The following is a 72089-nucleotide window of genomic DNA, read 5'->3' as shown; positions in this document are numbered from 1 at the left end:
ACAAGTGATCTTTATCTAAACCAAAATGACAAAAATCCACACTACAGTAATAAAAATATCCTCAAAAAGAAGTTATACTCCAAATGCAACTTTGTAGCAACAAATAACTCCCCCTGGAGTTTCCATGGCGTGGTGACGGATAAAAATCCCAAAGTATGGCGCCGACCGCGGGGTGCGCGGCGTTGGGCCCTTGAGTCGCTCATACCCCACAAAGAACAGTACCTTGGAAACAGTAACTTGGAAAGGATTAAAGCAAAGACTGTGCACAGTGTCGGGGAGGTGATGTTTCATTGGCGCCGGGTGGCATCAGTTCCTTACAACCACAGGGAAGGTGATGCCTCAGTTCCTTACAACCCCAGGAGAGGTGAGGCCTCAGTTCCTTACTGCGATGCAGGGGAGGTGAGATGCCAGTTCCTTACTGTATCGGGGAGGCGAGGCGTCGGTTCCTTAGTGTTGCCGGGGAGAAGATATCATGGTGGCGTCGGTTCCTTACGACCACAGGGGAGCTGATGCGTCGGTTCCTTATGACCCCATGGGGAGGGGGAGGCCTTGGTTCCTTACTGCAATGCAGGCTAGGTGAGGCCTTAGTTCCTTACTGTTGCCGGGGAGGTGACATTACGGTGGCGGGGAGGCAGCGGTTCATTACGATGAAGCGTGTAGATGGATCCGGGAGTCACATATGTCGAGTATCGGCTCGGCGGTGATGAAGCACCGGAGTCAGTGAAGTTGAGGCTGCGGTGCGAGTCAGGACGCTGCGTCGTGAGCGCCACGACTGGTGTCATTGGCTCCGGTGCAGGCAGCGGCCTCAGTGACGGCTTCAGAGTCGATGCGGCATGGCATCAGCAGGCGTCGGGCCTACTGTGCAAATCGGGCGGTGCGTTGTGCTTTTCACAAGCGGTGCCCACAGCTTTGGTGCAGGTTATGGCATTGCTCACCAGTGTCAGTGTTGCAATTTCCCTCTGTGGCAGCTGGAACAGTAGTTCTAGTTGCAGGATGACAGAGGGGACGAAGTCTTTGTGTCCCTGGGACTTCAGAACAGGAGGCAATCTCTATTTCAAGCCCTTGGAGACCCAGGACACAGCTATGTCCTTCTCCTTTCCTTGGCAGAAAGTAGCCACTGCAGGCCAACCCCAGACAGTAAACAGTACAGGGGCAGTATTCCTCCTCAGTTTCTCTAGCTCTTCCCCTTGACAAAGGTTCCTCTTGGTTCCCAGAATGATCTAAAAGTTTGGGGTCTGGGCCCCTCTTTTTATAATACAATATTGTTTGTTCTCTGTGGCAGAGAGTGTCCTTGCCCAGCCAAAACTAGTTCTGTCCTCTCTGGTGCAGCTTCCTGGCAGGAGGTGGAGACAGCAGTCAGTGGTCTGCAAAGGACAACCGTGGCAGGCCAGGCCCATTCAGGTGTGAAATAAATCTCCTCCCCCTACTCTGAATGCTGCCCGGGACTATTCAGCCCAGCCCTGACTCACCCTGGAAAGGCAGGACACACCGAACCACCCAGTGGCTATCTGAACAGGATGCATGTCCCCATCCCCCTGACACTCCACAGCCAGACAGTCAATACACAACCTAGCAGAGGCACACTGGATGGTTAGGCAAGAAAATATCTACTTTCTAAAAGTGGTATTTTCAAACCCAGAATAAAAAAATTACCTTCACTAAAAGATGTATCTTAACATGCTGAGTTCAGGCATATCAAACTTTCTTTTGCTATCTGTTCCCATGGGCAGTAATGCTTATAAAATGTTATGAGCAAACTTCCCTTTCTATCCTATGGGGACAGATAGCCTTACAATAGTGAAGAACGAAATGGGCAGTATTTCACTGTCGGGACATGCCACACTCATCAGGGCATGTCCAACCTTTCCCATACACTGCACACTGCCCACAGGGGTACCTTGGGCCCACCTTAGGAGTGACTCACATGTAAGGAAAGGGAAGATTACGGCCTGGTAAGTGGGTGCACTTGCCAGGTCAACATAGCAGTACCAGACTGCACACAGGCACTGCAATGACCGGCCTGAGACCTTGTTGCAAAGCTGCTGGTGTGGGTGGCACAATCAGTGCTGCAAGCCAACAAGCAGCATTTGGTTTCAAGGCCCTGAGCACACATGGTGCACTGTATTAGGGACGTATTAGTAAACCACATAACCCAATCATGGAAACACCAATCCATTACAACAATTTACTAAGGGAGCACTTGCACTTTGGCACTGAACAACAGTGGCAAAGAGCCCAAAGCATCTAAACCAGCAAAACAAAATCCATCACACAATAAAAATACTGGAGGCAAAGGCAAAAATGCAGGAGAAACCCACGCCAAGGCTGACAGGTCTAACACATGTCCCCTCCAGCTGAAATGTGGGGAGAACTACCCACCCTCTTGGGAGTCCTCTTCACTAAGGTGGAAAAATCTGGACAGACCATCAGCATTGGCGTGTTCTGTACCAGGGCAGTGTTCCACCGTGAAGTCCATCCCCTGTAGAGAAATGGACCACCTCCACAACTTTAGATTATCACCCCTCACTTGCATCAGCCATCTGAGGGGTTTGTGGTCGGTCTGAACCCGGAAGTGAGTACCAAACAAGTAGGGCCTTAACTTCTTCAGTGCCCGGGGGCGTGGCTTAGCAGGCTGCAGGATGGCCGCACTCTGAGTGGGCTCTGCCGGCCAAGCCGATAATCCGATCAAAATCTTGTGGATAGTCTTGGTGCTGTTCCCCTGCACCATGCTCTACAGACCCACCTTGCACTGAGGTATCGACTGCTGCCTTCCTGGGACCCATTGGTGCTGGCACGCTGAGATCTGCGGTTGGGGCCTGGTGCGGTGTCTGGGCCTCCTTGCTGGCGTGCGGCTGGCGCTCGGCCTGGGCTGCAGTGGTGCCACCGATTCTCTGTCTTGCCTGAGCAGACTCCTGTGGCCCGACTCATCTACCCGGACCAGCCCTGCCATCCTGCTTCCTTTGACCCGGTGAGTCGCTCTCCGCGGGTGAGCCTTGCAGCAGGGGAGGGGGCGTGTGGGTTGTACCGCTGGGCCTCGGGCCTTTGCTCTGCACGGACGCCTCTCCCACTCCTGGCGCCCGCTGCCCTGGCCTATTTGCCCTGGGCCTTGCGAGGTGGGAGGCGCGCCTCCCATTACTCCCCCGCTACTCCGAGCCCTTGTGGGCTCCTGGCTGCCCCTCATAGCTGCTGGTCGCTGGAGCCGTGTCTGCACCGCTGTCTCCTGTTGGTGCGCTGCCACTCTCCCGCGCCTGGGGACTCCGTTGCTGCCTGCACGGCCCGGCGCAGTCTGGGATCTCCATCTTCCGCCTCCACACGGACTTCCTCACTTGCCAGCCTCTGCCCTAGCTGGATGGCCCCCCGCCGGGCTGGGCTCTGCGGCGGGCCGTAAAAGTTAACGATCTGGCTGCCTACTCCACCCACCTTCCTCACGCTTTGGCCTGCACAACTGCTGCCTGGCCGACTAGTTCCTGCTTTCCTGCTGTAATTGGTGCCTTCTCCTGCTGCCCGACTGCCACCTTCTCCCCCTGGGTGCACACTCTCATTTCTGGGACTCAGAGCTGGGCCAGCCTCCTTGGGCCTGACGCTCGCTCTCCGTTGCATCTGTGCTGCCTCTCTTTTCCTCAGGTCCTCCACCTCCTTCCCGGCCAGCCTTCCCGCCGAGAGGTCCTGCTGATGCCCGCCGCCACTGCACCGGCTCCAGCCCACCCCATAAACCTGGGCTGCCTGCTCCCTCCTCACTGGGCCCTACTGCTTATTTTGCACAGTGATCGGACGCCACCCCTCCTGGCGGACTCGGCGGGCCGCGGGGCATCACACCCGCATTGGCCTACCCTTCACGCCTGATGACAGCCACCTCTCTTGGCGCTCATCCTCTGCCGCGGCCACTCTTGCCAGCCCCTGCCCCCTCATGTACCGTTAATCTACTCCCCGATCCTCTGTGGTGCTGATCCGTGTAGCGGTCAGGTGCTCAACTATGGGGCGGACGGACCCCAAGCAACCGAAGCTGGCGTTTGACCAGCGCAAGTCATCACGACAGGAGGGAGTAGTTATGGACGCTGCCGAGTCTGCTACTCAGTCTGAAACTGGCCTAACCCACGAGGATGACCTCAAGACCATCATGCTGGATGTGAAATCCACAGTTACTGGCATCGTGGTTCAGCTCAACCAGCTCTCCGCTCGGCTGGACACCGTCAAGGCTCGAGTGGACTCCCATGATACGCGGCTAACCCAAGTCAAGACTAGGATGTCAGATGCAGAAGATGCTGCTACCCGGGTTCACCACGCACTCCTACAGATGGACAAAGTCTTGGAACTCATCAAAAATAAGAATGAGGATTTGGAGGCGTGCTCCCGCAGAAGCAATTTCCGCATCACGGGTGTGCCCGAATCCTCCAACATAACCAAAATGGAAGACTTCGTTGAGCAGCTGCTTCGCGACTTATTTGGGGAGCTCCTCCCACTTGTGTTCATCATCGAACGGGCCCATCATTCTTTGGGTCCTCGGCCTGCCCCCGGCCTCCCTGCTTGGCCTATCATCGTCAAGCTTTTGAACTTCAGAGACCGTGATGCAGTCCTCCGAGCTGCCAGGGAAAAGGGGGAAATTCGCCATCAGGGGAATTTGATTTCCTTCTATCCTGATTGTACCATGGCGGTGCAGGCCGCCCACCGTGAATTTCTCCCTGCCAAATGACTGCTGCAAGAACATGACATTTCTCTGGTGTATCCGGCCAAGCTGCGTGTCAGGGATGGCTCGCATGTCCACACCTTCCTGGAACCAAAGGCTGCACTGGCCTACGCCAAAACACTGGACAAATCACCTAGCTCCACCCCTTCCAGCTCCCAAACGGCTGCTGCTGGCGATCTCAGTGACAATGACTGATGGTAACTCTCGCTCACATACTCCGACTTCATGCATCGTATGGCACGAATATGCCCCTCCTGGTCCTAGTTCCTGTTGTTCAGCTACCGCTCATGTTCTGGCCCGCACTTGTTGTTTTTCAAACCCCCCAGCCCATGGGCTCTGCGGATCTTTTCAGCTGCTGTGACATTACAACACTCAACCCCGCAGCCCTACACTTCTTTCTCTCCTACACAGCAGCATCATATTCTTGCTCTGCACCTGCATCATGAGTGACTTGTGCGCCCCGGGATTCGGGGCGCTCCTTTGGGTCTATCTCTCCTTTAGCCACAGTCCACTTTCACTCATGGCTTGGCCACCCTGTCCTTGCGGCAGGGGTGTATGCTGACCTGAGCCACGTCTCTGTGGGATGATTCCCTTTATCTCTATCTTGGTTTTTCCCTTCCCTGTTGGGGATTCCCTGGGTGGGGTGGCATGGTTTCTCGACCTGATTGGGGGGTTGGTGTGGGTGGTGAGGGGGATCTCTGGGTTATGTTGCCTCTCCTTTGAGGCTTGTTGTTGGTTTTTGTTTTATGACCTCCTATGTACTGTGCTGTTTGCAACACTGCTCCTCGCGCTGCACTTCCCACCTCAAGCATTTCTGGCTTCCACTTCACATTCGCCTACATCCGGCATTTATCTCCCTGACCTAGCACTATGACAGCCACTACACTCTGGACATGGAATGCTTGCAGTCTTACCGACCATCAGAAGGCCCGCCTTGTACATGCACACCTCATACGCCATAAGGTAGACATCTGCTTCCTTCAGGAAACTCACCTTCTTCCTGCCACCGCCTCCAGGCTACACTCTCAGCATTGGGACGAGATTCATTCCTCCTTCTATTCGTCCTGCTCCCGCGGGGTGTCTATCCTTTTACGCAGAGGGCTCCACTGGCACACCACTAAAGTCGTTGTCGATCCTGAGGGGTGCTTCGTCATCCTGCTTGGCACTCTCTTGACCCAGCCTCTAATTCTTGCAGCAATTTACGGCCCTAACTCTGAAGACCCTGACTTCATTGCGCAGGTCTGGCGACACATATCCTCCCTGGGCCCTGCCGCTTTGCTGTGGGGGAGGTGATTTTAATAATACACCTTCGGCCACTCTGGATCGCTCTGGGCCCCGCGCCTTGCACCCGTGCTCCAATTCCCTCCTGCGCTCTCTCCTAGCTGATAATTCCTTGTTGGATGCATGGCGCCACACCCACCTGGATGTGCATGAGGGCACCTGTGTTACTGGCTCTTTAGGCTGCTGGTCCCGCTTGGACCTCTGGCTCACCTCTTACGACGTTTTCCCATGGGTCACTTCAGTCGAACACATGGCGCGCACTCTTTCCGATCACGCTCCCATTATCCTCCATCTGCTCCCCCCGCATGCCCCTAAGTGTATGTTTACCTGGCGCCTGCCCCCCAATGCGCTCCACGACTCGGTGTTCTGTGCAGGGATTCAAACTGCAATAGAGAATTATTTTGAACTTAATGCAGGCTCCGTGGACTCCCCCTCTACTCTTTGGGAGGGCTTTAAGGTTGTGGTCCAGGGCGTATCTCCAAGCAGTCTGGTGTTCTACGATCCATTCGCGGTACCCTTGAGCACCTGGAGGGAGAAATTAAGGCTTTCGACTCCCTGCACTCTCTCAGCCCCAACCTTGACACTCTCGCACAGATCCGAGGCAAACTTTCTGAATTCAAGCAAGAAGCCGACAGGGAGCTCTCCTTTTTGGGTAGGGAGGCCAGGGCTCCCCATTATGGCGAGGGCAACTGCCCAGGTAAGACCCTAGCCAATCTTCTGCGGTGGCCTCAAGCCGCCTCATACATTAAAGCTCTGCGGGATGGGGGTCCGGAACGCACTACCTCTCCCACTGAGGTGATCTCACAGGTCACCGCTTTCTATACCCAACTCTACACTGCCAGGTTCGCCCCCTCGCGTGACATCCTGGACCAGTATTTTCGAAACTCTAGAGCGCCTCTGGCTCAGTAACAGCCATCAGGAATACCTCGATGAGCCTTTCTACAAGGGGGAGATCTTAGCAGCCATTAACAACCTGCCCGGGGGCGAAGCGCCCGGCTCCAACGGTCTGCCTGCGTCCTTTTATAAATCCTTCACGCCCATTCTCTTCCCGCACCTCGCCACCGTGTATAATGACTCCTTCGAGGCGGGCCATTTTCCTCCATCACTTCGCGAAGCCCTATTAACACTGCTCTTGAAGCCAGACAAGTCCCCTGAACTTCTGGTTTCATATTGCCCCTTATCCCTCATCAACACTGATAATAAGATTTTCGCTAAGTTTCTGGCCTCCCGCCTTTTACCTCTCATGCCCATGATTGCCCGCCCGGACCAGTCCGGTTTCATTCCAGGGCGCGCAACTTCGCATAACCTCCTCACAATATTTGCCGTACTTCACCAGATCAACCTGGCTCTGCCAGCCGTGGCGGCTCTTTTAGATTCCACCAAGGCCTTTGACACTCTTGAGTGGCCCTTCCTATTTTATCTTCTCCATCTCCTTGGCTTTGGCCTGGTTTTTCTGTGCAAAGTCCTCCTCCTATACACCCTCCCTGTTGATCCGTGTCAATGGCCAGATATCAGAGACAATCCCTATTTCCAGGGGCATGAGGCAGGGGTGCCCACTTTCACCCATGCTTTTCGCTGTTGCTATGGAACCCCTTGCCGCCAGACTCTGGCAGCATCACACTCAGAGAGGCTTGGGCTTTGCGGCCCGTGCCCTTATAGTCTCTGGATGATGTCATTCTCAAGGTTGTGAGATTCGGGGGTCTGTCCGGCATTCAGGTCAATTGGGCTAAGTCTGTCCTCTTCCCTTTTGATGGACACCACTGTCCCCTTTACTCCCGATTACCCTTTCGTATGGGCATCGGGGCCCACCAGGTATCTGGGCGTTTGGTTCAGTAAGAGTGTTGATGAAATCTGGAAGGCGAATTTCGGTCGGGCGGTCGACTAGCTGGAGACCAAGATACTCCTTGGCGGCGGTTACCTCTATCTCTGGTGGGGCGTACTGCCATCGCTAAGATGGTAGTGCTCCCGAAATTTTTATATCTGTTCGTGAATGTTCTCGTTCCTCTTACGGCTCATTTCTTCCATACATTCCGCTCCCTCATCATCTCTCTCATCTGGGCTGGACGTCAACCCAGGGTTGCATATGATATGCTCACGCTTCCCCTCATATGCGGTGGGATGAGCGCCCTGGACTTTAAATTATATGCCCTCAGCGCCCAAGCCAGCTTCCTTCACTTCTGGTTGTACCCGACGCCGTTTCAGCCCCACATGGCGGTGGAGGCTGACCTTGCGGCCCCCTTACCCCTACAGACCACTATCTTTGCTCCTGAAAAACCACCGTGCGGGGAGATTGATACGGTGGAGACCCTACATTGGGCCTGGGACGGTCTTAGAAGGTATTCAGGCTCCAGCCTGCTCTCCACAGGTGCCATGCCTGTCGCCTACCACCCGGCTTTTCCCTCACTGCACGCGGCTGGGATGGCCAAACGCGTGGCCGTCTTGGGTTTGGCCATTTTGACAGACCTCTACCCCACGGCGATTTCTTTTCACTTCCGGCTGAGACTGGCCCATAGACACACTGCTCTACTATCAACTTAGGGCGTGTTGCCAGGAGTTACACCCTACGTTTCCGCAGCCTCCCCTGTCGATGGCTGCCCTTGACTTGGTATACACGTCCACTTCCCCTCGCAAACTAGTCTCGAGGCTCAATGCCACCACGCGGCATCCTCGCTCTCTACTGATCGACACGCCCGTATTGCCTGGAATGAGGACCTTGGCATCGATCTTTCCCAGGAGGACTGGTTGTATTGTTGTAAGCAGACCAAACGCCTAGCTCCTAATTATTGCCTACGCTCATACATTTTAAATACTTGCACAGGCTGTACCGCTCCCCCGCCCAGCTGTACAGAATTTGCCTCGCCTCCAGCGATAGATGTCTTTGGTGTTCGCACCCTGCGGTGGGCTTCTCTCATCCTGCCTGTCTGTGTCCATCGGTTTCTGTATATTGGCGTGATGTTCGACCATCATCACTGAGATTACCTCCTCACCTCTCTCGCCAGACCCATTGATCTTCCTACTTGGCTTGGTTAAGCACTGCCCTGATACCTCCCGTCGGCTCACGGCTATGCTGCTTGTTCTCGCGCTTCACAGAGTTGCCAGACACTGGGGCCATATGCCCACACCCAAGGTTGGTACCTGGCTCAAGGACGCTTCGCGTTGTCAGACACTTCTGTCAGAATTTTGGGAACTAATGCCTGTTATGGGCCGACCGCGTGATATCTGGGGGCCTTTTGTTTTGGATCTCCTCTCTCTGAATGCCTCTCCCTCTGCGACCACTCCCGCGCTACCTGCCGGCACTCTGCACCCCGCCCCGTTAGATGCCCCTCTCTACCCTCCCATGCTCCGTATCCTACCACTCCTCCTTACGACTAATGGTGTGCCGCTATTGTACAATTGCCTTTCTGAGATTGATAACTGACGTGGCATTTGTACTTTCTCTTGTTATTTGCGGAAGTGTTGCTCGAATATGTTGTAACCTGATGTGCACAACTTTCAATAAAGGTCTTCGATTTTTTTTTTTTTTAAACTTCTTCAGTGCCCAGACCACAGCAAAAGCCTCACGCTCAATTGCACTCCACCTCTGTTCCTGTTGAAGTAACCTCCTACTAATGAAGGCTACGGGTTGATATAGGCCCTCCTCGTTTAGTTGTGAGAGCACTGCTCCCACGCCATGCTCTGAAGCATCTGTCTGCACCACAAATTCCTGTGAGAAGTTGGGTGCCTTGAGCACCCAAGCCATGCACATGGCAGATTTCAGAGCATCAAAAGCTTGCTGGCAGGCATCAGTCTAATTCACTTTCTTGGGCTGCTTCCTGGAACTCAGCTCTGTAGGAAGGTGGAATCTGACTATATGGTTGCCCCCACTTTTTGCCTGGTGTTTTGCTGGTTTATGACCTAGTTGGACTGGGATCCTGCTATTCAGGGCCCCAGTCTATCTGCTTTCTCTGTAAAATGTTTTCCATGTACATTAGGTACATATCTAATTGGATGCTGGAGTGGCTTATACGCCCCTAGTATATGGTATACTATGTACCTAGGGCACAGGTACCTCAGAGGCCTACCAGGGGCTGCAGCATATATTATGCCATCCCTGGGAAGCACTCCAAAATGGCACCACAGGTCTGCTACTGCAGCCTCGGTAAGGGTGGGCTTGCACCCCTCACTGTGGTACAGGCTACCTCTATCACTACCCTATACAGACACATATAAACCTATAAGCCACTCCTATGGCAGGCCTTGACAATCCTGAAGGCAGAGTGCTTGGTTTTATGTGAGAGGGTGCCCAAGCATGAGCTGAGCCCCTCTGCAGCTTTCGGAAATACTTCCTTATGGCTGTTCTGTGATACAGCCATACCATATACTCTTAAGTGCATTATAACCTTGCGGTAAATGCTAACTTTGGGATGGCTGCATCAAAACATGTGTTTGGTGTCAAACACTTTCGAATACTACCCCCCGCCAGTTCTGGCGGCGGGGGTAGCATGCCACCCTTCTAGAGAGAGAGACATGTTCACACTGGCTAAACCCGGTAGGACTTTCCTGAGCCCTGGCATCACAAAATGGATGCCTCTGCCACAGACACGGGTCTGGCCTCCTGCTGCTGACCCAAACTCCGGCATGGGAGGCCTGGACAATAGGTTTCCTGTCGAGGGGAGGTGTCCCCACCTCCCCAGACAGGCTGATGTGTATTGGGGCTGGGCGGGAGCACTCTCTGGTGCTTTGAAGTCCTGCACGGGGGCACACTTGGTGACACTGTGCATACTCCAGTTCAAACCGGTTACAGGGGCTACCTGCCCCTGCTCTGGCGTGAAACTGGACAAAGGAAATTGATGTAACCACCCCTCTTTCCTGGCCCACCCATAGGTGGGGCCTTAGAGTTAGTCCATCCCCTAAACTCACTATAAGTATAGGAATCCAGTCCCTAGGACTTTAGATTACCCTAGACGAAACTCTGCAATGTACATCCTGGGCCTTTGACGTTCTATCCTGACTAGAAGACTGAAGAGATCTCCCTTGGGGTCAAGGAGTGACTCCCCTGCTTGGCAGGCACCAAAGAAGCAACTGACCAGTCTGCAATTCTGAAGCTCCCGCCAGACGCTGAAGTCTCTGCATCCCCAGAGGTAGATTTCCAGACTTCCCCGAGGCTTCCCTGAGTCCACAGCAAAGCTGAGGCTCGTGGCTATCGTGGGTGACGTGGAACCGTGACCCCTGGACACCGTGAACTTTTGCAGCAACACTATCTTGCTGGTCCTCCTTGAAGTTGTGCTTTGGACTCCGATTAGACCCAGCCTTGAGCACCTCCTGTACCGAAGATTGTTGGCCTCCACTCCACGAGTGACCCGTGGACCAGCTCCAAGTGCGACCCTTCGCAATCACTAGCCCATTGGCTAGCAGGTCCCCACAAAGGTGACTCCTTTTCTGATTGGGCTTATCTGGTTGCTCCAGACGTGCCCCAACTTACCCTCACTGGGTGAGTCCCTCAGTCCTTGCTGATCTGCACCGCAGTCCTTTCTCTGAATTCCAGTGACTTGCCGTTGCCAAGGCTTGTTGGGTCCATTGTGGTCGCCGACACCGCAGCACTCGATAGACTTCGTGGGACAGCTCGAATCTGGCTCATGGACTTCGTTGACGCCTCCTGGACCTCGTGGCTGAAGAGTCAAGACACCCATCAACTCACCTGAAGCACCCGACATCTGTGGGCATTGGTCCATCCTGCCCTAGGTCACTGGCAAGTGACCCAGACTCTGTCCCCTCTGCTTTCAGGTTCCTTACATCCTAGATCCAGGCTTGGATCTCTCCGGACACTTCTCCTCTTCACGGCAGCAGCAGTTCTTTGCAGGCTTCCATTGAAATCAACGACGCGACCCGACAACAAAAGACACCTATGCACTCGGCTTCCCCGGGTGAGGTAACTCAAGTACTCCGGTGCTCTCATGGGTGCTAGCCCTAGAACTTCTTAAGTCCAGAAGGGTTTGGTCCAGACTTGATTAGAAGTGTCCCTAATCTTTAAATTTCCAACTGCGACATTGCCCATAGAAGATAATAGGAACCCGCGGTTGTGTTTTCACACCGCATACAGTCCCCGTGGGTCCCCTGTGTCACTACCTTGGGTGGTTCCTTGGGGTCCCAGCGATTCTAGAGGCAATAGGCCTAGTGCCTGTTCCAGTCGTGGTTCTTATACCACCTTTTTGGTATATGGTTTGGTACGCCCCTAGGGCCCAAACGTGTATTTGTGCTTTTACTGATGATTGCTATCTTGTAACTTAAGTACTTCGAACTCCAGACTCATAAAGAGACTAGAGGGGTGTGTGTTAACCTAAATACATATATTTTAAATATATACCTGGTGTGGTTGCCCTTTCATTTGATCATTCAAGAGATTATAGACTGGTAAAACAAGCTGCTTTACATTCCTTCAAGACTTAGCCTGAAGGCTGCTCTCCATAGCTACCACTAGAATAGCTTTTATATAAGGTTGTCTTTAACCATTCACCATAAGGGGTTGTTTGGACTGATACAAGGTGCCCACTAGAACTAGTGGACAGCTTATATCAGGCCACCTTCTCACAAGCTCAGTCAAGGGGGCTACAATGAAGCCATACCCCTTGACAAATCTCCTGTAATACCCGGTGAGTCCTAAGAAGGCCCTCATCTCTGTCTGGGTCTTGGGGGGTTCCCAAGCCAGAATGGTATCAATCTTGGGTTGTAGGGGCACCACCTGACCGCTCCCTACCTGCTGTCCCAAGTACACCACCGATTCCTGCCCGACCTGGCTCTTGCTGGCCTTGATCGTGAGGCCTGCCCTCTGCAGAGCCTTCAATTCTTCCCAGAGGTGATGCAGGTGTTCCTCCCAAGTGGCACTGAACACTGCAATGTCATCCAGGTAGGCGACACTGACATTTTCCAGTCCTGCAACACCTGGTTGACCTGTCTCTGAAAGGTGCCAGGGGCATTCTTTAACCCAACAGGCATCACCCAAAATTGGTAGTGCCCCTCTGGCATTGAGAATACTGACCTCTCCTTTGCCCCATCAGTTAAGGCATTCTGCCAGTACCCAGACTTCAAGTCAAACATACTGAAGTATTTGGCAGCTCCTAACTGATCTATGAGCTCATCAGCTCTGGAGATGGGGTCCGCGTGAGTCCTGGTGACTGCATTGAGCCCTCGGTAGCCCACACAGAATCTGAGTTCTGGCGTGGCACCGGGTGCGGCAACCTTTGGAACTATGACCATTGGGATGGACCAAGGGCTGTTAGAGGTCTCAATTACCCCCGGCGCTAACATCTTGGAGACCTCTTCCTTGATGCTAGCCTTGACCCTGTCAGTCAGACTGTAAATGTGTGCTTTACAGGAGGACTATCCCCAGTGTCCACATCATGGACACACCACTGAGTGACACCTGGGGTCAGGGAGAACAGAGCAGTAAACTGTCCCAACAGTTGGCAGCAGTCACTCTGATGTTCAGGAGTCAGAGCACCGTCCACTGACCCATTTTCCTCCTTCGCTGACAGGAGGTCAGGGAGAGGCTCAGTCTCATCTTCCATCCCATCTGTCGGTAGGAGCATGCCCATTTTGTACCTCCCCAAGTGTGGCTTGAGGCGGTTCACATGTAGAACCCGCAAAGGGTTCCTGGGAGACTGCAAGTCCACCAAGTAGGTGACATTACTCTTGCCCTCCACCACCTCTAAGGGCCCAGTCCACTTATCCTGAAGCGTACAAGGCTCCACTGGGGCCATGACCCATACTTTCTGGCCAGGCTGAAACTCGATCAGAGTGGCATTCTGATCGTACCACCGCTTCATTTCTTCCTGGCTAGCTTCCAGATTCGCATGAGCGAGTTGCCTGAAGTGCTTAGTCTGGTTCCTGAAGGCCAGCATGTAGATATAAACATCCTGGGGAGGTTTACTGGGAGCTTTCTCCCAGCCTTCTTTGACTAGACTTAGAGGTCCTCTTACAGGATGCCCATACAGGAGCTCAAAGGGACTGAACCCTAAGAACTTCTGTGGTAACTCTCTGTAAGCAAACAGTAGACATGGTAAGAGGACGTTCCACTTACGCCTCATGGCTTTACCAAGACCCATAATCATGCCCTTCAGTGTCCGGTTGAATCTCTCAACCAGCCCATTTCCTTGGGAGTGGTAAGGAGTGGTGAACTTATAGGTTACACCGCATTCCTGCCACAGGGACTTCATATACCTAGATATGAAGTTGGTCTCCCTGTCAGACACCACCTCTCTGGGGAACCCCACATGGGAGAAAATCCCCATCAAAGCACGACTCACCAAGGGTGCCGTCACAGTCCGGAGAGGGATAGCTTCCGGGTACCAGATGTCATGGCCCACCAAGACCAGAATGAGCCTGTTACCCATAGCTGTCTTGTATGTATGTATGTATGTATGTATGTGTCTTGTAAAGCGCACTGCTGCCCTGAGGCGTCGTGGCGCTGTAGACCGCTGGGGAACCCGTCCTGGCTATCCCTGTGAGATGGTCCCTCCTGGGTATCTCCAAGGTGAAACCAGGCATCCCCGGCGAATGTGGGGGGCTGTTGTGGAGATGAGGCAAGCTAATGCCCAGAGTTGCCGAGTGTGTTCCTGGTTAGAGTAGGTACCGAGGCGAGAATTATCGAGTCCGTTTTTGACCCTGGTCCACGACCCTGCCGCGTCGGGAATTGAACCCTGGTCCCTGGCCGATTCTCTGCTTGCGGATCTGCCGCCTCTAACCAGTGAGCCACACCTCTCCACCACAATGTCAATGCCCACCCTCTCAAAGGGGGTGCTAACGATAGGGAAGGGCTGAAGAGGAGAATCACACTTCCTCCAACTCATGTCACTTGCCTGGCAAGTCTGACAATGTGTGTCAGAATCCTTGCACATCTGGGGAGAGTAAAAGTGGGTGACAAGCCTTTCAAAGATCTTGTCTTGTCCCAGATATCCTGCTAAAGGCACATCATGAGCCAGGCCCAGTAGGAAGGCTCTGAAGCGCTGGGTACCACCAGCACACGGGCTGACCCAGGCTCAGCAACCTTAGACTCACTATACAGGAGACCATTCTCCCGGTAAATTCAATGTGGCCCAGACTGATCACCTGCTGCCTGGTTTGCAGCCTGCTGCCGCAAACCAATAAGAGAGGGGCATTCCTGCTTCTCCTTGCATAAATCTTCCCTGGAGAGGCCTCCTTCCTTCTGCCAATGGGTCAGCTCAGGCAGGTCCCCCAGTTCAGCCACTTGTTTCCCTGTAGGCTCCAGAGCATCCCCCACAAGGTCTGCCTCCTCTTGGACCGTGGGAACCTTGGGGGCTGGTTTCCCATGCCCCCTGCCTCCTCTCTTTCTGGAAGGCACCTGGGCTATTCTTTCAGGCTCCAGGTCTTTTTGATTGCCCTTACCGTCTGCCATAGACCGAGTGGTCACACAGGCTCACTCAGGCAGACCCAACATCTCCAAATGAGACTTCCGTTCCACCTTCTCCCAAGGGCAACTCTCCAAATTGTTGCCTAGCAGACAGTCAACAGGCATGGCTGACCTCACAACTACTTTTAAGGTACCTGAGCCCCCCATGCAAAGGGAACCTGTGTCATTTTGCAGAGGCACTCCGAGTTCTCAGCTACAACTACTGGGTAGAATGTGCTGTGGACCACTTGATCCTCAGACACTAGCCGACAACTGACAGCTGTCACACTGGCTCCAGTGTCTCTCAGAGCTTCTACACTAATGGCCATTAATGGTCACCCACTGCCTGTACGTCTTAGTGTTATCAGGCAGATGACCCTTTGGGACCCTCTCACTGTCCCCATAAAGAGACCAGAGTACATTCTGCAGGCTCCCATCCCCCTTGGGCACCCATCTCTTCTCCCAAGGCTACACCAGTCATCTCCATGGGCGGTGCACCAGTGGGCGCAGTGGGCGCAGTGGTAATCTTTTCTGTGACACCTAAGGTCCCCCTGGAACTGACCCACCTGACCACAAGCATAACATGTGCTGGCGCCCTTCTGGGCCTGCTTACCTGCAGGGACCCATGGCTTCCTTTCAGTGGGAAGCTGGGAACCTTTCCCTTGGTTCCCTTGGGAATCACTTTGGGGCCTTCCTTTATGGAACTCCTTCTGTTTACCCTTGTCCCTCCCACTCTTCTGCTGGGGACCATGCCCACCCTTGGCAGAGTCTCCCACGTGACCTTTTTGGATCCTGGTACTAACCCAGCGGTCCACCTCCGCAGCCAGCTTCCTGGGTTCAGTCAGCTTACTGTCCATCAAGTGCTGGCGTAGCTCTGGAAAACAATTATCTGACAAGTGCTCCCATGCAACCAAATCATAGAGCCCCTAAAAATCATTTACATGGCTACCCTTCACCCATCCATCCAGTGCTCTGAAGAAATAGGACACATACTCCACCCAAGTGTTTGACTCCAGCTTCTTACAGGCCCTCAACTTCTGCTTGTATAGCTCTGGGGTCAAACCATACCTCCTTGTCAAGGCTTCCTTCATGGGGGCGTAAGACATCTGGTCCTCAGTGGGTAATGCTAGCAACATGATCCTCCCTTCAGTGACTCAGTGGCTCCACAACCTTGCTCCCCAGTCTCTCAGGCATTCTTTATGACCTAATCACTATCTCATATGCTTTAAACCACTGACCAATGTCTTCCTGCTTCACAAAATCCTTAATAACCTCCTTGGGGATGTATACCTTCACTTCTCCAGGCACTGATGGTGCGCTGCCACCATGGGGTTTGGACTCTATACTTTTTGCTTTTAGATTCAGTTCCCTCAAACCTCTTTTATGCTCCAACAGCATCTTTTTTCTCTTCCAGGGCTTATTTCTCCCTCTGGTACGTCAACTACTTATCTTCTTTCTCCAGCTTGAGCTTTATGAGCTCCAATTCATGCATCCTGGTTCTCTCCCTGTCCTCCAGCTCTTCTGCTTGAGACAGTCCCTTTGGAAACCGACTTCTGCCCCACAGGGAAAGTAACCTCTCCCCAGGCAGACCCACTAGCCTATCCTGCTGTCCATCTAAATTCTCCACCTCCTCCATAGACTGCTGGGAATGCTCGCTGGCATGCCTTGACTCCAACCAGGCCGTCAGCGCCTTTTGAAATTCCTTTTTCCTGGAAAGGCCTCTTACAGAGATTTTAAACTTTTTGCATTTAGCTTTCAATGGTGGCACAGTGCAGGTTTCAACCCTATCCACTTCAAACTCAAGATCCATGGATGCAATTGATGCTGGCGTTGACATGATAAAGATTGGCAGTTCTCAGTTGCAAGAAAAAATAATAGCCCCAAAGAAAAAGGTTTCACCAATTGTATGTGGTTGCGTGACGGTCTGCACTCTACTAGTAGTGTACACCAATCACTGTATGTAAGGCACAAATGCAAGTCCAGATCCTCACCGCTGACCACTAATGTTAGAAATGGGGTTCTCTAGTTGACAAGGGTTTGCACATTTGTGCAAATAGGGACCCTTCTTCCTAGTCAGGGTATTGGGGATACACTTCTAAAATAACCCCTGCTCACACCTTGGTAGCTTGGCACTAGCAGATCGGCTTATCTAAGAGGCAATATGTAAAGCATTTGTGAACACATAGAGTAATACAGTGAAAACACTAAAAATGGACACCACACCAGTTTGAAAAATAAGTAATCTTTATCTAAACCAAAACAAGAGCAAAACGACAAAAATCCACAATACAGTAATAAAAATATCCTCAAAAAGAAGTTATACTTAAAAAGAATTTTTGTAGCAACAAATAACTCCCCCTGGAGTTACCACAGTGTCTTGATAGATAAAAAATCTAAAAGTCACTCAGACCCCACAAAGAACAGTACCTTGGAAATGATGAAAGCAAAGACGGTGCATGGTGTCGGGGAGGTGATGCTTTGTTGGCGCTAGGCAGAGTCGGTTGCTTACAACCACAGGGGAGGTGATGCGTCAGTTCCTTATGACCCTAGGGGAGGTGAGGCCTCGGTTCCTTACTGCGACACTGCAAAGCCAGACAGTCAATACACAACCTAGCAGAGTGTTAGACCTGGCACCTTGGCGTGAGTCTCCCTTCCTCTTTTTGTCGCTGTGCCTCATGTGCTTTTATGGTGTTGGCCGCTCAGCGCGCTGTGCCACTGCCAATCAGTGTCGCGGTGCGAGTGCTCCCTATGTAAATTGTATATGTTGGTTGGATTCCATGATTGGATCGTTTGGTTTACTATCAGACCCCAGTAAAGTGCGCCAGGAGCGCCAGGGCATGTAAATGCAAACACCGCTGGTGGGCTTGCAGCACCGGTTGTGCCACCCACAGAAGCGGCCGGTAAAATATGTCTAGGTCTGCCATCGCAGAACATGCGTGCAGTCTGGTACTGACATGCTGACTGGCAAGTGCCCACACTTGCCGGTCCCTAAACCTTCCCTTAACTTCATGTTAGTCACCCCTCTGGTAGGCCCACGGGCAGGGTGCGTTGTAAGCATAAGGTAGGACAAGCCTGGATGCGTGGCATGTCCTAGTAGTGAATGACCGCCATCTTGTTGTTCACTACTGTAAGGCTACCCTGTTCTCATAGGCCAGTATGGGCGGCGAGGATTGTTACATCCTATGATCCTAACCGACCCAGGGAACATGGTAGAAGATCGAGTTTAGTATGCCTGAACTCGGAATAATAAGGTACATCTTTTTCCAAGGTTTATTTTAATATTCCGCGTTTGCAAATACCGCTTTTAGAAAGCTGGCCTTTGCTTGCCTAAACATTTCAGCCCGCCTCTGCGTGATGTGTATCTGATGTCTGGCTGGTGTGAGTGACAGGGCTGGGGGAACCCAGATGGGCGGGGCTAGGTAGCCTGGTGGTGAATAGGACGATCAACAGGTAGATGGGGGGGAGGAGTACTCCTAGGCTCTGAATAGGACAGTGCTCTGCCACCTCAATGCCGGCTCCGCCCCCTGTGGAGCGTCTGATGACTCTGCCCTGCACTCTGAAAGAAGAAGCCTGCATCGCGTAAACAAAGTGCTCAGAAACCGGACTGGACTAGGCAAGGCCCCCCCTGGCCTGGGAGAACAAAAGATTTGCTGTATAAATGTAGGAGCCCTGCTCCTAAGAAACTAGATCCGCTTTTGACCAAGAAGAATCTCTGCCTGAGGAGGAGGCACCGGGAAAGCTGTAGGAGGAAGACTGTCCCTATCCTGGGGGATTGGCCTGCAGTGGTGACCTTGCTGCCAAAGGGGAGAAGAGAAACTGTTGCTGAAGACTTTGCTTTATTTTTACTTTCAAGACTTGTGCTTTCCAAAACGATCTCCAAGGGCTTGGAACGGAGCTTGCCCCCTGAACTGAGCCCCAGGACCATTGGGCTCTACCTAATCTTCACTCGCCTGCCGCTGGACTGTGGTGTCCTTTCCCTCGCCGGAGCTGTGACCCTCGTGCCCCAGTCCCTCCCTGAGCCGTGACCAGGACTGCTTAGCCGCCCCCGCCTTGGGAAGAGCCTCGCTCGATCGGAGCCGCTCCCCCTACGCTGTGCTGGGCTGCCCCTGTCACCTCGCTCGCTGGAGGCTCGCTGCGCACCTTCACCCTCCCGCCGGAATCGGCGTTGTGAGCATCTCCAAGCCTCGGACGGCCCGGACGTAATCTGCGTGCCCGGCTGCCCCGCTTTGTTCACCCGCCGCCTACAACACCCCGCTCTTGTCGTGAGCCTGAAGATCAGACCCCCATCGTGAAGTGTGGGAACCCCGGACGCCGCCTCGCCCTTCTGTCGAAGAGCCGCTGAAATCCCGCACCCGCCTTCGCGTCAAGAAACAAGGTACTGTACTTACGAACTCGACCGCGAGCTCGCATCGGATCCAGGGTCCGCAACGTTCTGATTTCCCTGTCATCTGCCGTGTGCTTCCCGGACGCCGCCTCAGCATGAAGTGCGCTGAGGCCCACAGTTACCTTGTGCCCACCTAAGTAACTTTCCGTAACAAAGAGACTTTACCGTATTTCCAAGAGTTGTGGCCCCATCAGTTCAACGTTACTGGGCCTTGTATTTGAATCTGCTGAATCTACATAAAAGCTTATTTTTATATACTTCCTGATTGGTGTCCGTTTGTGGTGCATGCAAGGGGTTTACTGTATGTGTAATTGCATTTGCTTAACCGTGTACGCCTGAGACTTAGCCTAGACTGCTCGCGCCACGCACCTAGAGAGTGAGCAGGGGTTATTCTGGGGAGTCATCCTTCGCCCTGACAAGAAGTAAAGGGTCCCTGCTTGTTGTGGGTACACACCTGCGTCAACCAGAGCCCCCTCATTTCTAACATTAGTGGCAGCGGTGAGGATTTACGGATTTGCATTTGTGGTTTGCGTATAGTGAACCACTGATCACCACGTAGTGAGAGCAGACCAGTAACACAGCCACAAGACTAGCAATTGTTTTTGTTTTGCCAAGAATCTCCTTTGTTAGAGCCATGCCTGGTTCACTTCCCGCCAGAAGGGCAGCTTCTATAATCTCTGGATTTGAGGACATAGATTGGGAAGAAAGCGCACTTCAGAATCATACCAATGAAGAATTGAAAGGTTTTTGCTCCAAGTTCAGAATTGCCCAAACTGGATTGAAAAAGAAGGCCCAACTTGTGAAGGCGCTGAGGGCCTGGTATGAGTCAAAGGCACCAGAGAATCAGGTGGAAATGGTTCCACCAGAAAGTGTCCATGAGTTTGGCAGAGGCCTGTCGCCAGAAGAGTTGGCAGACAGGGCAGCAACCCGGGCACACGAAGTGGAGATGGCAAGACTTAATGGGCAGATGGATATGGAAAAACAAAGATTAGCCATGGAAGAAAAGAAACTACAATTAGAGCATGAAATGAAGCTGAGGGAGCTGGAGCTGAAAGCAAAAAGTTTGGAGCTTAATCCCTCTGGTGACAGCACACCGCCAGTCCCGGCGGAACCAAGAGTTTATATTCCCAAGGATGTAGTGAAGGAGTTCTTCAAGAATGACGACATCGGGCAGTGGTTCAGAGCCTACGAGGTAGCCATGTCTTCCCACCGGGTCCCTGAGAGAGATTGGGGAGCGGGGTTGTGGGGACGGTTCCTGAGTGAAGGGCGGGACACACTGTTAGATTTACCTACTGATGTTCATAATTCTTACGCCCATATGAAGGAAGCCTTGATGACTAGGTATGGGTTGACCCCTGAGTTATATAGACAGAGGTTCAGGGGTTGCACTAAGATTCCCAATAGTACGTATGTGGAGTATGTGACTTTCTTTTGCAGAGCGCTGGATGGTTGGGTAAAGGGTAGTAAGGTAAATGATTATCAAGGGCTTCTTGATTTAATGGCATGGGAGCACTTGTCCAGTAATTGTTTTCCTGAGCTACGCCAGCACCTGATAGATAGTAGGCTGACTAACCCTAGGAAGCTTGCTGAGGAGGCGGACCGCTGGGTCAGTACCAGGGTCCACAAGGGTCCCGTGGGAGATTCCGCCAAAGCTGGGCAGGGTCCCCTGCAGAAGAGTGGGGGGGACAGGGGTAAACAGAAGCAGTTCCCAAAAGGGCCCCAAAGTAGTCCCCAAGGGAACCAAGGGAAGGGTTCTCAGCCTCCCCCACCCCAGAAACCGACCGCGGCCCCGACAGGTCCTCCTGTTCAGAAGGGGCCCGTCAGATGTTACAGGTGTAACAATTTGGGGCATTTTGCCTCTGATGTGAAGTGTCTATTGTTTGGTAAACCAGCACCCACTGGTGCTCCACCCCGGCAGGTGACTAGTGTAGCCTTGGGGGAGGAGAGGGATATCCAAGGTGGGTGGGGTCCCGCAGAGATGTCCCTTGTCTCGCTAGGAGACCGTGAAGTGGTCCCTCCAACCCAGCTGCCTGAGAACACTAAGAAGTACAGGCAGTGGGTGACCATAAATGGCCATAGAGTGGAAGCTCTTAGAGATACAGGAGCCAGTGTGACAGCTGTCAGGTGTCACCTGGTGTCTCAGGAGCAGGTGGTCCCCAATGCATTCTATCCCGTTGTTGCCGCTGACAACACAGAGAGGCACTGCAAGGTGGCTCAGGTTCCCTTTGAGTGGGGGGGGTCTCTGGTACTCTTCAGGTAGCTGTGAGGCCCGCCATGCCTGTAGACTGTTTGTTAGGGAACGATTTGGAGAGCTCACCTTGGGCTAAGGTGGATCGGAGTGCTCACCTGGAGATGTTGGGTATGCCGGATTGGGCGTGTGTCACCACACGGTCCATGGCAGCCAGTAGAGGGACTCAAGAGGTCCTGGAGCCTGAGAGGGAGGCCCAGGAACAGGCCTCAGAGAGAAGGAGCAAGGGGCGCGGGAAGCCGGCCCCTGAAGTTCCCACGGTCCAGGAGGAAGCAGTCCTTGAGGGGGATGCCCTGGAGCCTATAGGGGAGCAGATAGCTGAACTGGGAGACCTGCCGGAGCTGACCCATTGGCAGCAGGAAGGAGGTCCCACCAGGGAGGACTTTTGCAAGGCACAGAAGGAGTGCCCTTCTCTCGTGGGTCTGCGGCAGCAGGCTGCAGACCAGGCCGCAGGTGATCAGTCAGGATCACATTTCATTTACTGGGAGAACGACCTCCTATATACAGAGCCTAAGGTTGCTGAGCCTGGGTCAGCCCGTGCGCTGGTGGTACCCCAGGACTTCAGAGCCTTCCTACTGGGGCTGGCTCACGATGTGCCATTGTCAGGGTATTTGGGGCAGGACAAGACCTTTGAAAGGCTTGTCACCCACTTTTATTGGCCTCAAATGCGCAGGAGTTCAGATACTCACTGCAGGACATGCCAGACTTGCCAGGCAAGTGGAAAGAGTGGAAGGAAGCAGAAGGCTCAACTCCAGCCATTCCCTGTGGTCAGTACCCCGTTCCAACGAGTGGGGATTGACATTGTAGGGCCACTGGACCCCAGGACAGTGATGGGCAATAGGTTCATCCTGGTCCTGGTGGACCATGCCACCCGGTACCCGGAAGCCATTCCTCTGAGGACAGTGACGGCCCCCGTGGTGGGACGTGCACTGATGGGAATTTTCTCCCGAGTGGGATTCCCTCTAGAGGTGGTGTCTGACCGAGGTATCAATTTCATGTCCAAGTACATGAAATCCCTTTGGCAAGAGTGTGGTGTAACCTACAAGTTCACCACACCTTACCACCCCCAAGGAAACGGGTTGGTTGAGAGATTCAACCGAACCCTCAAAGGCATGATAATGGGCCTAGAAGGACCCATGAGGCGTAAGTGGGACGTCCTCTTACCATGCCTTCTCTTCGCTTACCGTGAGGTGCCACAGAAGTCTCTGGGGTTCAGTCCCTTTGAGCTTCTGTATGGTCACCCAGTCAGAGGACCTCTAAGTCTGGTCAAGGAAGGCTGGGAGCAATCTCCCAGGAAACCTCCCCAGAATGTATATAGTTACATGCTGGCCTTCAGGAATCAGACTAGGCGATTCAGGCAACTTGCTGAGGCACATCTGGAAGCCAGCCAGGAGGAGATGAAGCGGTGGTACGACCAGAATGCCGCTCTGGTAGAGCTTCAGCCTGGACAGAAGGTATGGGTCTTGGCCCCCGTGGAGCCGTGTGCGCTCCAGGATAAGTGGACCGGTCCCTTTGAGGTGGTGGAGTGCAAGAGTCCTGTTACCTACATGGTGGACCTGAAGTCTCCTAGGAACCCCTTAAGGGTCCTACATGTCAACCGCCTCAAGCCCCACTTGGAGAGGTCCCAAGTGGGCATGCTCTTGGCAACAGATGCTGGGATGGAAGAGGAGACAGAACCTCTTCCTGACCTCCTGTCAGCCAAGGAGCAAGATGGGTCAGTGGATGGTGTCATCCTCTCTTCCACCCTGACCCCTGAGCAACAGAATGATTGTCGCCAGTTGCTGGGACAATTTTCTGATCTGTTTTCCCTGGTGTCACTGATTGGTGCGTCCATGATGTGGACACTGGGGATAGTACACCTGTGCGGCACAAGGCCTACAGGGTGACTGACAGGGTGAGGACATGCATCAAGGAGGAGGTCTCCAAGATGTTTGCACTCGGGGTAATTGAGTCTTCTAGCAGTCCTTGGGCCAGCCCCGTGGTCTTGGTCCCAAAGGCTGCAGCGCCGGGAGCCACACCCGAACTCCGGTTCTGTGTGGACTACAGAGGACTCAATTCGGTCACTAGGACCGACGCACACCGCATCCCCAGAGCTGATGAGCTCATAGATCGGCTAGGGGCTGCCAACTACCTCAGCACGTTTGATTTAACGTCTGGGTATTGGCAGATCGCCTTGACCGAGGGGGCCAAAGAGAGGTCAGCATTTTCCACCCCAGATGGGCACTACCAGTTCCGGGTTATGCCATTTGGGATGAAGAATGCCCCTGCCACCTTCCAGAGATTGGTCAACCAGGTGTTGGCTGGGCTGGATTCGTTCAGTGCAGCCTACCTGGATGACATCGCGGTGTTCAGCTCCACTTGAGAAGAACACCTGCGCCACCTCTGGGAAGTGTTGATGGCGCTGCGCAAGGCAGGCCTCACGATCAAGGCAAGTAAGTGCCAGATCGGGCAGGGTTCCGTGGTGTACTTGGGACACCAAGTTGGGAGTGGCCAGGTGGCACCCCTTCAGCCCAAGATAGAAACCATCCTGAATTGGGAGTCGCCCAAAACCCAGACAGAGGTGAGAGCCTTCCTAGGTCTCACCGGGTACTACAGGAGGTTTGTCAAGGGGTATGGCAACATGGTTGCCCCCTTGACAGCGCTGACTTCGAGGAAGCAGCCCAGGAAAGTGATTTGGACTGACACCTGTCAGAAAGCTTTTGAGGCCCTGAAAACTGCTATGTGCACGGCGCCCGTGCTCTTGGCTCCCAACTTCTCCAAAGAGTTTATCGTTCAGACAGACGCTTCAGAGCATGGTGTGGGGGCTGTTCTTTCACAGATTAATGAGGAGGGCCTAGATCAACCCGTAGCCTTTCTTAGCAGGAGGTTACTTCCACGGGAACAGAGGTGGAGTGCTATTGAGCGTGAGGCATTTGCTGTGGTCTGGGCGCTGAAGAAGCTAAGACCCTACCTGTTTGGGTCTCACTTCCGGGTTCAGACGGACCACAGGCCCCTCAGATGGTTGATGCATATGAGGGGTGAGAATCCGAAGCTGTTGAGGTGGTCTATTTCCCTACAGGGTATGGATTTCACGGTGGAACATCGCCCTGGTACAGATCACGCCAATGCTGACGGTCTGTCCAGATTTTTCCGCCTTAGTGATGAGGAACTCCCTGGGGTAGGGTAGTTCTCCCCACTTTTCAGCTGGAGGGGACACGTGTTAGACCTGGCACCTTGGCGTGAGTCTCCCTTCCTCTTTTTGTCGCTGTGCCTCATGTGCTTTTATGGTGTTGGCCGCTCAGCGCGCTGTGCCACTGCCAACCAGTGTCGCGGTGCGAGTGCTCCCTATGTAAATTGTATATGTTGGTTGGATTCCATGATTAGATCGTTTGGTTTACTGTCAGACCCCAGTAAAGTGCGCCAGGAGCGCCAGGGCATGTAAATGCAAACACCGCTGGTGGGCTTGCAGCACCGGTTGTGCCACCCACAGAAGCGGCCGGTAAAATATGTCTAGGTCTGCCATCGCAGAACCTGCGTGCAGTCTGGTACTGACATGCTGACTGGCAAGTGCCCACACTTGCCGGTCCCTAAACCTTCCCTTAATTTCATGTTAGTCACCCCTCTGGTAGGCCCACGGGCAGGGTGCGTTGTAAGCATAAGGTAAGACAAGCCTGGATGCGTGGCATGTCCTAGTAGTGAATGACCGCCATCTTGATGTTCACTACTGTAAGGCTACCCTGTTCTCATAGGCCAGTATGGGCGGCGAGGAATGTTAAATCCTATGATCCTAACCGCACACTGGATGGTTAGGCAAGAAATTACCTACTTTCTAAAAGTGGTATTTTCAAACCCAGAATGTAAAAATCACCCTCACCAAAAGATGCATCCTAACATTCTGAGTTCAGGCATATCAAACGTTATTTTCCTATTTTGTTCCCATGGTCAGTAATGCTCATAAGACGCTATGAGCAAACTCCCCATTCTATCCTAAGGGAACAGATAGCCTTACAATTGTGAAGAGCGAAATGGGCAGTATTTCACTGTCAGGACATGCCACATACATCAGGGTATGTCCTACCTTTCCCATACACTGCACCCTGCCCACAGGGTTACCTACGGCCTACCTTAGGGTTGACTCACATGTAAGGAAAGGGAAAGTTAGGTCCTGGCAAGTGGGTGCACTTCCCAGGTCGACATGGCAGTACCAGACTGCACACATGCACTGCAATGACTGGCCTGAGACCTTGTTGCAAAGCTGCTGGTGTGGGTGGCATAATCAGTGCTGCAAGCCCACTAGTAGCATTTGGTTTACAAACCCTGGGAACACATGGTTCACTGTACTATGGACTTAGTAGTAAACCAAATAACCAAATCATGGAAACACCAATCCATAGCAACAATTGACTAAGGCAACACTTGCATTTGGCACCGAAAAACAGTGGCAAAGTGCCCAAAGCATCTAGACCAGCAAAACGAAATCCATCACACAGTAAAAATACAGGAGGCAAAGGCAAAAATGCAGGGGAACTCGACAGACCCCCCTGTGGCAGGGTACAAGCCTCAAATCTGCTACTGCATTGAGGGGATTTCGGGGATGGGACCTGGTGGGGATCTCGACCCTAGGACATGTCATGAGGGGTGCCACACTAAAATCTTTTCAACAATTATAAACAGATTTCAGCCTCCACAAGTCACAATTTTACAAATATCTACAGCTCCGACATGCGCTTTCCCCTCAGATCCGCGATTTGGAAACCCTCCCTGAGTTTCAGCCTTTGGAGGGCCGTCTATTAATGTGGGACCTCGGATTACATAAAATTAGACAAATTTACCAAACACTTACGACACCCCCCCCCCCCCCACTACTTTGGACAAGACCCGACTGGCCTGGCAGGCAGATCTCCCCAATTTAACAGATGACGACTGGGCCGAAGTGATAGCCAGCCCTAGGGGCGCAGCTGTCTTCACATGCTACAGGCTCATCCAGTTCAAATATTTGCATTGAGTTTCTTACATCAGGGTACGTCTGTGGTGGATGGGGGTCATTCAGTCCCCAGTATGCTTGCGGTGCATCTGTGAGGAGGGGTGCTTTTTCCATACCGTGTGGACTTGCATGGCCCTGCAGCCCTTTTGGAACAGGGTTCGATCATGTCTCAATGAGGTGTTGGGGTCGGTGCTTCCATTGGATCCACGGCTGTTCCTATTACATTCCACAGACGCCATTGGGGGGAATCGCTACAAACAGCATCTTTTGTTCCCTGCCCTTACTATTGCCAAGAGGGACATAGTGCAGTGTTGGAGGGCATCCTCTCCTCCGACCATAGGCAAATGGAAGGCCGCACTAGATAGGTGTATGGGAGCTGAGATCGCTGTCTTTGCAGCTCGTGGCTATGTTGTTTGACTGTATCACCGTCTTATTGGAATGAATATTGGGAATCAGTTGCATTATGTACTATATTTCGGGATCTGACCACTGTCTGCATATTGTCTATATTGCTTTTATTTTTGGTTTACCTGCATGTTTGGCAGGGGCTGTTTATTTTGGTGGAAATGGTTATTACTGCATATGCTATTCAAATGATCACGTATGCCACTGTGGGGCTTCCGCCCGATATATTGCAAAATGACCAAATAAAAATGCAGGGGAAACCCACGCCAAGGCTGCCAGGTCAAACAGTCAAGTTTTATTGTTGAGGCTTTATAGAGAAAACTCATCTTCACAAAACAAATTGAAGGAGTAACAGACTGTGTATTTTCGGTATTCATGTGCCAGTGCAGTGGAACAGCATTGCTAATCCCTTAAGACCCAATTACAAAAATGTATTGCATTGAATCTACTGTCCTGTGTGAAATGCAATCGCACAAAGCCTAATAATGAAAATCTCTGGCAGTCCACCAAAGTGAAAGGAATGAAAGGTTTATTATACTTTATGACAAAACCTCATATTTTCCTTGAAAAGAAATAAAATAAAACATACTCAGATTGACTTCATACAGACCAAAGAAATGTTTCCTTTTATTTTCTAGCCATCAGTTCATGTGTGCGGCGGGTAGCTGCTAGGAAGACCATATCACGTTTCACCTTTCAACCTTACAGCTCTTTTAATTTTAGGAATTGTTTTGATTTTACCATTACAACTAGGGGTTTAAATTTCCAATACTAAAAATGCTTTTGTAAAATGTTTTTGTGCAAATACCCAGGACTGGTTGTAAGCGTCACACAGGATATGGAGAATCAGCGCAGCAAAGAGTCTATCTGTGCGTATACCTGAATGAGTTGCCTATGTACCTGTTTAACAGTATGCCAGTATTTGCGTTGTCGCTGTGTATGGATTCTGGATGTGTGGAGCACTGATGTTTTGATCTGTATGTAATGGAATGTGAAACTGTTGTGCTCTGCCTGCATGTGTGCCTGCCCTTGTAGGTCTGTGTCTTTGTGTGCATGTACTGTATAGATCCCAGTCCCACTGGCTTTGTCAATCAGTTTTCACTCTAATTGTTGTTGATTCAGATGGTGACCTGGTTGCTTAACAGTAATCTTAGTTACTCCGAGTCCAGGTCTTCCTGCCGCAGGCCTCACAAACTGAGCAGTCCCTCTGCTCGAAAGAACACTATTACCTAGTCCAAGGTGGAGAAGTTCTTCCAAGATGGCGCCATGTTTCCGATCATGCAGAAAAGGTGGAACTTGATATGACCACTTCCTTTTGTATCTAAGCTTAAAATAAGAAAAGATCATCACCAGTTAAGGGAGGGCTCAGGACTGTAACAGGAAGACCTGGACACCGAGTAATGAAGATAACCAAGTAAGTAACTGGGTCATTCCCTCATCGTTCGTCTTCCTTCACTGTCTTTACGACCTGAGTCAATACACAAGCTGGGGATAACTGAGCATTTTTTTTTTACTTTCAAAATATATTCCACAACCATAATTCTGATGCTACACCCATGAGTTAATAAAGGTATTTACCGAACCACGATGATGCTCCACCGCCCACCTGAAGTCAGTAATGCAACATAAAAGTGAGTGGTAAGGCCCACATTGTGGCATTACAAATGTCTCTCAGCGAGGCTCCCTTAAACATTGCCCATGGGGAATCCATTCCTTGTGTAGATTTACTCTAAATACTAGAAAGCAAATTAACCTCGGATGTTTTATAGGACTCAATGACTGCTATTTTACTAATCTTGAGAGAGTGGATGTCGATGGGCGAAGGCCCTTACCTGGCACGCTCGCTGTGATGATGAACAAAGAATCAGCCCTACAGAAAAACGTGTCATGTCTGAGTCAAGAAAAACTGCTTTGTGCACATCTACTGTGTTCAGCCTCTCTTCCTCTAAGAATAAAGGACAGAGGTAAAACACAGGCAAAACAATGTCCTCTTCACAATGGAATTTAGAAGGAACTTACGAAAGAAAAACATGAATTGGTCTAAGAATGACCTTATCACCGCACAGCACAGTTTGACAGGGTAATGCCTCACTCCATAGTAAAGCAAACAAAAACAAGGATTAACACATATGTTGGCAAGAAGCTGCCTCCTCTGAAGGGGTGGAGGAAGTTGCGATGGCAAGGGACAGAAGGGCAACAAGAGCACGATTTCACTCAAGGAAGGAGGCAGACCTAAAAACGATAGGAACTAAAACCACTTTGATCACCTATCAATTTATGAAATTGCAGGAAATATGATACAGCATGCATCTTCAGACATAAGGAAATGCTGTCAAAATGCCTCTGTGGAAAAAGATATCGGAAATTATGTTTACAGACAAACGTGGCACCCCAGGCACGTTTTAGAGATATAGTACATTCCAGAAACGCTTAAAATAGCAGAATGCATCAGCTCCCCAATTCCGAGATTGAAACAAGGCTTTTGTGCTTGTGCGACACATACACGGTCCTCATACAGAAGAGGCCTTCCCTGGAACATGTTGCACTTCTTAATGAAGCAATTTTTCATCCTGTTTGGCAGAGAGATTTATTAACCTGTCTAACCAGTAACTGCAGACCATTTTGCAGCCGAGCAAGGGCAAACAATGTGTGCATTCACAACGTTAAACATGTGCCAAAGCGTTGCGTGGCAAGTGTAATGTGACTAAAAGGTCCACCCTGGCAATTAGGTCAATAGTATGCCAGTATCATTGGCGAAGAGCAAACAAACATTCTGTTTTACACCACATTGCCAGCTGTAGTTTTGTACTTTCCAATGGTCATAGGCAAATAAGCATGATGTATTCTTTAAGTTCTCTTGAAGCACATTTTGTGGATTGCGCTTAAAGGGGAGTAGCCCAAAAAAAACCTTGAACCATACCTCTAATCACACGATCATGCGAAGAGAGCAAATTCGACCTATCTCGAAGGAGTTTGTCTTTTGATCTTTGCACTCCATTTATCCCTTCGCACTTCCATCTATTTTGTCATTTTTCCTTCCATCCTTTAATACTTCCATTCGCTCTTTGTTGAAAAGTGGGTTATTGGTAGTGGTAAATGTATATCTGCCACTGGCAATAAGGCCACTAACAAAATATAGGGCTCAGTACAGGTCTTAGAAAATTATTCCCATGCTCAACCCTTGAATGAATGAAAGGTGAGCTTATATAGCGCAGCTGTCACTCCAGACGGAGCCTCCTGGCGCTGAAGATAACCGGGTTGACTGTACTGTACTAACTAGATAAGGGCAAGAGAGTGGGCGTCGGAAAGGCCAAATATCCAGGTCTTCAGGGCTCGTTTAAACGGATTAAGCTGTTGTATTGCCCTCAGTTCCTTAGGTAATTGGTTCCATGCCTTTGCTCCTAATATTGTGGCTGATTTTCCTCCCTTAGTTAATAGCTTAAACCTTCCCACTGCCAAAAGATTAGCCGAGCTTGAACGAAGAGTTCTGGTAGTAGTATATGGTTTAAATCTGGCGGAAAGATAAGCTGGGCCAACTCCTCGAACGGCTTTAAAAGTCATCAAAAGAAGTTTAAAAAGGATTCTTTTGGGGATTGAAAGCCAGTGTAGAGTCTTCAGAGCAGCTGAGGCCGATGATTTACGGGGAAGTCCCAAAGCCAGCCTAGCAGCAGCATGTTGGACCACCTGAAGCCGTCTTAGGGAAGATTTGTTAATCCCAGCAAGAAGGCTGTTACAGTAGTCCAACCTCGATAGTATAAGAGCTACTGTCACAGTTTTCCTTGCTGCCGCTGGAATAACATTGAAAAACTTTTTCAAAGTACGAATGTGGCCAAAGCAAGTGCCCGTTAATTTTGAGACATGAGGCTTGAAGGAAAGTGATGAGTCAAATAAAACTCCCAGATTTCTAGCCACCTCAACAGTGGATGGAGGGGCTGCTGTGTCCTCTGGCCACCAGTCTCTGGGTTGAAACGTATTATTTTTCCCAATAGGGAGAATTTCTGTTTTGTCGGTGTTACAACAGAGATGATTATTAGTCATCCATTTAATGATCTCAGCAAAACATGTTTTAAACTTCTCAGCAGATGTTGATCTATCCTCCAGAGACAGAATGAGCTGTGTATCGTCAGCGTAAGATGTGGTCTCAATTCCAAAGGAAGAGATCAGTGAAATCAGTGGGGCCATGTATATATTAAACAGCAGAGGGCTGATGGAGGCCCCCTGAGGGACACCCGTGGAGACAGTGCGTTCAGATGACACACAGGATCCCAAAGAGATGACTTGTTTCCTGTTGGACAAGAATGATTCAATCCATGCCAGGGCCGTGTTAGTGATGCCGCATGCTCTTAATCTGGCTAACAGGATATCATGGGAGATGGTATCAAACGCGGCAGATAGGTCCAAAAGAATCAAAACTGCCTTTCTGCCACTGTCTAGGATGAATTTTAGGGTGTCAGTAATCTCAAGTAAAGCTGATTCTGTTGAATGTCTAGGACGAAAGCCCGACTGTCGAGGATGAAGGATGGATGCAGCTTCGGTGAAAGTAGCAAGTTGTTGACATACTATTTTCTCTGTGATCTTACCCAGAATGGGGAGGAGCGAGATAGGCCTGTAATTAGATAGGATTGCGGATTCTATATTCTGTTTCTTCTTTAAAGGTTTGACAATCGCCAATTTCCAATCTGGTGGAACTTTACCCAAAGCGAGTGAGGAGTTTACTATGTCATTGATAACAGGATTAACCACATCAATGATATGATGTAGGAACGTCGGAGGACAGACGTCCAGTGGTGAACCAGATTTGCAAGCTAATAAGGCTTCTTTAGTTTGGACTAAAGTGGCCGCTTGAAATGAAGCCAAGATAGGAGTATTGGTACTGGGGTCTGATTCACTAGTATCTTCCCGTTTCCAGGTTCCAAAATTCTTTTGGATGTTTTTAATTTTGTCCTCAAAGTGATCTGCAATTTCATTGCAGAGTGTCACAGACGACGGTATGGTGGTGATTAAGGCCTTAGGGTCAGTAAAAGATTTTACAATTTTAAAAATTTCTTTTGTGTTATTCTTAGCTGTAGAGATTTTGTTGCAGAAGTAATCCCTTTTTGCAGTGTTAATGGCCAGTTTATAATTCGCAACTTGGATACTTCGTATCCTCTCCTCCATTTACGTTCTAGCTGCTTGCTCTGTAAGTGGAGATCTGCAAGGTCTTTGGTAGCTTGGCTGCAAGCTTGGCTGCAAGCAGGTAGGCTTAACTTCAAAGACAGGTATGTAAAGCATTTAAAAACACCCCTTTAGTAAATTATTGACACAACTCACAATTAAAATCCAACACCAATTTATAAAAATAAGAAATATTTTTATCTTTAAAATGGCACCAACACAAATAAAATCCAATGCAGGAAACAGGAGATTTAGCACTGCATAGCATATTGAAGCCTATAGTGCCTATTGGGATATCTGGTCACGCAAACCGGATCAAATTTAAAGTTTCAGGCCGACTGTAATGGAGCCCTGCGTGGCTACCCCTTGCGGTATGTCTTGGTTAAACTTTTTACCCTCTGACTTAGAAACTTTTCAGGAGCATTTCTTCCAAAGGACCCTTAAAGCTCTCAGACAGTCCGGATTCGGTGAGGGTTTACTGGCTTGCCTTGCGACGAGCTCCCAGCCAAACTTATGGAAGTCCAACCTCCAGAGCTTTCCAGCTGGACAAAACAGGCATTCCGTCCGGCACGCGTTGATGGTGGGCGTAGTGGCTCTCGCGGTTAGTACTGGTCACCTTTTCTATGATCGTACTTAGAAACATTTACTGAGCTTTTTCTTGCAGGGTCTCGCAATACTCTTCACCAGGCCGGATTCAGTGAGGATTCGCCAGCTTGGGTTTCAGCCTACTCCCAGTCAAACTCTGGAAGTCGGACCTCCGGAACTTTTCAGCATTACGAACCTGGACAGCAGGCCGGCTCGAGGTTAAGGGTCGCTGGCTTGGTTGGCCAGGTTGAATCAGTCCACTTATGGAGCTTTTTTCTAAAGTTGCTCTAAACTTCTCCAAGCTTCTGGAACTTCTTCCTGAAGTTCCACAAAGAGTCCCAAAGTGTCCAAAACTTACTCCAAGGGTCTGAAAGCTCCAAGATGGTCCTTGAAAGTGTAGGACTTCAGTTCCTACCATCCACTTGGACAAAACCCCTACAAATCCACTGGTAGTACTACAGACTGAGGATTCTTGGTGGTGATGTTCCAGGTGAGCTCTGTTAACCTTTAGCTTGCAGGGAGTCCACCCTTTAGTCCTTTTGAAGCAAGTTAAGTCCACAGGGCTGCAGTTCAGATTGTGCAGCAAGCGCAATCTTCAGAGTGCAGGGCCTGGTTGGTGCCAATCAAACTCTTCAGGATGGACCCTTCTTCTCTCTTAAGTTTCAAGCAGCAGATCTGAGAGGCTCTGCCCCTCTCAGATATTTATTCCAAGTTCTCTGGGTCAAGAAGGAGGGCACTCTTGTCCATTGAGGTGCAGGGCAACACCCCAAAGTAGGACCACATAATCCACAGTGTGGTACTATTTTCCCTCAGAGAGCACAAGTTCTCCAAAATTATTTATGGTTGATGTTCCACCAGGGAGACAAGAGCTGGCTAAATACACCCCCAGAATGGTTAATCTCCATAATCACTCCCCCTTGCATCTGCTCATTCTTTCCTTAATCCCACCATCTGGTAGGGTTCAAAAGAGGAGAGGTGTAAATAAAAGTGGTGTCTTCTGCCTGTCTCCTCCTTCCGTTTGAAGGATATTATTTACGACACTCCCCCCTGCTCTGGCATTCCTATGTAGCAGAACCCTGCCCTCCCAGAAGAGCTGGCTAACCCCAGGGGATATTTAACATCTCATCAAAGGAGCCTGGTTAATCCACTTAACTCTGACCAATCAGGACAGACCACTGGAAGACTGAATTTTGGCTCATAGGCAGGAAAGTCTTATAACGTTTTGTCTGTACATTTTAGGAGAAATTTAACAATACCATATTGTTGGATTTATCAAACCCATTCTAGGAAGTTGTTGAATGGCACTTTTTATGATTCTCTTAGCGGGAATTATTAGCTAATAACGTCTTGCCATATTAACCTATGTGGCAGGGGATTTGCAATGGGCAAAATGACTTGGGCCATTTTTCGAATACCAGGGCTTATAAAACATCTTTTATAAGGACCCTGCCTACCTCTACAGGATCCCACATCCCCTGGGATAACTTGGGGAGACTTTGGGGGTTCTGAATATGTAAAAATATTGCAGATTCTCACTCCACAGTGCTCCTAGCACAAAAGTCGATTTTGTGAAGCACTTCATCACAATGTGGAGAGTGAAATGTGCAATTTCACTTAACACAGTGCAGATAAAACTAATTGTATAGGGGTACTCCTTATAAATACCTGACCCCCGCCCCTAGGACACCTATGGGAGACCCTGGGGGTACTTAATATGCCCAAACATTGTAATTTACCAATTATGAAGTGCCCCAAACACCAATGTCAAGTTTGGGCACAATTTGCATTTTAAAAGCAGCACAGGGTTGCTTTTAAACTGACCTCAGGCTTCAGCAGTGCACACATGCAAGTACAGAAACGACTGCTTGCCTCTAAACTGCCCTGCCCTATTATATACTAGGGACTTAAATGTAGTTTCAATCCCCCTGCCCTATATGTACTTGGGTCTTATAGGAGAGGTCATGGCAATCATAAGGCTACCCTAACCTATTGTGTACCCTAGTGTATGTGGGTGCGATCACTGTATTCTAAGTGTCTCTTTCAGAGCAGTACTCACCCTGGGCCTGGTTAGGCAGAGCCCAGGGTCAGTCAGAGTCAGTTATCACCAGTACCAGTCAGTAAGAAAGTTGGTGGTGCCGAGGGCTCAGGATGACTTTGCAACACTCTCCCTTCCACTCTTCCTTCTTTTCACTCTTCCATGCTACCTTTTACCTTTTCCTCCTTCTGTCTTCTCACCCTTCTCTTCCCCTCTCCTGTTCTTTCTTTCCTCTATCTATCCATCGTTTTTCTCATGCTTACTTTTCTTTCTTACCTTTCTCTTTCATGCTGATTTGTTCTCCTGTTATTATTGTCTTCTCCTTTTTTCATAATTCCTATTTTGCAATTCCTTTAAATGTGCATGTCAGCCAATGTACCACACCCCTCTCTCATGGTGTTTTCTAAAAGTGTTATTTTAAACATTCTGGCTGCAGACCTGCATACGGGAGAGACCCATAAATACATAGTTAATGTTTTAGTGGGCCCCACTTCACCAATTCAGTGGCAGCCCACGCTTAAGGTGCTAAAATGGGGAGTTCACTATGCCACAGTAAAATTTTATTTCCATATGCTCTAGTTGGACTAACTAGCGCCCCTGTTCTGAACTAAATATGGCATCACCATGGTGGCAGTGGTGAACATTTGTGCCTCCAATTATGCTTATCCCATATTATGAGTAGGTCAGAATAGGGTATGCTTTGTACAGCACCAGGTATGTAACATTGTTCCGTGGTTGGACATTTAACTTTTAACAGGTTCAGTAAATAGTTCCTAATCTGAGTTTGGGGGGACAGGTATGAGGTATAACACATGGAATTAAGATTTATAGCATCAAATTGTGCATATTTTACGGGCATTTTCCATCAATATGTCATCCGGCCAACTTCTGCACCCTAGCCAGGCCGGGGAGAGCCTCCCTGGGCCCCGGTGGACCCCCATCCCCAGCGTCCGAACCCTTGGCTGGCTTCGAGGGCTTCTGCACCCTGGGGCCGCCAGACGGAGCTCAAGCCCCGGGCCCGGTCCCAGCTTCTGAACCCTAGCCAGGCCGGAGAGAGCCTCCCTGTGCCCCGATATACCCCAGCGCATGGACCCTCGGCTGGCTTGCAGGACTGGTGGCTCCCACGCCCCGGGGCCCGCCAGACTGAGCTCAAGCCTTGGGCACGGTCCCAGCTTCTGAACCCTAGCCAGGCGGGGGAGAGCCTCCCCAGGCCCCGATGGACCCCCTGTCCCCAGCGCCCAGACCCTCGGATGGCTTGCAGGATGGGGGGCGCCCACACCCGCCGGGCCCACCGGGCAGAGCTCTAGCCTCGGTCCTGGTCCCAGCTTCCGAACCCTAGCCAGGCAGGGGAGAGCCTCCCCAGGCCCCGATGGGACCCCCGTCACCAGCACCCGGACCCTCGGCTGGCTTGCAGGACAGGGTGTTTCCATGCACCCTGGGGCCCGCCGGACGGAGCTCAAGGACTGGGCCTGGTCACAGCTTCTGAATACCCAACCCAGGCCGGGGAGAGCCTCCCCAGGCCCTGATGTACCCCCGTCCCCAGCGCCAAGACCCTCGGCTGGGTTGCAGGACAGAGTGCTCCCGCACCCCGGAGCCCGCCGGACAGAGCTCAAGCCTCGGGCCCAGTCAAAGCATCGGAACCCTAGTTAGGCCGGGGAGAGCCTCCGCCGGCCCCGGTGGACCCCCTTGGGTGGTGCGGGACATCCGCAAGTCGCTGCCATCCCAAACCGGGCCCAGGCGTCCCCTGCTCAGGGCTTCTCCAAGCTCTCCAGGGGCTCCAGCACTGGCTCGACCCCCCTTTCACGCAGGGCAGGCCTCCTGCTGCTCCTTTCCCCGGAGACAGCAGGGAGCTAGGCAGTCCTCCATGCTCTGCAGCCGCCCTGCCCTGGCTACTGACTGTTTCCCCCAAACACAGACTCTTGGGTGTCAGGGTGCTGACTCGGGCAGGGGTGCCTTCCATCTTCCCGGAGCCCGGGGGGCAGGAACCAAGGAGGGTTAAGCCCAGACCACATCCTCTCCCCACCGGCATGCCCGGGTAGCCCATTTTCCTCGACAGAACCCTGGGGAAGGACAAAAGTTGGAGCTAGCCCGGCAGGCTGGCCATCCGGTCACCCAGCCCGCAGGGCCATCTGGTCACCGGGCCTGCAGGGCCATCCGGTCGCCCAGCCCGCAGGGCCATCTGGTCGCCCGGCACGCAGGGCCATCTGGTCCCCCAGCCCACAGGGCCATCTGATTGCACAGCCTGCAGGGCCATCTGGTCACGCAGCCAGGTGACCAGATGGCGTGGGATAACCCAGCACCTAGCTGGTCTGAAACAGCCAGACCAAGTCGCCCTTGCAGTCTGACAAAGACCAGGGTGGCCAGGTGCCCCAAGGCTGTTGCTCAGGAGGCTTCTTCCCCAAGTCTGTTCACCTCCCTACTCGACTTGCGTGGGAGCCGTGGGAAGGGGGGGCCCCGGCTGACCCAGGCCATCTGGTCACCCTGTTGCCCCGCACGGGATGGTGGCCCCGTCCCCGCACCCCGGTGGGGCAGGGACAGGAGGGGGAGGCCTCCGTGCCGGAGGGCACGTGTTGGATGCGGCCTCCCTCAGGCCCGCATCACTCCCTCTGCGTCCCTCCCCCCGACCCGGCGGCAGAGGGACGCACCCCTGAGTGTGGTGGAGGAGGGCATCCACAGGCACCCACGCACGGAGAGACAAAAGCTTGGCTCAGAGGATGACTTGCAATAGATCACAGCGAGGTAGCTGCTCTGCTACTTATGAAACCCTGACCCAGAATCAGGTCATCTATGAATGATTTATCACTGGGTGCCCCACGAACATGCGGTGCACTAAGGGCGATGGAGGTGGCCCCCTTCCATCCGCGCTCCGGTCCCCAAGTGAGCAGCTCTACGCACTGGACCCCCGACAGAGGCCGGCTCTCCCAGGCCAACCGAGGCTCCACAGCACTTCGGCATCGTTACGGTTTAGAGGGGATCCTGAATTATGAGGTGTTCAGTCATAATACCACAGATGGTAGCTTCACCCCATTGGCTCCTCAGCCAAGGAGATACAACAAATGTCTGAACCTGTGGTTCCTCTTGTACTGAGCTGGATTACTATTGTAACAATACATCAAAAGTAGGGTAAAACTGACCTGTCTCACGACGGTCTAAACAAAGCTCACGTTCCCTATTAGAGGGTGAACAATCCAATGCTTGGTGAATTCTGCTTCACAATGATAGGAAGAGCCGACATCGAAGGATCAAAAAGCGGTGTTGCTATGAACGCTTTGCCGCCACAGGCCAGTTATCCCTATGGAAACTTTTCTGACACCTCCTGCTTGAAACCCAAAAAGTCAGACGGATTGTGATGCCCCGCTTTCACGGTCTGTATTCATACTGAAAATCTAAATCAAGCGAGCTTTTGCCCTTCTGCTCCGTTGGAGGTTTCTGTCCTCCCTTAGCTCGCCTTAGTACACCTGCATTATCGTTTGACAGGTGTACCGCCCCAGTCAAACTCCCCACCTGCCACGGTCCCCGGAGCAGGTCGCGTCCAGTGGGCACCGGGTGCTTGGATCCAGAAACATTTTTCTTGAATGGGAATGACATTTGTAGACCTAGATCAGCCAGAACAACATCATTACATTGAGGCCAAATACCACGACATCCAACAATAAAGCCATGAAATTTTACAGTGTTACATTTGGTGAGATCTTTGATTTGCTGTGATAGATCCTGATAGTATTTAACTTTACTCTCAAACACTAATTCAAGGGAATTCTGTGGGTTTTCATGACAAATTGAAACATCAGTTCCTACAGCTGTACCAATTTTGGTAAACACTACATCTGGTTTTCGTAGTTCACCTTGATTATTCTTAACATGATGGTCCCTATATGCCATCCAACCACACCTTTTTGCTCTATCAATGAGCAATTCCAGAAATTTAATATATCTTTTTATCCTAATGTCCTTGGTTTTAGGTCATGTACCTGAAATATGTGAAACTGTTTCGCAAGCATCTTTAGAGTACCTACATGTAGCAAATGTACGATTTCTTCCCCTAGTAATGGTTTCTCTAGTATATAAAACATTTGCTCTTAACATCAGCGCAGATATGTACTGATTTTCTTTCATTTTGTTATGCTTGCTAATCCAGAAGTTTGAGGTTGGATTACTTGCTAAGTATGTTATACCATCACCTTGGACAGGGAGATTGGCCCATTTCTCAAGTTCTTCTTTTCTCCAATCATATGTTGCTAACAAATTCAAATCATAACTCAGAAACCTACTGTCTAAAATGTTGAGTATGTGCATTTTGATGATGTTATCAATTTTTTCATTTATTACTTCTCCTGCATACATGAATGAATGAGCTATGTACAGATCTAGAGCCGCCCTGAGATACAATAAACTATTGACTTTATTTAGACCAATTGTTGTACATAGTTTTGCTATACTGAGGCCCCCAAATTATATTTTCGAATATAGGAGACCATCACATGTGTATGCAGGAAGGTGTAGAAAATGTTTGACATACTTTTTCATTGTTTAATCCAGAACATTTAATTTAAAGTTTTAGCTTCTGTTCCTGTCATTTCCAATTTAAATGACAGTTTAGGGACCAAGTACTGACACAAAATTTCTATTTTCTGCGTGGGCTTAAGTGGTAGATTATCAAGTTTTTGAGCCGAATTAACAAGAACCTCATCAATTTTGTTGTTACTTGTATGGCCAGTGTGTGGATCAAAGTTCAATCCGAGGTATCTCTCACTTTCTCCTGGATGAATGTTTTCAATATTTTCTTTTTCAAACTGCCATGGTTTACAGTTGTTAATCAGGATTTTATCTTTATGGTGACTGATATAAAATCCATTTGTCTTTTTCACATTAAGTTGTAATCCTGTTGTTCTACTGAACTTTTCAATGATTTTCAGATTTGTACTCATTCCTTCCCAGGAGCTGCTGAGTACTGGGATGTCATCGGCAAAGGCGAGAGTGGTGATTTGCTCAATAAGACCATCTGAGCCAAATGTGAAGCCCTTGCCGTTTTTCTGAAGATCGCAGATCAGAGGATCCATGGCAATGTTAAATAGCAGTGGGGATAAAGAGTCACATTGTTTAACCCCAGAATTCATTGTTATTTCAGGAGTTGCTTCGTTGTTCTTTCTCTTGAAAAATGTTGTTGAGTCAGTATATAAGTCTTTTATTATGTCTCTGATGTATGATGGAACTCTATGCCTTGCGAGACTCTGTATAATGTGACCATGGCTGACAGTGTTGAAGGCTTTTGAGATATCTATGAACACTACTGCTAATGAATGACTGTTTTTCCGTGCCCCTTTTATGATATTTTGCAGAAGAGTCAGATTCTAGAGACAACCTCTCACCTTCATGAAGCCTTTTTGTCTCGTATTCAATTCAACACAAAATGAGAGTCTTTTAGTTAGTATTTTTGTGAATAACTTCATGAATGCAGTACCGATGGTAATTGGACGCCAATTACAGATTTTTTTAAGTTCACTAATCGGTACATTCTTGGGTATCAATATTGACCAGTTCCTTTTGATACTTTCTGGTACTCTTCTCATCGATAACTAAGACAATAAAATTCTGGGCAGCAGTCTTGGTTGCCTGCTATGCACTTTATTCAAGTCATTCATACCAATCTTATCGGGCCCCACTTCTTTCTTTAAATTGGAGTCATCGAAGGCATTAGTTATTTCGAGCAGTGTAATTTCTTTACATAAATTTCAAATTTCCCATTCATCCGGTATCCGATCAATCTGCATGAATTTAGGGTTTTTCTTGTTTTCTTTTTCAATTATGCTTTTGTAGTATTGGAAAATTTCATCAGCACTGATTTGGCAAGTGGCATCTTCTGCCCCATCAGTGATAATCCTGGCAATTTTCTTTTTGTCTTTTTTAAACATTGCCTGGTATTCTTTGGAGCTGCCCTTTGGTTTTGTATAATTTTTCTTTTGTGTCCGATTAAGTCTTCCGTTTTTCTTGTCTTTTTTTGTTATCTTGTTTTCCACTGAGGCATTCTGGTGCTCATCTAGAGCAGAGTTCATAGGCTCATTATTGAGTTCACTTGCTGGTTCACTACAATTTGTTGGTACAGGACTTATATCAGTGGTGTTTTCGGAGATATGTCACTATCTCATCCATCAGATCCATAGCAGCATCGTGTTGCTCTATGTTTTGGGTGTACTTCTCGACTTCTGTGATTCTATCCTCCAGCTCATTAAAGTTCTTGTTTTTTTGCGCACGTTTGCGATTGATAATGTCTCTGCGCTTTTCTGTTGTTACTTCCACTGTCCCCTCTGGTTCATCGCAAGAATCATTTTCAGAAAGATTTGATGCTTGCAGTACATCTTTTGCCGATTTTTTTACTCTTATCTCTTCTATCTCTTCTTTTTTCTGCAATCTGTTTTCTGTTTTTATTGTCAAAATGTGGAACCATTAGCGCATTAATATTTCTCTTGTTTTCATGCACTTTTTCCAATTCTGCTAATAGCAGTATTTCTTCCTGTGACCGTTATTTTGACGGTTTGCTGCTTGCTAGAGCTGCTAGTCTAGCATCATTTTGCGCTCTTGGATGCGCATGCCAAGCATGTTGTGAAACTCCAATCTTTGTTCCAAATCTGAGGTCACAGAAGCTGCACAGGAATGGCAGCCCTCCTGTTTGAGGTCTTACTTTACATTTGGCATAATGGCATGCAATATTGTGGTATTAGGCTTCATTGTCATATTTTGAGCAATACCTTTTGAGATAGAAGCCTTTGTGCTTGTTGGAGACATGTTTTCTCAGTTCTTTAAAAGTTCCCAATATGTCTCCACACAAGTCACATTTATACTTTTCATTTGGGTATTTCCAATAAGTGCCTTTTTTGTGTAGTCACTTTTCTTTGTTATTAAATCTTTGCTGACCTCGTACACATCGGGAAGATTTTCGAAGTTGGTTGTACCAATGTCATTCTTGGCTGAGGAGGCCACAAACTCAATGGATTTGCTGAGGTCTACTGTTATGTTTCTTCTGCTACAGTGGGTGAACTAGGGCCTATATCGTGATCTGAACCGTTGTTGCTTGTTGCATTGTTTGAAGCGGGTGCTGGTTTGTCAAATTCGGTGAGGAGGTTAATGATTTCTGAAAAAGACAGCACCTCCTTACGCCATCTTAACAGGGTTTTTAATCTCCAGGAACTACCTCATCTGGAATTTTGGTTGTTTGCTTCGCCATTTCTCACTATCACGCTCGCTGCCATGATAGAACCTTGTTTGGCCTGTCTCTATAGACTTATCTACACAGAGTCTAGCACTATAGAGGCAGTTACCGGCAGGACCACTGGGAGGTAAAGGCCACTACAACTGAGAATAGGTTAAGAGTCATAGTTACTCTTGCCGTTTACCCGCACTCCATTGAATTTCTTCACTTTGACATTCAGGGCACTGGGCAGAAATCACATTGTGTCAACAGCCGCCTCCGGCATTTGTGATTCTTTGTTTTAATTAAACAGTCGGATTCCCCTGTTCCGCACCAGTTCTAAGTCAGCTGCTAGGCACCGGCCGAGGCAGAACACCGGGCCCGCTCCCCCGGGGAGGGGGCCCGGGGAGAGTCGACCACCACAGCTGGGGCCATCCACAGGAAGAGTCGAGGCCGCCCCAGACAGCGGCACCTCGCCCAACCACAGTGCACGCCCAGCCCCGCTTCACGCCCCAGCCCGAGCGACCCAGCCCTTAGAACCAATCGTTATCCCGAAGTTACGGATCTGACTTGCCAACTTCCTTTACCTACATTGTTCCAACATGCCAAGGGCTGTTCACCTTGGAGACCTGCTGTGGATATGGGTACGGCCCGGTGTGAGATTTACACCATCTCCCCTGGATTTTCAAGGACCAGCGAGAGCTCACGAGATGCCGCCGGAACCACGGCGCTTTCCAAGGCTCAGGCCCCTCTGTCGGGGGGGACCCATTCCAGTGCGCCCTGCCCTTCACAAAGAAAAGAGGACTCTCCCCGGGGCTCCCGCCGGCTTCTCCGCGATCGTTTGCGTTACCGCATTGGATGCCGTGAGGGCTCCCGTCTCCGCCACTCCGGGTTCGGGGATCTGAACCCAACTCCCTTTTGATCAGCCAAGGGCAACGGAGGACATCGCCCGTCCCTTCCAAATGGCGCTCGCCCATCTCTTAGAACGGACTGACCCATGTTCCACTGCTGTTCACATGGAACCTTTCTCCACTTCGGCCTTCAAAGCTCTCATTTGAATATTTGCTACTACCACCAAGATCTGCACCTGTGGTGGCACCACCTGGGCCCTCACCCCGGGCTTCCATGGGCACCGCAGCGGCCCTCCTACTCATCGCGGCTTAGCCCCCACGGCTCTCAGCACCTGCGACGACCGGGTATCGGCCCAACGCTCTAGCACCATCCTTTTTCAGGGCAAGTTGATTCAGCAGGTGAGGTGTTACACATTCCTTAGCGGATTCCGACTTCCATTGCCACAGTCCTGCTGTCTATATCAACCAACACCTTTTCTGGGGTCTGATGAGCGTCGGCATTGGGCGCCTTAACCCAGCATTCGGTTCATCCCGCAGCGCCAGTTCTGCTTACCAATAGTGGCCCACTAGGCACTTTCATTCCATGCCCGGCTCCACACCAGTGAGCGGGGCTTCTTACCCATTTAAAGTTTGAGAATAGGTTGAGATCGTTTTGGCCCCAAGACCTCTAATCATTTGCTTTACCAGATAAAACGGGGGGCTCCGAGCGCCAGCTATCCTTAGGGTAACTTCGGAGGGAACCAGCTACTAGATGGTTCAATTAGTCCTTCACCCCTATACACAGGTCGGACGACCGATTTGCACGTCAGGACCGCTACAGACCTCCACCAGAGTTTCCTCTGGCTTCGCTCTGCCCAGGCATAGTTCACCATCTTTCGGGTCCTATCACACACACTCATGCTACAGCTCCCCGACAGAGTGGGCAAGACGGGCCGGTGGTTTGCCCGCCCTGGAAGCGCGGTGGGATCCCACAAAAGCCCACCCTCACCTTCATTGCACCACAGGGTTTTGCTCAGCCTTCCAACTCGTATATGTGTTAGACTCCTTGGTCAGTGTTTCAAGCCCGGCGTGGGCCTCCCTGCCCGGCAGCACGACGCGGTCAGGGCGCACTGAGCACAGTTCGCCCCAGTCGTGCTGGGAGCAGGGGGCCCCCTCCCCCGCCCCAGTGTGCCCCAAGGGGCAGCCGGGAGTGGGTGCACAAGTGAGGGCACTCAGGCAGTTGATCCTGCCTTAGCCCCTCGGACACGGCAAAGCTGCTGCCAGGGTGGCTGTAACACCCTCCGCTGGAGCAGAGGGCCACCTGGCACCCAAAGCCTTCCCAGCCAACCCGAAGCCGGTCGCGGCGCACTGCCATGAAGGAAATGCGCCCTGCCAGGCCGGGTAGGGCCTGGGTGCTGGTCCCGTGGAGGGGATCCAGAACTCCCGGGCCACTGACCTTCCCACTGTGTTGAATCCTCCGGGCCGACTGCACGGACCCCACCTGTTTACCTCTCAATGGTTTCACGCCCTCTTGAACTCTCTCTTCAAAGTTCTTTTCAACTTTCCCTTACGGTACTTGTTGGCTATCGTTCTCGTGCCCGTATTTAGCCTTAGATAGAGTTTACCACCTGCTTTGGGCTGCATTCCAAAGCAACCCGACTCCGAGAAGACCCGAATTCGGCACTCCGGGGGCCACTACCGGCCTAACACTGTCCGCGGGGTGAGCCTACATCAGAAGGACTTGGGACCCCTGAGCGACGCCGGGGAGTCGATCTTCTGTACGCCACACTTCCCACGCCCGCCGCCGAGCAGGGATTCAGCGCTGGGCTCTTCCCTCTTCACTCGCCGTTACTGGGGGAATCCTGGTTAGTTTCTTTTCCTCCGCTTAGTAATATGCTTAAATTCAGCGGGTCGCCACATCTGATCTGAGGTCGTAGTCGGAAAAAACACCAAAGCGTCAGGGGGAGCCGCTGGGGAAGGCCAGGCCCCTCATAGAGCAGGAGCCTGGGGTCCCACAGCGCGTGCCCTCTTTCCCTGGATCAGATCTGGAGGGGTTCCCCCTCCCAGGGAAGCCGGCCGCAGAGGTGGATGGTTACCATGCGCTCGGCCCAAGAGTCCCCCCGCCCACCCATATGCGAGGAAGGCTTCCATAGCGACGGGAGCAGGCAGCAGCCCCACTGCCACCAGTCCCTCCCGCGGTAACCGGGAGGGACCACGTGAGTCTTCAAACCCCTCGGCCTGGCCGCACGGGACCAGGTCAAACCGTGTACCTGTCAACGAGGGAGGGTCGCCCTACCTGCACGTCAGCCGTATGGCGGCTGAAGACCCACCGAGGCTCAGTCCTCACCCAAGTGCACCATGCAGCCATGTACCGCTTTGCCGGCTGGGGCGCATGAGGGCAGGGCTTGTGCCGTCCTTCGCTTGGGCCGCTCTGCCATTAATGATCCTTCCACAGGTTCACCTACGAAAATCTTGTTACGACTTTTACTTCCTCTAGATAGTCAAGTTTGATCATCTTCTCGGCGCTCTGACAAGGCCATTGCTGACCCCGGCGGGGCCGACCCGAGGACCTCACTAATTCAGCCAATCCGTTGTAGCGACGGGCAGTGTGTACAAAGGGCAGGTACTTAATCAACGGGAGCTTATGACCCGCACTTACTGGGAATTCCTAGTTCATGGGAAATAATTGCAATCCCCAATCCCTATTACGAACGGGGTTCAGCGGGTTACCCGCACCTGTCGGCAAAGGGTAGACTCAGTGTAGCGCGCGTGCAACCCCAGACATCTAAGGGCATCACAGACCTGTTATTGCTCGATCTCATGTGGCTGAACGCCACTTGCCCCTCTAAGAAGTTGGACGCCGACCGCTGGGGGTCGCGTAACTAGGTAGCATGGAGGAGTCTCGTTCGTTATCGGAATTAACCAGAAAAATTGCTCCACCAACTAAGAACGGCCATGCACCACCACCCACAGAATGTAGAAAGAGCTATCAATCTGTCAATCCTTTCCGTGTCTGGGCGAGGTTTCACATGTTGAGTCAAATTAAGCCACATGCTCCACTCCTGGTGGTGCCCTTCCGTCAATTCCTTTAAGTTTCAGCTGTGCAACCATACTCCCCCGGAACCCAAAGACTTTGGTTTCCCGGAAGCTGCTTGGCGGGTCATGGGAATAACGCCGCCGGATCGCTAGTCGGCATCGTTTATGGTCAGAACTACGACGGTATCTGATCGTCTTTGAACCTCCGACTTTCGTTCTTGATTAATGAAAACGTTCTTGGCAAATGCTTTAGCTTTGGTTCGTCTTGCGCCAGTGCAAGAATTTCACCTCTAGCAACACAATCTGAATGCCCCCGGCTGTCCCTCTTAATCATAGCCCCAATTCCGCAAACCAACAAAATAGAACCAGAGTCCTATTCCATTATTCCTAGCTGAAGTATTCAGGCGACTGGTCTGCTTTGAACACTCTAATTTTTTCTAAGTAAACGCTTCGGACCCCAGGACACTCAGTCAAGAGCATCAAGGGGGCGCCGGGAGGCAGGGGCTGGGAGAGGCGGTAGCTCGCCTCGCGGCAGACCGCCAGCTCGATCTCAAGATCCAACGACTAGCTTTTTAACTGCAGCAACTTTAATATACACTATTGGAGCTGGAATTACCACAGCTGCTGGCACCAGACTTGCCCTCCAATGGATCCTCATCAAGGGATTTAAAGTGTACTCATTCCAATTACAGGGCCTTAAAAGAGTCCTGTTTTCTTATTTTTCATCACTACCTCCCCGAGTCGGGAGTGGGTAATTTGCACGCCTGCTGCTTTCCTTGGATGTGGTAGTGTTTTTCAGGCTCCCTCTCCGGAATCGAACCCTGGTTCCCCGTTACCCGTGGTCACCATGGTAGGCACAGATCGAAAGTTGATAGGGCAGACATCCAAATGTATCATCGCCGTCACGGGGACATGCGATCGGCCCGAGGTTATGAAAAGTCGCCAAAGCGGCAAGCGAGCCCGGATTGGTCTTGGTCTGATAAATGCACGCATCCCGGGAGGTCACTGCTCATCGGCATGTATTAGCTCTAGAATTACCACAGTTATCCAAGTAACAAATGAAGCGATCAAAGGAACCATAACTGATTTAATGAGCCCTCCCTCTCAGAAGCCATCTAGGGGAAAGAGCCCGCACGCCTGAGCAGGATGGCTCGCTGGGAGGGTGGAGAGGTGGAGGGTGGAGAGGTGCAGTCGCATGGGCACCGGTGGGCCTAACCGTCTCCCCGGAAGGGAGATGCAGGGGTTCCGAAGCCTGGCGGCAGCACCCCTCAGAACAGTCATTCCGAGCTGCTGCGGAAATGCACTGGGCAGAGAGGGGTGACGGTGTGGCGCGCGGGGCCTACAGACCTGCCGGGCAGCCGCATCTTAGGGTCTGGCACCACCCGACCCCTTCCGCTCGGGTCAGACCGCTGGGGGGCACGAGCTGCCATGGACGCTCAACCTTTGCTCTGCTGGGTAGGGTGAAGGGGTCCATGCAGGGTGGAAGCTCTTTGCTTGAAACAACAACCGAGGCTGGCCAAGCATTCCATCCCTAAATGGACCGAGAGTGCCCAATCAGTCGGACGTACAGCCGGGGCCTCCCCTGGCAGGCCACCCTGAATAGGGGGTGCCGGCTTCGCATGCCTGCCCGCTCCCGGGGTGAGCAGGCTCGGAGGAAAGGCCCATCGGGAAGGGACTGAGGCACGTGCAGAACTAAGCCCCTGGGGGCTCCGGCGGGCGGGCCTGGGTCCTGTCATCCCCTGTCTCAGAATCGCCAGACCTCACGGAGGTCTGACTGACCCTCTCCCTGGTAATACGGAGGAAAAATACCCTCTTTCTTGTTATCCGTGCGCACAGGGTGACACAGGGGACCAAAGGTGCAAACGTGCCTGACCTCCTGGAGTCCTCGCTGGGATCGGGGAGGCAAATGAGCCCTCATTAGGACTTCCAGGGAAGCCCAGCCATCTGGTCGCCCCATTGGAAAGGTTTGAGTGCAACCAGATGGCTGAGGGGAAAAGCACGACCAGATGGCTGGGCTCGAAGGGCGGCCATCTGGTCGCTCTGTGCCCTAACGAAAGGGCGAGCGGCGCTGAGGCATGGGGGGCCGGAGGCCCGGGGCCCCAGCTGGCCTCAGCCATGGGGCTGTGAGGGTAGAGCCAATGGGCCGTCCGACCCAGGGCCCACGGACACCTTGCCAAGCAGGCGAAGCAGGGGAGGTCTAAATGGGACCGATGGACCCACCATCCCTTGGTGGAGCGGCAGGCCGGAGGACGGGACCCAGGGCTGGAGCACCTGACCCGGGGCCCTGTGGGGCCTGTGGACCCCATTGGAGCTCACAGGCCCAGAGATACAGAGGAAGCCACCCTGGGCCCGCGGGACATTGTTCCGGGCACCCTGCCACACGGCTGGCCCAAGGACGGAGCCCTGAACCCAGCCAAGCCAGGGGGGGTCCCCGGGCACAACAGAACCCCATCTCTGGCCTTTGGCATAGCGGCAGGCTGGGGAACGGGGCCCAGGCCTGGAGCACCTGACCCGGGGCCCGGCTGGGCTCCTGGATCCAGCCAGGGCTCCTGGGCCCAGAGGCACAGGAGTCCTCCCTTCCCCGGGATCCCGTCCCGGGCAGCCTGCCGTGCGGTAGGCCAGAGGATGGAGCCCGGGGAGGCGAGGACTCCCCAGGGCCTTGGTTGGAGCTCCTGAACCCAGCCAAGCACGGGGAAGCTCCCCAGGCCCAGCGGAACCCTGTCTCGGCCCCCTGGCGGAGCGGCAGGCCAGGAGACTGAGCCTATAGCCCCTGGACCCTGTCGGGGCTCCTGGGCAGAGGTGAGGCCTCCCCTGGCCTGCGGGACTCCATCCTGGGCACCATGCCACACGTTGGGCCGGGGGACAGAGCCCCGGGCTGGGGGCGCGTCCTGACCCGTTCGGCTGCCGGCTGAGGACTGCGAGGATGAGAGGGGTTTTGGAGTACCCTGGTCCTAGTAATCCGGTCGAAGGGTACCCCCCCTTTCTGGTAACCCGTGCGCACCGCAAGACTGATGGTACCCAAGGCGTGGATGCGCCTGACCTCCTGGAGCCCTAGCTGGGAACGGGGAGGCAAACAAGCCCTCATCTGGACTTCCAGGGCAGCCCAGCCATCTAGTCGCCCCATTGGAAAGCATTGCGCGTGACCAGATGGCCGAGGGGAAAGGCGTGACCAGATGGCGGGGCCCAAAGGACGCCAATCAGCCCACCTCGCGGGAGGGCTCCCATCTGCCTTTTGGAGGGCTTGGGGGCTCTGCATCCTGGGGGTTCGGAGACCCCAGCTTGGCCTTTGGCCTTGGGCCCGGGGCTGCGGACAGTGGTCCCCGACCGACCTCCGACTCGGGGTTCCCCAGGTACCTTGATTGGCGGGCAAAGCAGGAGGGAAGCCTGCCCAGGCCATACAGACCCCCATCCTAGGACCATGGGGGAGCAGGGGGACGGAGCCCGGTCCCCTAAGCCCAGCCGGAGGTCTCGGGCTGACACCAGCAGGGGAGGCCTCCTCAAGGTCCGCATCCCGGGTGCTCTGCCACGTGGCAGGCCCAAGGTGGGGAGGGCACCCTCCACCCCAGGGTCATCAAGGGCCCCTGCCTGTGCTCCTGAGACCAAACCGAGCTGGGGAACGCCCAAAGGGCCCCAGGCCCATGGTGGAGCGGAGGACGGAGCCCAGTGTAGGGAGATCCTGGCCAGAGTTCTTGGGCCCGGAAGCCCAATGGAGAACTGCCCCACCCGATGGAACCCGTCCCAGACACTTTGCCACACGGCAGGCCGGAGGACAGAGCCCCAGACAGGGGGGGAATGTGGTGCCCAGCCCATCTGGTCCCCAGCTGAGACCCGCCAGCTTCAGGGAGGTGGGCGAGCCCTCATCGGAACTTCTAGGCAGGCCTGGCCATCTGGTCTCCCCATTGGAAAGCATTGCACGCGACCAGATGGCCTAGGGGAAAAGAACAACCAGATAGCCGGGCCAGAAGGACACCAATCTGCCCGCCCTGAGCCTTCACTGGAGGGCTCCCGCCTGCCCATGCAGGGCTCAGGGGCTCTACATCATGGAGGCTTGGAGACCTAGCTGGGCCTCAGGCCCGAGGCTGAGAATGGGGGTCCCCGGTGGACCTTCGACCCGGGTCCATGGCGGAGCTTAACCCATCCCTTTGTCCCGCCCGGTGGTCCTGGACCAGGCCGTGCAGGGGAAGCCTCCACAGGCCTGCATCAGGCCACCAAGGGCCCTGGCCTATGCTCCTGAACCCAGCCAAGCTGGGGAAGGCCTGCCCGGGTCCAGGGTGTGGGACAGAGCCCAGAGTGGGAGCACCCGGCCAGAGCTCTCGGGCCCAGACACCCAGGGGAGGACGGCCTAGGACCGATGGAGCCCGTCTCGGGCACTGTGCCATGCAGCGGGCCAGAGTATGGAGGCCCAGACAGGGGGGAAGGTGGTGCCTGGTCCCAGCCCATCTGGTCCCCGGCAGAGAACCGTCAGCCTGGGTGCGGTTCCGGCATACCCTGTCCCTAGTAATCCGGAGGAAAGCTACCCTTCTTTCTGGTAACCTGTGCGCATCGAGTAACGGAAGGGACCCAGGGCACGGGGCGCCCGACCTCCTGGAGCCCTGGCTGGGATTGGAGAGGTGGGCGAGCCCTCATCGGGACTTCCAGGCCGGCCCAGCCATCTGGCCGCACCATTGGAAAGCATTGCGCCTGACCAGGTGGCCGAGGCGAAAGGCGCGACCAGATGGCCGGGCCAGAAGGACGCCAATCTGCCCGCTCTGAGCCTTCACCGGAGGGCTCCCGTCTGCCCATGCAGAGCTCGGGTGCTCTACATCCCGGGGGCTCATAGACCCCAGCTGGACCTCAGGCCCGGGGCAGAGAATGGGGGGTCGCCGGTAGACCTCTGACCCAGGCCCATGGCAGAGCTTAACCCATCCCTTGGGCCCGCCCGGCGGTCCTGGGCCAGGCAATGCAGGAGAGGCCTCCATGGGCCGGCGTTTGGCCACCAAGGGCCCCGGCGTATACTCCTGAACCCAGCCAAGGTAGGGAAGGCCCGCCCAGGGCGTGGGATGGAGCCCGGGGTGGGAGCACCCAGCCAGAGCTCTCAGGCCCAGACTCCCAGGGGAGGACTGCCCTGGACCAATGAAGTCCATCCCGGGCACTTTGCTGGGTGGCAGGCCGGAGGACGGAGCCCCGGACAGGGGGGAAGGTGGTGCCTGGTCCCAGCCAATCTGGTCCCCGGCTGAGAACCACCAGCCCGGGAGCACTTCGGGCATACCCTGTCCCTAGTAATCCAGAGGAAAGCTACCCTTCTTTCTGGTAACCCGTGCGCACCAAGTGACAGAGGGGACCCAGGACACGGGGCACCCCACCTCCTGGAGCCCTGCCTGGGATCGGAGAGGCAGGCGAGCCCTCATTGGGACTTCCAAGCCTGCCCATCCATCTGGCCGCCCTATTGGAAAGCATTGTGCACGACCAGATGGCCGAGGGGAAAGGCGCGACCAGAAGGCCGGGCCTGAAGGATGCCAATCTGCTCACCCCAAGCCTTCGCGGGAGGGCTCCCACCTGCCCTTTGGAGGGCTCGGGGGCTCTGCGTCCCGGGGGTTCATCAGAGCCCATAGCTGGGTCTCGGGCACTCAGCTGCAAGGGGGGGCACCCGGCGGAACTCTGACCCGGTGGCCCACAGGCACCTTGACATGCAGGCGAAGTGGGGGAGGCCTGCTCTGGCCTGATGGCCCCCATGACGGGCACCCAGACCCTCGGCTGGCCACAGGACGTGGGCTCCCACACCCCAGGGTCCACCAGAGCCCAGGCCCCGGAACCGGTCCACGCTTCTGAACCCAGCCAGGCCAGGGAGGGGGAGCCTCCCCGGGCACCAGGGACCCCTGTCCTGGGCAGACGGACCCTTGGCAGGCTGCAGGATGGGGGCTTCCACACCCCAGGCCCTGCCCGAAACCCAGGCCTGAGCCCGGTCCCTGCTTCTCAACCCAGCCAGGCCGGGGGGATTTGGGAGCCTGCCCAGGCACAAGGGACCCCCGTCCCGGGTACATGGACCCTCGGCTGGTCGCAGGACGTGGGCTCCTGTTCCACTGAACTCAGTGAACTCCGAGTAGTAGCTCTACGCCAACTCCGCCCAGGGTTAGTAAATACCCCATACAGTAAAAACAGTATAATTCTGAATGCCAATCCCTGCGGAATTCCGGTTTGCAGGGAGATGAGATTTTTCTTCCCCACAACTCCTAATTGGAGTTTTAGTAGGAGGACCTACAAAGGCAGGAATATCTGCATACTGAGTAGCTGGGTTGGCTTGAAAATTTTTGTTATGTTAGCAATTTCCACTAATGTGGCATTTTGGCACTCTAACTGACCAGAACAATTACACAATACTTGTATGTTTGGTTGGAGAGTGTAGTCGATGTTCTATATGGGAAATTTTAAATGTGGTGCATGTGGTCCTGACACTTGGTCTGGTTGTGTAGTATCGAATTTGTCACTGCTCTTATGCTTGTCAATTCATATAGGGTATGTGATCATGAAGCACATTTTAAGCAGGATTTATTTTATTTTAATATACCTGGCTGTTTAGTCATTGCATGGTGGGTTTATTATCCACTCTTCTCTGTCAAATGTTAGTATAGTTTGTTCATGATAGTTATAATGGGATGAGTATACCTCTAGGATCTGAAACCTGAAGAGCCATATGTTTGTAGCCTTCCAAAGGGTGAGATGGGTTTGCAATTTCCTTATTTGGATGGAGAGAGTTTGTTGTTTTGGAATGAGAAGAGACAACCTCCAATTTGAGTTTTATTGAAGTTTGGGGCTATAACTTGTAAGAATGTGTTTGAAGGGAGGCTTCATCTAGGGTGGTGGATTTGGAATTTTTTGAGGCGCACTGTCCCAATTACTTGGAGTGCTTAGTGCATTGAGCAAAGTGCCTTAAAAGCAATGCAGTGAGAGAAAAGAAGCAAGTGCAGAATCAAGAAGGCTGAGGTAAGATGATCCCAGGGTTTATGATGTAGGAGAGGCCCGTCCTCTACTGAATTCAGCTCTTTCATCGTCTCTGGCAGCCATGAGTCTTGCTCCAAGCTGAGCATCTCTTTCAGCATTTGTCATCTGAAGGAATCAGAGAGGCAACAACCAATTACTATGAGACGCATGTACTCTTCATCATTGACCTCATTGAACTTGCAATGCTTTCTTAGCAAACAAGTCTTTCTACGACTCATCCATCGTTTCACCAGCTCTCTGCCTTTCCTGACTGAAAATGTACCTTTCATAGTTGACATTTGGCATTGGATTGAACTTGGTAATTAATGGCTCTTTGACTTGATAGTACTTCACTTCGTCACCTTGTAGTATTTTCTTCATCACTTCTTTTACTCCTTCACCTGCTAAATTATTAAGTTATTTGATGATTTTTTCGTCATTTGTTTCTTCCAGCACATCAGTGAATTCATCAGAGGTTTTCATTTCCATCCAGGCAGTCCATCTATCACCAATATTTTGCTATTTGGCAGTTTAAAAGGCAAGCGGTGGTTTTAGGAATGCATCAACATCATAACCAGAGGAACTTTCTGCTACTGAGAGCAGAGCTTGCTCCGGCCCATGGACCAGCACCTTCGTCAAGCACTAGCTGCGTGCTGACATTTAGGTTGATGTGTCCACTCTCTGGTTGTGAGACGCTGTCTTCTTTTTTGGTGGTGGTTTTTGGTGGTGAGTAGCTGCTTTGTTTCTCGTGTGAGTTCTTCACCTTCACCTTCTCACCTCTTTGCATTGTACCTGGTTTCTACTGCCTTAAGTGTTTAATTGCGTCAGAAATGTTTTCACTTTCAACGCTTTCTTGTTCAGCTGTCACTGACTTTAGCACTACTCTCCACCTGCCTTTTACGTTGTCGTACTGTATGAATTGTAGCTCTGTGTCGCGTTGTGGTGCAGTTCCTCTTGTCTCGACTTTACCAGTAAATTTCTAGCCGATGACAAACAAAGTTTCTGTAAGGCCTTCACTTTCTTCACAGGCCTTGCACTGGCAGGAGTAGTATTTTGACTCCACATATGCCAACTGTCGATTTTCACTTCAACTGAGGTACAAGTGGCATGCACAAGCAGTTTGCTATACCACTGCAACCACTCCAGGAAAGCACTTGCGGTGCTTCGGGTTGCAGGATTTGCATAATCCCCTAGGTCGTTGCCAGTTGTTGCTGCTTCTGGGTGCATGCAAATGATCATGCACCACATGGAGCTTGGTTTTACACGTCTTTATTCCTCAGTGTATGACTGTTAACTGAGCATTCTACATCAGGAATTCTATCACCCATGCACTTAAGCAACTGTTCTACACAGTCCATCAGGAACCAAAAGGATCCTCACATCTCTAACTTACAAGACTATACGGACACTAGCAATGTTTAGTGAAGGACCGGGTGGTATAATACCACAGTTAGGTCTAGCAGAATTAGCTACACTCCACATTAGAGTTAGTATCAGTTCAAAGTTAATTTGTTATAGGCACTAGGATAGATTCCATCCCTCTACATGGAAGGGAGTGGGAAAAGGGTATTCTTTTTTCTTTGAATTCCAGCATATCAGTGTAGGCTGCCTTTCCATTGTTTGGCCAAGAATCATCAAATTGCTACTGCTCTTTAATTATCAATGTTAATGTTGTCCACACCTGTTTTTCTTTAGAAGAGATTTCTTCTTTTTATTCACATATTAGCTCATCAGGTATAGTATCAACAGTAAGAAGGCATTCATTATCGCATGTGGAGCTTCTACGAAGGGCATGCTCAACGGACTTCTTCTTTCTTGCTTCAGCTGGGGTTCCATTTTTTTATTTAGGTATGTTAGTTCTCGACAGGATTGTACCAACAAAGGGTGTTTGTTTTAGATATGGGAGTTTGAAGACTGGTTGAGAATGTTAGTTGCAGACATCTGGGGGAGAAGAAACACTACCAAGACCCCTGATGATGCTCCACAAAATGGGTCTCAGAGGCAAGATGAAATATAGGCAGGCAATGGGGTCAAAGGAAGTGCCAGAGAGAGAGTTGTGAAAAAAAGGATATGGAATTGCTCATGTTGGCATAAAAGTATGTTTATGAATGATGAGGTTGTCACAAAAATGGGAACACATTGTTCTACATGGAAAACTCACCAGGACTGTTGTAGTAAGACAGTTACACCTGCAGAAAAAATGAGGGGAGTTCCACTAAGCTGTAGGGAAAGCACACACAATGGAAGATAAAATTGTGCTATTGATTGGAATTTTTTCGGACAAGTGACAAGTAAAGGTTATAGACAATTGTATGTGCAAAAGTTGATATGCACTCATTACTATGTTTAAGAAACAATCAAATAATTTAAAAAAAGAGAATTTTAGTTGCCCTATGGTTTCTTTGATCTCAGGAGAAAGCAAAGGTCTTCTTTTTTCCAGGAAGTAAGAGAGTGTCAGTCCACTCAGCCTTTTATCCTCCTGAAGTCAATAAAATGAGGTGAGTAAAATGAATGCCATGATTTAAAAAAATAAATAAAACAGGCTCCACCAATTGGAAGGTTTGATTTCAATTGCTGGTATATTGTTTCCACAGAAGCTTGTTCATTTGTTTTGAGGGCAGTTTAAGTCAAATACAAAATAGAGAAGACGTGGTTTCAGTTAATACCCTGTGTATTGTATGAAAATGAGTGCTGTAGAGATAGGAAATGTTAGAAAGGGGGTTTCTGACTGGCTAGGGTATGCAGCTAAGCCAGGCAGAACCCACCACTCTAGTCAGGGTAAGGAAATTACACACCCAAGATAACCCCTGCTCACCCCCTGTGTAGCTTGGCAGAGCTATCAGGCTTATCCCCAAGGCAATGTGTAAAGCGTTTGTGCAACACACAAGTACACCTGTAACACCATAAATACACCACAAAAGAGACTCCACACCAGTTTAGAAAAATAGCAAATGTTTATCTGAGTAAAACAAGACCAAAACAATATAAATCCATCATACACAGGTAAAGATATGAATTTTATAAGAATAGACTTAAAAATGCAGTTCCTTGAAGTTGATAGCGCCAACTGGGGCTATCGCGGCATCGTGAACAACAAAAATCCAACAGTTCAGTAATACGGCATCGAACAGACCCTCAAAACAGTCCCTTTGGAAATGAAGAGGCCTCAGAGACCTTGCGGTGAAATCCAAAGATGAGGCGTCGCTAGCATTGGCGGTTGTCGGTTTCGAAAGCCAGGCAAAAGTCATTGAGGTCTTGGAGTCACACAAGCTGGGGATCGAGCTTCGCGATGTCAAGGTAAGGAGCACTGGCGTCGGCAGGCCTGGGGGTGCAATGTGAGATGGGGAGATGTGTCATGCTCTTGACGAGCAGTGCCCTCAGCCACGGTGCAGGCAGCGGCGTCGGAGATGAGGTAGCTGTTGATGACATTGTTGTCAGGATGTCGTTGAGGTGATCCATTGTGCTCTTCACAAGCGGTGCTATCAGCTTCTATGACAGCGTGAAGTGATGTCATCAGTGAAGCCGGGGCTGCAGTGTCATCGCAGTCGATGCATCATGCTTCTCACAAGCGATGACTATGGCTTCGGTGCAGGCAGCAGCATCAGGGACAGCATTGGGTTTGCTTTTCTGGAGGTTGTAGCACAATCTCTCAGTTCCAAGGGCCCAGGACCGGTTTTGGCACCACTTGGCAATGCAGGACTTACAGCAGGAGAGTCCCAGTGCTGGTAACAAGATGTGAATGAAGCCTTTGATATCCCTGAGACTTCCAACAGGAGGCTAGCTCAACTCAAGCCCTTGGAGAAACTTGAAAAGCAGGTTGTAGAAAGCAAAGTACCGTCCTTTCACTGCCCAAGACAGGAGCAGTAGCAGCAGGCCAACACAGCAGAGCAAACAGCAAAGTGGTAGTCCCTCCTGACAGAAACACAGCTCTTCTTCCTGGCAGAATGTCCTCAATTCAGAAGTGTTCTGATTTGAGAGTGTCAGAGGTCCAATACGTATAATTCTTTCTGCCTTTGAAGTAGGCAAACTTGAAGGGAAAGTCTTTGTAGTGCACAAGACCTTGCCTTTCCCTGACCTTGCTCCAGACACACTACAGGGGGGTGGAAACAGCTTTGTGTGAGGACAGGCATAGACCTAATCAGGTGTCAGTGACAACTCCTCCCACCACTCTAGCTCAGAAAGGCCCATCAGCCTAGTGATGGCCCATCAGGATATGCAAGGAACACCTCAGCTCTCTTTGTGTGACTGTCTAGAGTGAATGCACAGGAGCTCAAATGTCATCCCTACCTAGACATGGATTCTACAGACAGTCAGAGGCCCAAAATGGTTAGGCAAGAAAATGCCCACTTTCTAAAAGTGGCATTATCAAACATGCAATTTAAAAACCAACTGAACCAAAAGATGTACTTATAAATTGTGAGTTCAGAGACCCAAACTCCAAATCTCTATCAGCTCCAAATTGGAAATTACACTTAAATGATATTTCAAGGCAATCTCCATGTTACCCTGTGGGAGAGATAGGCCTTGCAATGGTGAAAACTGAAATTAGCAGTGTTTCTCTATTAGGACATGTGAAACACCACAATACATGACCTACCTTTTAAATACACTGCACCCTGCCCAAGGGGCTACCTTGGGCCTACTGCAGGGCTACTCATTTGGGTGGCACAATCAGTGCTGCAGGCCCACTAGTAGCATTTGATTTACAGACCCACCCACTAGTAGTATTTTATTTATATGCTCAGGTCACCCCTGGTGCACTTTACTAGGGACTTACTAGTAAATCAAATATGCCAATTGTTGAAGATAGAAATTCCACAGGAGCTCGAGTAGTAGGTTCCAGGTTGAAGATTTATTGATACTTCGGCTACAGGAGTAGAGAATAGTAGAAAGATGGTAGGTGAGTTGGAAGGTAAGCTCGAAAGTAGGCTAGTATGTACGCCCCAGCAGGAGCAGCCTCCTAGCTGCTCAGCCTGCAATCAACTGACTCAGATCTGGCACCCAACATTCCAAGGCATCATCAACATTCCACACATGCTCAGGCTGAACAGCAAGGGGAAAGCGAGAGCACAGAAAGAAGAGGCAAAGTCACACTACTACACCAATCATGGATAAACCAATCACCAATGCAAATTAGACAGAGAGCATATGCATGTTAGCACTGGTAAAGTGCCCCGAGTCCTAAAACCAACAGAAATAGGGTCAGAAAAATAGGAGGAAGAAGGCAAAATGTTTGGGGGTAACCCTGCAAAAAGGGCCAGGTCCAACAGGTAACAATAAACATTTGTTAATCAGAACCAAGGTACGCCCAGGAAAACATGTACCTGTGGGTTATGCACATCTGAGCAAGCACATGTTTATGAAATGTTTGAAATGGTTCTTGAAACCTCCTTTGTAGGACATCATGTCAAAGAAAGATGAGAGGAACACTATTTTTAGTCTGCCTTTTTTTATTGTTGCTCTGTAGATATGCAATTGCTGGTACTGTGATGACAAAAGGAATTGCAGGATGATCGCTCCATGTCAGGGAGAGAGGTTTGAAAGTGGTTATATTGCTGCTTCTGTCAAAACTTCATAGCCATCTTCAGTATCTCATATGGGAGGAGAGTTTAATGAGATGCACATTATCATAGGGGCCCAGGGCAGTGGTATGACTAGCTAAATATTATAGGGGTTGGGGATTTTAAAACAAATACTTACAAGGGCGGTCAACATGAAAGGTATTTCTGCAATTCAGACGTGTTAAATGTTCAGAGAGCCAAAGTCCCCTCCCTCCTTCTGTGCTTGGTATAACTCACCCATTTCTGCAGGTAACACTGGACAATAACAATGATAATAAAGAATGTGAATCGCTTTTTAATTATCTGTATTATGGAGATGTTTCAGTCTTGACTAATACGGAAGTAAGACATAGGAAGCCATAGAGGATGCTTATTTCCAACACACATGGCATCTTGAACTGCTTATACACATGTGCTTGTTCTCATTGTGTGTCGAGGCATGCCTTTTTGCCATGGTCCAGTAACTCTTCTTTGTTCTGTTGAAGCTAGCACTGCAGTTTTCTATGTTGTATTCATCTTTAATGATGTTGAAACCTGGCCCTTCACTTTTCACCATACAAAATGCAAAACGATCAGTACCATCAGGGATGGGGTTCAAGGGAACGTGATTGTTAGGTGCATGAGGGAGGAGAAAGATGCAACACGTGTGGAATTCATTTTATTAAAATGTAGGGTTTAACGTATTAAAAATCGAGCTTATGCTAACATAAGACAATGTTATGCTTTCTTCCATCTTGGAATGATGGTCTACTGCACCACGTGATGGCTACCACTGTTGATTTATTTGCTGTATTAAAGAAATGTGAGCTTTGCATTGAAAGACTGAGACTTTTTCAGTCACATCAAATGAGGTGTACCTAATCAAGGACAACCTGACTGTCCCATTGTGCTTCCCATATTATGTATCAACTCATGTTATGAGGATAAACTCTGAGAACATCTGAATTTAATGTAACAGCATTATGAGAGAATCTTCAAATGCATTTTTTAGTAAAATGTTTTTTCTTGCTCATTCCCCATTATTGCACATCCTGGGAACCTTGTTCTTGTGTAGTGAATGTATGAAATCCTTTGCCTAAAGTCCTATAAATGGACCTGCTTTTTCATTGCTGTTGGAGCCCCTTTTCCCCACCTTAGAAGGCGAATCTACGGCAGATTTTCTATCGACTTTTACAGAGTTCTTTGTACTCATGATTTTTGTATATTGGACCTGGCCCTCTCTACAAGCTCACCCCCAAACATTTTGCCTTGCTCCTCCTACATTTTGCTGTATTAATTTTTGTTGGCCTTAGAACTCTGTGCACTTTACCACTACTAATTAGTGCTAAATTGCTTGTGCTCTCTCCTTAAAAGATGGTAGAATTGGTTTATACCCAATTAACATATTTAATTTACTTATAAGTCCCTAGTAAATAGGCACTACATGTGCCCAGGGACTGGTAATTAAATGTTACTGGAGGCCTGCAGCACTGATTGTGCCACCCTCTTAAGAAGCCCTTTAAACATGTCTCAGTTGGTGCGCCATCCAACAAAAAACTGTATATGAGGCCAGAGGCTGCCCGGCCAAACAAAAATGCATATGGGGCAAGTGGCTGGGCTTGACAGGCTGAGGTTCCAAAGCTTACGGTAAGCAGGCTCCGAGGGGCAGTATTGTTCCTACGTACTGCATGGCCCTTAGGGGAATGTTATAAGAATGTATTCAGCTCTCTTGTATGTCACAGTGCTGTACTGTTCACTTTGTTGTTCATGAAACCAATAAAATTGTGTATAAAAAAAAAAACATGTTTCAGGTCTGTCATTACAGAGCCTGTTTGTGCAGTTTTAATCTGCTACGTCGACCTGGCAAAATAAACTTTTCACAAATAAGTGGAGACTCGTCAGATTCCACTAAGAGTAATGGTGAATCCCCATGTGTAAAGAAAAGCCTGGATAGCCATTCGTTGAACCTATTGATGAAATGAAGATGTTAGATTAAAATGGAGGACCAATAATGAGATGAAATAAAAGGAAATAAGAAAAAGATTTGTTGGAACTTGATCTGTTTGTGTACTCACTTTATACTGTGCATCCTGGGTTGGAATCTGATGAGGCTCCACTTATTTGTAATGAACTTTACGCGCACAGACGGAGCGCGCTTAACCAGGGTCGCAAGCAACAACAACTAATTTGGTGTGCATTCTGCCAATTTGTGATGAAAATAAACTTTTTTTCATGTCCAAACCTTCCTTTTTAATACAATAAGTCACCCCAAGGTAGGCCCTTGACAGCTCCAAGGGCAGGATGTAGTGCATTTTAAAAGTTGGACATGTACTTTTAAGTTTTACATGTCTGGGTAGTAAAAAACTCTTTAAATAGTTTTTCACTACCACAAGGCCTATCTCTCCATTAGGATAACATTGGAGTTGCCTTATTACATGTTATAAATGTAATTCCCAAATGGAAAGAGATGAATGGTTCATGTTTGGTGTCTCTGGAAACCTAATTTATTAATCTAACTTATGGTGAAGTCGGATTTTAAATTTCAATTCTGATAAAGTTGGTATTTTCTTGCCTTAGCAATTTGGTGCCTGCAGCCTGTCTCTGGTCACATGAATGGGTGTGGTTGCAGTTGGACTTTGTGTATTCCTCCTAGCCAGCCAGACCAAATAAGAGCTTGAGTGTGACTGGATGGGTCATCATTGGCAGGATGGAAGGGAGCAACTGGGCTCAACCTCCTTTACACTGGAATGGGTTGTGTCCTCTCTCCACAGAAAGGGCCTAACAACCCTACATTGTCACTTCAGCCAGCTTGGAGCCAGGGCAGGGTAGGCATGGCATCTGTGCACTTCTAAAGGTAAGCCTATAGAGGCTACTCCCCACTTCAGAGGCATAATTGTGTATGAAACAAGGACCTCAGACACTACCTACCACTTCAGTACATTTCTGGACCTGTGGATACTCTGCCAGGAAGAAGGAATGCTGTGCTGCTGAATGGATTGTAACTCTGCTGGACTTCTACTCTGAAGGAAATGCTTCCTTGCTGTGGTGACCTGCTGCCTGCTGCCCTCCTGTCTGGGGAAGAAGGACTGGACCTGCAACGCCACCTTGAAACCAGGACCCCAAAGTGACTCAAAGGGCTAGTCTGCTGGCCTCCAGATCTGAGACTCGGGGACATAACAGGTTCCTCAACAGCTACTGGACCCATCTTCAATGAGGCCTGTTCGCAATTGAACTGTGCCATTCGCATTGAATGTCAGCACAAGTGGCAGCAAGTACAGCTCTTCGAACAGCAAGCATCAGTCGCCCACGTGGACCACAAAAGTATAGCATCAGTCCGCCCATCCGTGACATCCAGTCTGGTCCTCGCACCATGCCGGCCACCACCAGCAATGCTTTCCTTGCTCCCAGCAAACTTCCACGCAAAGGGGACTCTTGGCACAAACTTTGAGAAGGTAAACCTTCAGCTGGAATAATCTGGGACTATATCTGACCTGGCCTCCATCACAGACTGCTTGAACTTTTGAATTCCAGTCCAGAGTGACCAGATATCCTCTGCTGGTGCTTTATGCTTTTAGGCACTATTTTTCAGTGTATTCTTTAATAATGCATAAGTCCGCTTCTACTGATTAAATTTTTGTCATTCTGGTATTGTTTTATTTATTAACTTGAGCTCTATATTTCTAACCTGGTGTGGGATCTTTTTGTGTGGCTTTTTCCCTGTTTTACTGTGTGAAGAGTTGCACAAATACTTTACACATTGCCTCTAAGTTAACCCGGACTGCTCTGTGCCAAGCTACCAGGGGGTGAGCTCAGGTTAATTGGGGTTCGCCTTACCCTGGCTAAGACTGTGGTTGCTGCTTGACCAGGGCTCAGACCCCTGTCAACCGATAACCCAGTTTCTAACAACATACTATTTTATGAACTGATTAATGGCTAAGCTTATGTATTTTTGTTTTATATTCTGTAAGTAAACACTCAAACTTTAGCCCGTGTCTGTCATTCTAATAGAGAATGTTACAGCGTGGTTTCAATGCTTAAGAACTGACAAATAGAGATGGTCCAGTCGCAGAGGACCAAAGTCCGTATCTGGGCTACACCCCACTCCCAGTTTGAGCACTGGTGCGAATTGGTGAAGCAAAAGAGAGATGGATTTGCGTGCAGACAGATCTGGTAGCAGAGCTGATGGTTCTGACAGGATTCAGTCGACACTGAAAGAACCTATTTGTATAATGTAAATTGGCGACAGATCGATTACTGTACCTTCATGGTGCAGGCGGTTTTGCCTCGAAATTCATATTGGCCCAGCCCCAACTTCATCCTGTTTCCCAAAGATGAGGTAGCTGTTGCAGTAACTAGCAGAAGGCGACGTGAGTATCAATAGAGATGTATGCAATTGCAAAGACGAATGAAAAGTAAGGTGCAAGTTGGTGCATTTTGGGGTTGTAGTCAGAAAAGTGTGTTGAAATGCAATGGATGGATTTTGAGTGTAACTACTAAGTGGCATTAGGTCTTGGACATGTGGGGCAAGCATTTATTGACTTTCTGGCCATGTATTTCAATTTCTGAAGATGACAGTGTGTGAAGTGTGTGTGCATATGGGATTAAAGTTGGAGAGAGGAACCTCAGTTACATTTGTTGAATTGTTAAATTCATCTGCAGGTGAGGTGTACTGTGAGGCGCTATCACACCAAGGTAGGCATGTAATCTTTCCATTGCGCAAGTGTATGAATCAGCTCAGTAGTCGCTCACTCCTTAGTGCACACTGGGTGCAGCAAGCTCCTGCAGGTCGAGAGTTTGTTGCAGTGCTAAAGACTGTAGCATTCTTTATTTGTAGACATTTCTGTTTAGAAGAAGCAGACAAACGTTGACCATGAGAAAAGTAGTGCAGGAGAACCTGGCTGTATACGGGAGCTTACATCGTAAGGTGTCGCGTTGGGATTGGCTGGTAAATGCTGAAGCCACGCTGTGATAGGGTGATCTTTGACATATTCATGCTGGTATTTTTAAGCAGATTGTGAATTCAATAGTATGTAGAGTGCATGCGATTAGGACAAGAAGTGACGGAGAACACTGACAAGATGGAAAATCCCTTTTTGAAAAAGCAGAAAAACATAAATAACAAAGATAAATTCGCACCTGAAGGCACACCAGCTAGGGATATGGCGGTGAGGAAAGGGTTACACACGTGAATGTGGCTTAGCCAGTGGTACGAAAATACAGCCAAAGATGGAGTATTACAATTCTCATATAGCTGTACTTTCCACATACCGAGAATAGAAAATCTGAGAAGGACAATGCAAAATGTGAGGCCCGAGCCCAGACCGACACAGTTTGAGGCTCTAAATCTTTGGGAGCAGGTTTCAAACAAAAAGAAAAGAAAGATGTTTGCATTAAAGGTCTGCAATAAGGCTTATTTGTGGATAAGCATGCAGGACAATGAGAGGCAGAAGAAATGGACAGAGGAAGTGATTGAGATGATGGGAGTTTACCTGTTGATAGGGAGCAATGACACAAAGAAGTAAAAACCTATGGAGAACAAAAAAACAAAGGCTGATGCAGAAGTAGAGAATGAGAAGGAGGACACCTTCAAAGACGAGCTCCTTAGAATAAGACCACCCTCGTATAATGCAGCACCAGCATTGGACGATACAGCTCCGGTGGCTGCCGGTAATGAAGCGGTCAACGTGAGCCCTTCAGAAACTAGCTCACCCCCAAGTTACATCGAGACTGCTACTCCATGGCTTCGGCACCTACTTCATTAGGATAACAACCATCAGTTAACCCAAGTACAACCAACCAAGTTGAGCCGTTCACAGGCTGCAGGAACTCTTGTTCCAGGAGATGAGCCACCTGTTCCAACTCCACAAACCACTTCACAGGTTAAAGGGCAGACCCCTTAAAGGCCGATGTAGCCAATTAAAAGCAGAATTCGAAGAAGTTGCAAAAGGTAACTTGAGGATGGACTTCTTAGGACACTACAGCGAAAGGTAATTACTTTACATGAAAACGCTGCTAGAGTGGCGCACAGGCAAATGGAAAAAATGAAAAGGTGGTGAATGAGTATGGATTTTATTTTACATAGAGGAAGAAGTTGTGGAAGAGTGTGGGAATGATGATGGTTGACAAGAAATTGAAAATGCTAAAGAGTCGAAGACTGAAGACGCATGTGAAGGAATTAATAGTGAACATCAAGGATTACAATGAGGTGGAGAAATACAGGGTGCTGTGATCTAAGAAAGAAAGAGTGAAAGTGTGGGGGAAGAAAGTCCGAAAGGACAGATGAGGGAGAAGGCACTGAGAGTGCAATAAAGGAATTCCCCTTGAAAGAGGTACAGGGAGGAACTTATGTACATATCCCCTGGTCCTGGGCAGATCTTTTCAACTTCACATATTCTTCCCCTGAGATTGAGGGAAATTCCAGACAAATGGCACACCTGTATAGTGCAGAAAGTGACCATTTCAAAGGTTTTGTGGGAAGGCCTCGATGTGCTGTTTGAGGTTGCGTTTCCAAAAGACCTTTGGGCAGAACGTAAGAGAGCAATTAATTGCTCGACAGAGGAACTCCCTAGAGTAGGGAAGACAAATGCACCATCACCATTGGTAAAAACTAAATACAATGCAGTTATTTCCCACTTAAAGACCAAAGTTCCCCTAAAGCAGATGAATTGGCTCAAGATTGTCCAAACATCCCAACAGCTCTAAGAATCTGTGCATACTATAGGCAAATGCAGCTGTAAAGGGAGCATAGTGGTGTAAATGACCTGCTGGGAGGCACTACAGGAGGATTTCTTGCCTCCTTTGTGCAAGGGCTAAAACCTGAAATTAGTAATCAAATCATACACGGTGTTCATTGCTGGCAGAGCACGCCCACAGATTAAATTCTGCAGTATGCCAAATATGGCAGCTACATGCTGAAGGCTAAACAAAAGGGTTTGAAAGAAAAGTGCATGACTGTGCAAACTCAGCTAGGGCAGAGTGGAGTTGCGAGAGTGCCAACATTGCTTAGTGTAAGGTTAGACCTTTATCCAGATGCAGGAGTAAACATGCAAGGAGTCTCTATGTAGTACGGAGGGAATAGCTAAGGAACAGGAAGAGTTTAGGAGGTATGTCAGGGAACAGCATAAGTGCTTTAAAGAAGGTCACCCCTTGTCACATCTGTTACAAGGTAGGCCACTGGAAGAGAGAATGCCATTAAAATCCTGATATAGCAATGATCAACGCCCATGCCGCCAATTTTGCTCAGCAGGGAGAGCTTCCCCAAGTACTCAGGATCCTTCATAGCAACTCCAAAGATCCCAAAACCAGGTCTATCACGGAATTCCCTAAAGCCCATCCAAATGCAAGGAGGGAATTACCATTTCCAACCGGGCAACTGAGTCCCACATGACCTATTTGCAACTCAGACTGGCCCTATTCCTATCATGTTTGAAACCTCCACGGGGGGGGGTGCGTGCTTGGCTCAGTTCTAGAAGTGTTCAAGAGCGGCCTATACAAAGGTGGAGAGGATAACACACATCCTGTATCCTTACTGATAGACAACGAAGCCACTCATTCTGCTGTTAGAACAGTTGAGGTCCTGAACCTACCCCTGTTGGGAAAAGAAGTTCAAGTTGTTGGCATAGCAAATCAGCAGCGTACCAATCGAGTTACTGCCCCAGTCCCAGTAAAGATTGGAGACATCAAAGAGCACCATCAGTTCATTGTATGTGATATGAGTCCTGTGAACTTGCTGGGAAGGGACCTGCTCTGTAAACTTAATTGCTTTATATATTGTACATCAGATGAAGTGGGTTTGGAAACCCAAGCAGCAGATGCTGAGTTTAAATTGCATTGTATTTAACCACAGGAGTATAACCCATAAACCATGTTGAGATTAGGGTAGGTACATGAAGACAAAATAACAATATCTTAACTGGTATCACTCTAAAGGACAATTACACATGTATGTATAAAACATTACGTGAAAAGAAAACGGGAGACTCTGGAATGATTTTGAAATGTGCACATGACATCATATAATTGTGAACGAAAATTCAAAATTTGAAAGATACAGTTGTAGCAGCACTGTAGGCAAATAAATGAGAAAACAAACCGAATTGGACTTGGTGCTCGAAATGTGTACGTGACACAAAAGGTGGCGACGCAAGTGACAATTGTGAAGTCAGCAAAAACGGCGCATGGTGCAGATGTGGATAAATATATACAGTGAAAGTTGAGGCTCTAGGCAATGATTTACAATTTTGAATATGAACGATTGAGAGTAATTTCAGTAGAGCCACAGAAGGAAGTGTGCCATCACTTGCGCTGAGGGGTCGACGACGTTTCGATCCTATCAATCAGGATCATCTTCAGGACCGGGTTGTGAGTAATTGCGGTGCTGTACAAGGAGGCAAAGGAGATGGGTAAAGGAAGGAAGGAGGAGAGGGGCGCGTGTGAACAATGAGGGCGTGGGAGGAACCAGTAATGTGGCGGGGCGTGAGAGTAGCGGTGGACCCGAGGATGTTGTGCATGCTGTGTCCATTAATGCAGGGCAGTAGCACTGTAGCACTGTTAGTAAGTACAATGGCACGGGGGTTGAGGGCATCGGTAATGTATCATAAGTAATTGGTACAGCGTCAAAGCAGTGACTATGTAGACCCTCGAGGAACTTGTGGGGAGAACGAGGTGATATTAAACCACAAGTATGGCAATTGAGGGAGTGACGCGTGAGAGAAGGATACGGATCCAGCGGGGATAAGGGGTAAGAATGAGCTAGCGGTCCTTAGCTCCCGGATGCAACAAGGAAGTGTGCCATCACTTGCGCTGAGGGGTCGACGACGTTTCGATCCTATCAATCAGGATCATCTTCAGGACCGGGTTGTGAGTAATTGCGGTGCTGTACAAGGAGGCAAAGGAGATGGGTAAAGGAAGGAAGGAGGAGAGGGGCGCGTGTGAACAATGAGGGCGTGGGAGGAACCAGTAATGTGGCGGGGCGTGAGAGTAGCGGTGGACCCGAGGATGTTGTGCATGCTGTGTCCATTAATGCAGGGCAGTAGCACTGTAGCACTGTTAGTAAGTACAATGGCACGGGGGTTGAGGGCATCGGTAATGTATCATAAGTAATTGGTACAGCGTCAAAGCAGTGACTATGTAGACCCTCGAGGAACTTGTGGGGAGAACGAGGTGATATTAAACCACAAGTATGGCAATTGAGGGAGTGACGCGTGAGAGAAGGATACGGATCCAGCGGGGATAAGGGGTAAGAATGAGCTAGCGGTCCTTAGCTCCCGGATGCAACAAGGAAGTGTGCCATCACTTGCGCTGAGGGGTCGACGACGTTTCGATCCTATCAATCAGGATCATCTTCAGGACCGGGTTGTGAGTAATTGCGGTGCTGTACAAGGAGGCAAAGGAGATGGGTAAAGGAAGGAAGGAGGAGAGGGGCGCGTGTGAACAATGAGGGCGTGGGAGGAACCAGTAATGTGGCGGGGCGTGAGAGTAGCGGTGGACCCGAGGATGTTGTGCATGCTGTGTCCATTAATGCAGGGCAGTAGCACTGTAGCACTGTTAGTAAGTACAATGGCACGGGGGTTGAGGGCATCGGTAATGTATCATAAGTAATTGGTACAGCGTCAAAGCAGTGACTATGTAGACCCTCGAGGAACTTGTGGGGAGAACGAGGTGATATTAAACCACAAGTATGGCAATTGAGGGAGTGACGCGTGAGAGAAGGATACGGATCCAGCGGGGATAAGGGGTAAGAATGAGCTAGCGGTCCTTAGCTCCCGGATGCAACAAGTGAAGAGCGAGCATTCGCCAAAATTACCTGTTTGCAGAAAACTTCAGGACATAGTTAAATTTGTATGCCGTGTGAGAGAGAGCATTGGCGGGGTAATTAATTGCGGCTCCTTGGTGTCCCTTGTGAAGGGCACTGTGGCAGGGAGACCTACAGGAAAAATGGCGGGATTTAAGAGTCGGAAGCCGATAGAAAGTCGGGGAAGAGATCCGAGGGCTGTAGTTAGCACTATAGACCCGGCAATTCAGAGATCATTAAAAGTGGAGACATGGCAAATAATCAATGCAATTTAACAACAAGTAATTAATAAACAATTAATAAAAAACTTGCATGAATTGAAGTGCAATGGGGGCTAGTCAGAAAGGAATATCCGAACGCGTTAGAGAATAGCTTTTAAGAAGGTGCACCTGTCTGAGTGCACTTCATGGTATAAATAAAGCTTGTGGACAGAGCCGAGCAAAGGATGGCAAACTGTATGAATCAGTGAAAGGAAGAGCAGTGAGACAGGAGTAAGGAAACTGAAAGGGTACAGTTGCAGGGAAGGGGGGGCTATCTAGGAGAACGCTGTAGTGTGAGAGGTAGGGGAGGAGCAGTAGGAGTGTCAGATTGAAATGGTGCTGTTCCATTCATCAATAATGTTCAGGCCGTTGTTGACCGAGTTACAAGTGGTGATACATTTGCACTCACATCTGTTCAAGAGGGCTTGGATATTGTCACCTCTGGTGGGTAGGGTCGGTTGGTCTATCACCTGCCAGGTGATGTCTGACTCGTCTTGATTTTTTTCAGTGTAGTGTGCAACCAATGGTGCAGTGAGGACTTTACAGTGGATTCTGCTTCTGTGTTGGATTATCCTCTGTTTTACCATTTGGGTGGTTTGGCCGATGTAGAGGAGGTCGCAGGGACAGCGGATGGCGTAGATGACGTGTTGTGATCTACAGTTGGTGAGGGTCTTCAGTTTGTGGGATTTGTTGTTGATGTGGAAATCCTTGGTATTCACTGTGAGATCACATACGACGCAGTTTTGGTATTTGTAGTGTCCAATGACAGGGGGTAAACCCCATGCGGCAGTAATGGTGTTCTTGTCTGCAGTGTTAGTAGGCCATGTAATAGCATGCACAAGGTGTGTGGCTAGATTGTTGCCACGTTGGTACAAGAAGAGAGGTGGTTCTCTGAAAGTTTCGAAAGAACATAGTAGTGGCCAGTTGCGTTTGATGATTTTAGAAACTTTGTTACTGCATGGGCTAAATTTAGAAACAAATGGTATCCTCGTCATGGTTTTTTTGGGTTGGGGTGTAAGAAGATGTTCACGGTGGCAGTACCAAGCCCTTTTGCGTGCTCTTGTAATGAGACGTTTGGGGTATCCTCTGTTACTGAGTATGTCGGATTCACGGAAGTAATCTTTTCGCCATTTGCAGTTCCTTCGGATGCGTAAGAATTGACCGAAGGGTAGGCCATCGCGGAGGCCTCGTGGGTGGTAGCTTGAGTATTGAAGGAGAGTATTTCTTTCGGTCGGTTTACGATAGAGGCAGGTCCCAATTTTGTCATCCTCAGCATGTATCATGACATCTAGGAATGGTAAGTCGTTCGGTTTTGAATCACTAGTGAATTTGAGGTGGCATTGTGATTGGTTGAGCCATTTGATGAAAGGGTTCAGGGTCTCAGTAGTGCCATTCCATAATAGGAGGATATCATCAATGTAGCGTCACCATAGATTGATATTGCTCAGAAATGGATTGTTGGTGGTGAGTATGTGGGTCTTCTCTAGGTTATGGACGAAAAGGATAGCAAAATTCGGGGCAAATCAAGCACCCATGGAGACACCCTTGATTTGTAGGTAAAAGGTGTCACGGTAGAGAAAATAGTTGTTTTCCAGGTCAATATGTAATAGATCTATAATGAATTCTGTTGGAATTAAGGTGGGTCTTGGCCTGGTTTCAAGTAGTGACTGAATGACTTCAAGTCCTTCGCTGTGTGGTATGTTAGTGTACAATGATTCAATGTCCAGTCCAACCATCAGGTCGGTATTTGTGTTAAAGGGTCTATCTTCAATGGTAAGGATGAGGTCCATGGTGTCTCTGATGAATGTGTACGTGGAAGGGACACATTCTTTTATGATGGCATCAATATATTTACCCAGTGGTTCCAGAATGGAACCGCATCCTGAGACGATGGGGCGGCCTGGGGGGTTATTGCTGTCTTTGTGGATCTTGGGCAGTACATATAGTACAGGTGTACGTGGATGTTGATTATTGAGGAAGTTGAATTCTTTTTGAGATATAATGTTGAGGGATCTGGCCTGTCCAGTGGTTTGTTGTATTTTGGTTTTGATCTCTGGTAAGGGGTCTTTGGTAAGTGGGCAGTAGTGGTTGAGATTGGATAGTTGTCGTTTCACTTCTAGGTCATATTTGTCAGTGTCGATGACCACGATTCCGCCGCCTTTGTCTGCTGGCTTGATTATGAGTTCGGGCTTGTTTTTTAGTTCAATCAAGGCTTGTTTTTCAGAGAGGGGTACGTTGTAGGGGACATATTCAAATTGAGCCTGGAGGTCTGCGAGATCCCGCAAGACCAAGTGTTCAAAAGCCAATATTTCAGGTGGCATGGAAGATGAAGGGGGGTTGAAGGTGGAGGGTGGATGGAAACGTGGTCCAGATGGTTGGATGGATCTGGGTTTGTCAGAGAAGAATTGTCTCAGTCGGATGCGTCAGAAGAACATGAGTAGATTGGATTGGAGGTCTAAAAAGTTTGTCCGTTCTGTGGGTACAAAACTCAGGCCTCTGCTGAGGAGTTGGGTCTCATCATGAGACAGGACGTGATCCGATAGATTGAATATGGGTATTGATTGAGGCATTTTGAAGGAGGTCATGGGAGTCCATGCACCCCCCTTGATTATGGCTTTGCAAAAAGCTAACAAGAAATGGAGGAAAGTGCAGGATTTAAGGAACATAAACAAAATAATCATTCCACGCTAGCCCATGGTCCTGAACCCTGCTGTGATTTTATTCTGAATTACCCCAGAAGGGGAATAGTTCATGGTCATTAACCTTTGCCAGGCATTTGTCTCGGTTCCCCTTCATGGGGAGAGACAGATTCTCTTTGCATTTTGGTTCCAGGAGAAAACTCTCATGTGGTGTTGTGCTCCTCAAGGGTTCACAGACAGCCCATCATATTTCAAACAGATACTTAAAAAGAATCTAGAGACCTTACAACTGCCTTGCAGTTCGACCCTAATATGGTACATTGAGGATTTGCTAATTCCATCGATGACAAAAGAAGCTTGTAGGAAAGACACCATCACCCTGCTCAACCATTTAACTGAGAACAGACATAAAGTTTACCCCCGAGAAGATGTAGTACTGTCAGAAGGAAATCATCTTGGACATCAAATTGAGAAGGGAGCTATGAGAGTGTCCCACAAGCGCATTGAAACAATCCTTAAAATGAAGTTCTCAACCACACAGAGAGAAATAGGAATGTTTTTGGGCATGGCCAGCTACTGTGTTAAGTGGATTTCAAACTTTTCCTTTTACTAAGCACACTGATGTTGAAGACCCGGTACCAAGGGATGATAAGAGCATGAAAGGCTTCCAGGAGCTTAAAAACGTCAGACTTTATTCACAAAGGAAAACGTACACTTTTCGTTT

General features: G+C 50.0%; 2 pseudogenes; both read right to left on the bottom strand.

Moving 5' to 3' along the window:
* Nucleotides 1–37818: 37818 nt before the first annotated feature.
* On the bottom strand, nt 37819–45074 carry LOC146829032 (28S ribosomal RNA; annotated as a pseudogene).
* Nucleotides 45075–45578: 504 nt separating this feature from the next.
* Nucleotides 45579–47324, bottom strand: LOC146829031 (18S ribosomal RNA; annotated as a pseudogene).
* Between the last annotated feature and the right edge of the window lie 24765 nt (nt 47325–72089).

Source organism: Triturus cristatus, chromosome 5_2 (assembly GCF_964204655.1).
Source record: "Triturus cristatus chromosome 5_2, aTriCri1.1, whole genome shotgun sequence".
Lineage (NCBI taxonomy): Eukaryota > Metazoa > Chordata > Amphibia > Caudata > Salamandridae > Triturus > Triturus cristatus.
Note: the sequence above shows the minus strand (reverse complement) of the source record. Positions and strands in the feature narration are given on the sequence as shown.